Source organism: Spinacia oleracea, chromosome 3 (assembly GCF_020520425.1).
Source record: "Spinacia oleracea cultivar Varoflay chromosome 3, BTI_SOV_V1, whole genome shotgun sequence".
NCBI lineage: Eukaryota > Viridiplantae > Streptophyta > Magnoliopsida > Caryophyllales > Amaranthaceae > Spinacia > Spinacia oleracea.
Window position 1 is genome coordinate 38,529,315 of NC_079489.1, and position 72,089 is coordinate 38,601,403.

Sequence of the window (72,089 nt, forward strand, 5' to 3'; positions counted from 1 at the left end):
GCAAATTCGATAGGTTTACCTAATAAGTTCTTAGACGTACCTATCAACCAAGAATAGTTTCTAGACTATTAGCAAAAGGCTTTTGCTTACCTAAGATGTTCTAGAATTAAGTCGACAAACTGTGCTTAGTTCTTCAATGATTTTAGGATCTTGGAATCATTTTATTCACACCTGCCGGAACACATAACTTGAATAAAATGCTTAATAAACATTGAATTATGCATGTATGCTAGAATTTAAGTTTATTAAGAGAAACTGTGAATGGTTATTTATTTGTTTATTCTTTTCAATTGTAGTTTTTAATATGGCAAACAACAATTCATTCAACATTCGATCAATTCTCGAAAAGGAGAAGTTGAACGGGAAAAACTTCCTTGACTGGCAAAGGAACTTGCAAATAGTTCTTATGCAGGAAGAAAAGGAGTATGTCCTAGATGAGGCGATGCCCGAAGCTGCAGGCGACGGGGTCACTCAGGCAGCCCTCAATCGTTGGATTGATGCCAACAAAGATGTGAAATGTCTAATGCTCGCCACCATGAGTGCGGATCTGCAGAAAACGTTCATCAACTCAGATGCTTTCACAATCATCAGTGAGTTGAAGAACATGTTCCAAGATCTGGCTCGAGTCGAAAGATTCGAGACTCATAGGCAAATTCTTGAGACCAAGCTTAAGAAAGGCGAGCCCGTAAGTCCACATGTTCTCAAAATGATTGGACTCATTGAGAATATGAGTCGGCTGGATCAGCAATTTTCTCAGGAAATGGCTATAGACACCATCCTCCATTCTCTTCATAGCGGGTATGATCAGTTCAAACTGAACTACAGTATGAATAGTCTGGACAAAACGCTCACTGAGCTTCACGGTATGCTGAAGACCGCTGAAAAGACGCTCAAAAGTGATAAGCAGGATGTGCTTATGGTGCGTGGGGGCAAGTTCAAGAAATCTGGAAAGAAGAGGAATGCTAAGAAAGGTGGCAACAAGGCCAGCCCAACTAAGCAAACTGGCGCCAAATCTGCAAAGAGGAAGGTCAGTCAACCCACTTCTGAATCCGAATGCTTCTACTGCAAGAAGAAGGGGCATTGGAAGAGAGATTGCTTGAAGCTAAAGGAAGATCAGAAGAACGGAACAGTCGTTCCATCTTCAGGTATTTTCGTTATAGACTGTATACTTGCTAATTCAACTTCTTGGGTATTAGATACAGGTTGTGGCTCACACTTATGTTCCAATCCACAGGGACTAAGAAGAAGTAGAAAGTTAAGCAAGGGTGAAGTCGACCTACGAGTGGGAAATGGAGCACGGATTGCTGCATTAGCTGTAGGAACTTACTATTTGTCGTTGCCCTCCGGGCTAGTTTTGGAACTGGAAGAATGTTTCCATGTTCCAAGTCTTACTAAAAACATCATTTCAGTTTCTTGCTTAGATGCTAAGGGATTTTCCTTTATAATAAAAGACAATAGTTGTTCGTTTTATTTTAAAGAGATGTTTTATGGATCTGCTAGATTAGTCAATGGACTTTATTTATTAGATCACGACAAACAAGTATATAACATAAATACCAAAAAGGCCAAAAAGGATGATTCAGATCTCACCTATCTGTGGCATTGTCGATTAGGCCATATAAACTTGAAACGCTTAGAAAGACTTCAAAGGGAAGGAATTCTAGAACCATTTAACTTAGAGGATTATGGTAAATGCGAATCATGTTTACTTGGCAAAATGACAAAGCAACCTTTCTCTAAAGTTGGAGAAAGAGCAAATGAACTATTGGGTTTAATCCATACAGATGTATGTGGACCAATGAGTACAAATGCTAGAGGTGGTTTCAGCTACTTTATCACTTTCACTGATGACTTCAGTAGGTATGGTTATGTCTACCTAATGAAGCATAAGTCTGAATCCTTTGACAAATTCAAGGAATTTCAGAGTGAAGTAGAGAATCAATTAGGCAAGAAGATCAAGGCACTGCGGTCTGATAGAGGCGATGAATATCTGAGCTATGAATTTGATGACCATCTGAAAGAATGTGGAATTCTATCAGAATTGACCCCTCCTGGAACACCACAATGGAACGGTGTGTCAGAACGGAGGAACAGAACCTTGCTAGACATGGTCAGGTCAATGATGGGTCAGGCCGAACTTCCATTAGAATTTTGGGGACATGCACTAAATACAGCTGCACTCACTATAAATAGAGCTCCGTCTAAAGCTGTCGAAAAGACTCCATACGAATTATGGTTTGGAAAGCCTCCAAATGTGTCTTTTCTTAAGATTTGGGGATGTGAAGTATACGTCAAACGATTAATTTCAGACAAACTTCATCCAAAATCTGACAAATGTATCCTTGTGGGCTATCCAAAGGAAACAAAGGGGTATTACTTCTACAATACATCTGAGAACAAAGTGTTTGTTGCTCGAGATGGTGTCTTTTTGGAGAAGGATCACATTTCCAAAATGACAAGTGGGAGAAAAGTAGACCTCGAAGAAATTCGAGTCGAACAACAAACTCTAGAGAATGCTCAAGATGACATTCAGGATGAAACTCAGAGATCTTTAGAAGAATCTGGTGAGAATCATGGTCAATCTAGAAATGTTACCCCGCGTAGATCGCAAAGATATAGATCTCAACCGGAAAGGTACTTAGGTATTTTGACGAACGAGAGCTATGACGTTCTATTACTTGAAAGTGATGAACCTGCGACTTACAAGCAAGCTATGACGAGCCCTAGCTCCAAGCAATGGCAAGAAGCCATGCAATCTGAATTAGACTCCATGTCTGAAAACCAAGTATGGGATTTGGTCGATTTGCCAGATGGCTACCAAGCCATTGGAAGCAAATGGGTTTTCAAACTGAAAAAAAGGACAAGGATGGGAAACTTGAAGTTTTCAAAGCTAGATTGGTTGCAAAAGGTTACAGGCAAGTCCACGGTGTGGATTACGATGAAACCTTTTCACCAGTTGCAATGCTAAAGTCTATTCGAATAATGTTAGCAATCGCTGCATATTACGATTACGAAATATGGCAGATGGATGTCAAAACTGTTTTCTTAAACGGCGTTTTAACAGAAACTGTGTTTATGACACAGCCTGAAGGTTTTGAGGATCCAAAGAATGCTAAAAAGGTATGCAAGCTAAAGAAGTCAATCTACGGATTGAAGCAGGCATCCAGGAGCTGGAATATACGTTTTGATGAAGCATTCAGTGACTTTGGTTTCATCAAGAACGCGGACGAATCTTGTGTATACAAGAAGGTCAGTGGGAGCAAGATTGCTTTCCTAGTATTATATGTCAACGACATATTGCTTATCGGAAATGACATTCCTATGTTGAACTCTGTCAAGATTTGGCTTGGGAAATGTTTTTCGATGAAGGATCTAGGAGAAGCACAGTACATATTGGGCATCAAGATTTACAGAGATAGATCTAAAAAGATGATTGGACTTAGTCAAAGCACTTATATCAATAAGGTGCTTGATAGGTTCAAGATGGCGGACTCCAAGCGAGGCTACCTACCCATGTCTCATGGAATGACTCTAAGCAAGACTCAGTGCCCAAAAACACTTGATGAGCGTAGACGAATGAATGGGATTCCATATGCATCATTGATTGGTTCAATAATGTATGCTATGATATGTACACGCCCGGATGTTGCGTACGCACTCAGTGCTACGAGCAGATACCAGTCAGACCCAGGAGAGGCGCATTGGACTGCTGCCAAGAACATTCTGAAGTACCTGAAAAGGCACAAAGATGACTTCCTGGTCTATGGTGGAGATGATGAATTAATTGTTAAAGGCTATACGGACGCAAGTTTCCAAACCGACAAAGATGATTTCAGATCACAGTCTGGGTTTGTCTTCTGCCTCAACGGAGGAGCAGTAAGCTGGAAAAGTGCTAAGCAAAGCACCATTGCGGATTCTACAACTGAAGCGGAGTACATTGCTGCACATGAAGCAGCAAAGGAAGCTATATGGCTAAGGAAGTTCATAGGAGAACTAGGTGTAGTCCCCTCCATTAAAGGACCAATAGCCCTGTATTGTGATAATAACGGAGCTATTGCACAGGCAAAAGAGCCTAGACACCACCAGAGAGTCAAGCATGTACTTCGTAGATTTCACCTTCTACGAGAGTTCGTTGAAAGAAAAGAAGTCGAGATAAGCAAAATTGGAACTGATGACAACATATCAGATCCATTAGCTAAACCTCTGCCGCAAGCGAAGCACAACTCGCACACTGCAGCTATGGGAATCAAGCATATTGGAGAATGGCTTTGATGTCTCTGTTTAATGTTTTAAAGTTTTAGAGTTTAAATCTTTGTAAAACATTATTGGTTAATCATTCACAATAAATGAAAGGAATTCATTTTTCCATTTAATTTGTGGTTTATTAAATGATGAGTCCCTTCAACTTGACGATATATTCAAGATAGACTGTCAGGACCAGTCCTGTGACTAAGAAATGTCTATCAAGTGAACTTGAATGTCAAAGGTTGAAAATGGTCCCTAATCGGAGTTTTCTATAAAATTGGACGCATAGAAAACGTTAGACGATTAGAATGCAAGATGACTAGTAGTTCTGTTTCTTGAACTATGTGGACATGGCAATGTCATAATCATTTGCATAGATACTTACTTTGGGAAGACTAGTATCGGACAAGACCTATGAAACTTTACTGTAAGAGATGAAAGTCTGTCATAAGTAAATTTCATTAAATTATTAGACACTAAATCCTCAATACCTGAGTGATTTGAGATTACTTGTTTGAGAACTGGTTGCTTTGACGTTGACCAACCGTCGCACCGTAAAAGGAGGCTATAAAGGCAACGCTCAGGTAATCACCTATCAAACGAAGTCTAATCTCAAGATCGCAAGATTGGGATTGTCCTCCCATAAATCGGGATGAGATGCTTAAAAGTTGTACAAGGCCACTCGGAGAGCTAGAAACTGTGAAATGCATGGCCGTGCTCGGATGAATCATAGGCTATGATTATCTGTTTATTTGATCAGTTGAACTCTGAAACCGAGGAACGCCTCTGGACATAATATGGATGACAACTCTTACCTTATGTTCAAGAGCAAGCATCGAGCGACAAAGGAATTAGGAAATGCACACTTGTCCCTAAGGACAAGTGGGAGACTGAAGGAAATAATGCCCTTGGTCCAAGTATGCATTCTATGTTAAGTCTAATAAATGCGGTTCAGTATTAATTAACAAGTTAATAATTCAGTGAGATCAAGTGAGCTGAATGCCTAGCTAGAGGCCGCTTCAGTTCAAGTGGAATTAATGATATTAATCCACAGCTTACTCTTGACTGAACCCGTAGGGTCACACAAATAGTACGTAAACGGATCAAGTATTTAATGGCATTAAATACTCCATCTATGAATATTCGGAACCGACGGATCTTGGTTTCAGTGGGAGCTAAGATCGTCACAGGCAAGAAATGAATACTCCGGAAACGATGATATTGCCGGAAACGGAAATATGGATCGTATCGGAAATATGAATATTATCCAAGTCGTAGATGTTGCCGGAAACGGAAACATGGTACGTATCGGAAAATATTATTGGAAATGGAAATATTACCAGAATCGGAAATATTGCCGGAAACGGAAATATTGTCAGAATCGGAAATATTACCGGAATCGGAAAATAATTCCGGAAACGGAAATATTAAATATTTGTTCGAAACGGAAATTAATTCCGGAATCGGAAATATTAAATATTGTTCGTATCGGAAATAAATTCCGGAACTGGAAATTTAATCGGAAGCGTATCGTACGAATTAGCATCGGACGAGGCCTGCCGGACGAAGGCCCAGCACGAAGCCGGGCCATCGCCCAGCAAGCACGCGCGCCACAAGCCCAGCCAAGGCAGCGCCCAGGCCTACCGCAAGGCAGGCCCAGCGCGCGCCAAGGCCACGGATGCGTGGGCCGCGCTGCGTGGGCCGCTGCTCGCACGCGCATGGGCAGCCCTTGTGGCTGCCGTGTGTGTGTGAGTTTGTGCTCATGCGTGATTCCTAAATCTACAAGAGTTAGTGTATGATTAAATTCCTATTCCTAATTGGATAAATTAATTAAATAGAATTCATGTAGGATTCTAATTTCAATTAATTCGTATCCTACTAGGATTACGATTCCTTTTCCATAACTCTATAAATAAAGGCCTAGGGGTCATTATTTATACACAAGTTTTAAGTATTCAAAACTAAGATTTTTAAGCAGAAAAATCAGCCAATATTCTTGCCTACCTAACCGAAAATATTAGAACCTTAAGGGCGATTCTAGTTGGTCAATCTTAAGGCGGATCCGGACGTGCTGTGGACTATCTACGGAGGGACGACACTTGGAGTCCTAAAGACTTGTTTTTGTTCGGTTCGGGCGCAGCTAGGGAAGGCACGCAACAAAGAGTATGCATCTAAACTATGCTAAATGATTATGTGTAAATAATATGTTTCCTGGCTTTATGGTTTTTCCGCATGATTTATGAACTGTCATATGAATCATAACCTAACAGAGATCAAACAGCCCAAGGAATTCAAAGGACTCAAAGGAATCCAATGAACTTAATCATGACAATTAACCTATGATGATGAAGAGTTAAAACTCCCTTAATCAATAGGGAGTTAAACCCACTTAACTCACCATAATCAGAAAGGTTAACAACCCCTAAAACATACTTAATAAGGCTGCCACAAAACGAATCCCAAGGAAGCAAAACCAACGTCCAACAAACGTCTTTTGGTATCCGCCCGGTGATCCGCTCGATCGTCCGCCCGATCGGGCGCCCACTGCCCCATCGGGAAAATTACCCCCCATTTTCACATTATACCCGCGCCAGGTCGAGCACCATCCACCCGATGCCCACCGGGTGGACTTCTTTTTCAAGCTTTACTTCCAACAACTTCCCACTAAAGATACAAAAAAGAAATGATGGAAAGAATATAAATTTCTAGGCATAAGAGGAGATCAATACATAACATCTGGTGTTACATTTAAGTAGAAACCAAATGCTTAGTGAAGTGGAACCATGACTTAGAAGTCCAAGGGTGGACAAACCTTGAAACCCTTAAACTTTTGATCAAAGAGTCGACTAACCTTGAAACTCTAAGATTTAAGCAAATCCCCCCACAACACATACCTCACTCCAAAGATCTAGTAAACTCCGCAAAGTGAACGCTTTTTAAGCCATGCGTTTACCTTAGTTCTCATGGAAGCTCTAGGAAATCGCCCAAGTTTCCATAGAAGATGGCGAGTCTTCACAACCACGTAGGTGAATCCCTTGTGCTTCTCAATAACACAAACATCTCTTAGGATTCATTAAGAGTGTAAGCAAACTCAACCTCCACAAAAAAATTACAACGATGGATTTCTCAAATGCTTAGCTAGAGCACCTACCACGTAAGTATAAATCCATTAAGAATTCTGACGAATTCAACCTACAACAAGCATTACAACCACAAAATGTCATAGGGATGGAATATTAGTAATGATAATCATATTAACTTCATGGGCTTAAGCCCCATCCCCCTCGACGAGTCAAGAACTTGGTTCCTTGCCAACCCCTTAGTCAAAGGATCCGCCAAATTTCTTTCGGACCTTACATCGTTCAATGCAATCACACCATTTTTGAGTAGTTGCCTCACCGAACTATGTCTAAGGCGTATGTGCCTCTTCTTACCATTATAGTTTCTATTATTAGCCACACCAATCGCTGCTTGGGAATCACAATGCAAGGATATCAGGGAAGTTCGCTCCCCCCACAATGGGATATCGGCTAGGAGGCTCCTTAACCAATCCGTTTCTTGACCTGCCAACTCAAGAGCAATGAATTCAGATTCCATGGTGGAGCGAGCTAGACATGGTTATTTTGCGGAATTCCATGAAATAGCACCTCCACCCAACATAAACACATAGCCATGGTAAAAGCAACTTCATCATTATCGGACACCCAATTAGCATCACAATAACCTTCCAAAACATTAGGAAAGCGATTAAAATGCAAACATACCTCCATGGTACCCCTTAGGTACCTAAGAAAACGATGAAGTGCATTCCAATGTTCACTGCTAGGATTATGAGTATATCGACTTAATCTACTTACCGCATAGGCAATATCGGAACGTGTGCAATTCATCAAAAACATCACACTTCCTATTACCTTGGCATATTGCTCTTGAGACACGCTTGGACCCTTATTCTTTGTAAGCTTTACACTTGTATCATAAGGAGTCTTACATGGCTCTATATCATAGCAATCTAACTTCTTCAAGATTTTCTCCACATAATGAGATTTACTCATTGAGAACCCAGCCTTGGATTTGGTCAACCGGATACCAAGGATCACACCGGCTTCGCCTAAGTCCTTCATTTCAAACTTAGTAGACAGAAAATCTTAACACTTTAGAATACACACAATAGTCCGAAGAATTAGTCACAAAACCATCACCCCTAAGAGTACTATCAAAATTTTCATATCTTTGCTTAAGAACTTGTTTCAAACCATACAAAGACCTCTGAAGCCTACACACCTTATGCTCTTGACCCTTAACCACAAACCCTTCCAGTTGAGTCATGTAAATTTCCTCATCAAGATTACCATTAAGAAAGGTTGTTTTAACATCCATTTGATGGACCACTAAGTCATGAATTGCCGCTAAAGCAACCAAAGTCCTAATGGTGGCAATCTTAGTCACGGGTGAGTAGGTATCGAAAAAGTCTATTCCCTTTTTTAATAACAAGTCTAGCCTTAAACTTATAAGTAGAGCCATCGGATTTCTTTTTTTGGTTCTACTATGAGGAGTTCCCACCGCCTTCGACGGGTGGAATAATCTCGCTGGAGTTTGCATGGGTACCTCGATGGGCAGCATCCCTCCCAGTTGAGGTTTTTTCCATTCACAAGGCTTGAACCCGAGATCTTGGTTAAGGAGAAAGAGACCCTTAACCACTCATGCCAACCTCAATTGGTAGCCATCGGATTTCTTCTTCTTAGTAAAGATCCATTTACAACTTATGGGTTTAGACCCCTTAGGCAAATCACATAAGTCCCAAGTGTGATTAGACATGATTGAGTCTAACTCACTTTTAATGGCCTCTTTCCAAAAACTAACATCTATGGATTTCATAGCTTCACTATAAGTCTTTGGGTCTTCTTCTAAGAGAAACAAAGAAACAACAATTTCACTCAACAATCCACATCAAAGTCTTCAACAAGAAAAAGGGTAAAGAAATCCGGTCCATAGGTAGTCTCTACTCTAAGCCTCTTAGGGTGCATTCTGTTCACCTTAAAAAAAAAAGTTTCAGTTCCAATAAGTTCAGATAAGTTTAGATAAGTTCCAATAAATTTCAATAAGTTCCAATAAGTTCCAATAAGATTCAACAACAACAATAATAATAGTAATAATAATAGTAATAATAATAATAATAATAATAATAATAATAATAATAAATAAATAAATAAATAAATAATATATAATAATATATAATAATAATAATAATAACAATAAATAATAATAATAATATTAATAAATAATAATAAATAATAATAAATAATAATATATTATAATAATAATAATAACAATAAATAATAATAATATTAATAAATAATAATAATAATAATAATAATAAATAATAATAATAATAAATGATAAAAATAATAATTAATAATTAAATAATTATTCTTATATTATTATTCTTCTTCTTCTTAATAATATTATTATTATTCTTATTATTATCCTTATTATTATTATTATTGAAATATTACTATTATGATTATAAATAGCCCGATACGATATTAAGCCGAACCGATAATAACCCAAATTCGGCGAAAATTGTCCCATTACATTCAGACCCGATTTACCCGATCTGATATGAAGATGACCGATATGATTCCAAATCCGTTTAAACCCAACCCCTTTTCAACTCGTTCCCGTTTAAACCTGTACCCGTTAATACCCGAAACCGTTTCAAACAGTTCCCGTTTAATCCAGGATCTGTTAAAATCCGATCGGGAAAATTACTCGCCCATTTTGACATTGTACGCGCGCCCGGTCGGGCGCCATCCGCCCGATGACCACCGGACGAACTTCTTTTTCAAGCTTTACTTCCAACTGTACTCCGTAATATTCATTTTATAGGTATTGTAAATTTGCAATGGGTATGTATTTTTCACAACAAATCTATGACATAAATCACATTGCAATAAAAATAAAAAGGAAAACCAATAATTTTGGTCCCGACACATGTCAATCTCTCCATACAAAATTTTGGTTTCCATTTGGTGTTCATGAACACCAATTTTTTTGTGTTTCATTCTCTCTTTCTTTCTCACTCATCTTTCTACCTCTTTTATTAATTTTTATTTACTTATCTTTCCTAAACACCAAACCAAGGTGTTTGATAAACACTGCCTCGTACTTATCTTTACCCAACGCTCAGATTGTGCAGGGGTGTGCATGGTGCTCTTGGTGCACCTGTCCCAAAACGCACATAAATAACAATAAAACGCAATAAAAATAAAAACCGCAAAAAAAAAGAACATTAACAAAAGAACATTAACAAAAAGAACACTAACAAAAAGAACACTAATATTGACAAATCAGACAAAAGGTACAAATATAAAAAGCAGTTATATTTTTTCTTGTTCTTTTAAGTTCTGGAAATGTTATTTTCCAACCAATTTACAGTATGTTCTAATTAAAAAAATAAAACGACGAACCTTTGATGAACTTTAAAACCAGATTTATAGTTTTTCTTGTTCTTTTAAGTTCTGGAAATGTTCTTTTCCAACCAATTTATGTTCTAATTAAAAAATAAAACAACGAACCTTTGATGAACTTTAAAACCAGATCTATATTTTTTCTTGTTCTTTTAAGTTCTGGAAATGTTCTTTTTCAACCAATTTATGTTCTAATTCCGTTATTTTATTTATCAAAAGATATCTGAAAACAACACTATAAATATGTAAAAAGAACAATTGCTGATTCTAAAAAAGAACACACTGTTTTGATGCCACAGAAATAGAAAGTTATAAGAAAAGAACATTAAAATTTAAAAAGAACATAGAATTAAGAACGAGAAAATTTACCTTAATCACCCGATGCACCTTCATCAACAACATAAACCTCTTTGAATGAATAAAAAATTCAAAAAATAGCGAAATTGAAATAGTATTTCGCTTAATAAACTAGTTTTTTGTAAACGTAATTCAATTAAAATCACATTTCAGAGAAAGAAGGAGGAGAAATTTTGTTTTGAACTTTCTCTCTCATAAAATCTCTCTTTTGTTGGGAGAAACTAAAAGCTCTCCTCTTTCTCTCTCAAGAATGTGTTTCTAAAATGAGAAGTTATGAATCCAATAGGAGAAATATTATATATATAGAAAATGAAAAATAAAAAAAATAAAAAAAAAGAGGGGGGAGGAGAAGAAATACAAGCCATGTTCATGATAAGAACGGTGCACTTGTTTTTTTTTTTTTTTAGGTTTTGTTGTTCTGTTCTTTTATGTTTATTAGATATAAATCTTAATGTTCTTTTATGTTTGTTCTTTTTTCAAAAAGTACAGTATTGAAGAGCAAAGGAAGCTTTTACTTGACCAACAACAAATGATGTTAAATCTTCAAAAACAGCTGAAAGAACAAGAAGAGAGGCTGAATAAACAGAGCAATTCCTCAAAGGAACAAAAAGAGGATGAACCTAAAAGAACATTATAAATAAAGAAAAAGAACATTATAAATACAGAAAAGAACATATCATGTAGAACACTTATTTTAACCATGTAAAACAACATTACCAATAAAAAAACGAACAACAATAGAGCATAAAAGAACATAATAAAGTAAAGAAAAAGAACATTAAAAATAGCAGAAAAGAACATATCATGTAGAACACTTATTTTAACCATGTGAAAAAAAAACAACAAAAAAGATAAAAGAACAACAAAAATGGTAAAAGAACAATTTGATCTGAAGTGTGTAATATCAAAAGAACAACAAGCTAAAGCAAAAAAGAACAAAGAACAACAAGCTAAAGCAAAAAAGAACAACATGTTCAATAATTATTTTCTGTATTATTACAATCGCTTAATACATATATGAGAACCAATACATAAAAGAACAAAAGATAAGACTAAAAGAACATATAAAATCGAAAAAAGAACAGAAATCAAAATCATCAGAAATATATAATCAAGATACATTAATCATCAAAATTATCAAAATATAGAAACAAAATACATTAATCAAGGTTTTTGAGAAATGCAGAAATCGAAATGATCAAAAAAATCAAAATAAATTGAAATGATGAAAATAATGAACATGGAAATCAAAATCATCATAAATAAGTAATTCGTTTTAAAAAATTGAAAAATTACCTTCACAAATCGGATTATCAGCAGAGAAATTCAAATTTGAAGAAAAAGAATCAATAGAATTTGATATTAAAGTAGAAAAATCAACCAATATCTGAGAATTTTCCATTACTTTCTCTCTCCTCTTCACAGTTTCTCTCTCCTTTCCATAGTTTTTCTCTCTCCTCTTCACAAATTCTGATTCGAAAATTATAAAAAAGAAGGTATATATACCAGAAAAATGGAGTGAAAAATAAAAGAACGAAAAAAAAGGGACAGAGCAGTCATTGTTCTTTTTTTAACAAAAGAACAACGTTTGTTCTTTTCTTCTCCGGATTCAACAAGATATCCGCGTTTTATATTTATTGCATGTCGTTTGGACACCAGTGCACCAAGAGCACTGTGCACACCCCTGCACCATCATATTTGCGATCTTTACCTCTTGCTCCTTTCCCTGTTTTGTCTTATTGTTGGTTGTTATGTTTTCACACCACGTAAAGATATGCACCTAGCCAAGCTCACGAACACAATCTTAACTAACCAATGATTCATCATTTGAAGTATTTTGAACATGACCCAAACCCGAATAGACTCGAACAACTACAATCCAAACCGCTAGTTTGCCCAATTTGACTAGTGAAGTTGTTCATGAAAGTTTAGTAAAATCAAGAGTCGCAGAAACTGTGGAAACTGAAATCAATCCCTAAAAACACACCAAAACCCCAAATGCAGTCTCAAGAAGACATTCAAAATCTTCCGATCGATATCTCTTTCTCCCGACTTGGAGGTTAGTTTATTAATCATAATCAATTTTCTCAAATTTCATTCAACATTTCATTGAATTTTATCTGATTATAGTGTTTGATTATAAATTTTAATCTTGTTGAAATTGAAGAATGGCTGGTGGATCGGAAGAGAATCCCCGCGGACTGGAGAAAACGATTGAGTGGAATTAGAGCTAAGATTATATCTGCCTTTGCATCGCTTCCCAAAGATGTTGATCCCTATTTCCATACTCTTGATTCTGAAGGTTTGTTGATGTTTTGTTAAAATTAATTTCGGTTTTTCCCCAACAATTTAAAATTAAAATCGATTGTTTATTTATTGACTGCCCTTTTGTCTTTTGATGTTGCTGGAATTTGGTTTAATTGTCTGTTAAGAGTTTTTTTTTTTTGAAGATTTTTTTTCTTCTGATTTTGTGGTTTTATTTGGAAAATATAAGGTTTAAGGAACATTGTCTCATGATAATTTACAAATTTCGTAATTCTTTTTGGAGGAACTATGCAAGTAATGCATTGTTTGAGCAGCTTTTTATCTATTAAGTTTTGCTGATGACTGAAAGAAAGCACATCATCGAAATCATTATGCTTTAAATAAAAGATTTTTTGAACTTGTAATATTTCCTCAGATGCAAAAAATGCCACATTGGTTGTTCTTTTGGTTGTTTGTTCATTTAGTAGCCGGAAATAAATGGTGGGAATGGGAATAAATTTAAGTGTTATTTGGCAAGAAAAATAACTTCTTAATGTCCATGGTAATGAAACCTATCTCAAACATGGCTTTTCCTTCATAAATTTGCATTCTCACTCAATACCACTCCTCAAATGGTAATGGATGGTAATGAAAATTTATGAAGAAAAATAGATATTTTTTGAGTAAGTAGCATTACCATGGGAATGAATGTTGATTTTCCTTACAAATTTACATACAAGTTCATTCCCCTCGACACCATTTATGACGGCTACAAAACGAGCTGTCAATGTTTTCATGCAGAGTTATAGAAGTTGGGATTATTCGTGTATATTTGATAGGTCAGATGGGATTTTGTGAGATGGTGAAATGGTTGGAGTATTTGCATGCTGTTTTGTGATCAAAGTTGGTTGAACTTCTGGGTCCAGTACTTGGTCTGATGTAACATGGAGTTTGCGTTTACTGTGGCAATGTCTTCTACTTTATAGGCTGTACAAAATCTTTTCCCATGGGGGGGTGGGGTGGGGGGGGGGGGATTGTTCAGTAGAAGAAGTTGAATGTATCCTTTGGGGGTATGGTTGACTTTTTTCTAACTTCGAGAACTACTTGTTTGTTTTGTTGTGCAGCATGCCCAACAAGTAGGTTATGTATGGGGTAATTTAATTTTTTGTAAGATTATGGCATTAGGTCATCTGGTAATTAAGTTACGATGTTTATATTTATCCAAGTAATTACCCTGCAAAATTAAAAGGAGGCCATTTTCTGGAGCCTCCTTTTTCTGCCTTGTTTCTTTCATCCATTCAAGGCTTTTCGTGCTTGGAGAAGTTTTATGGGGAGAAAAATTACTGGAGGAGTGGAGGAATAAATAATGGGGTAATTTCTCTTAAATGTGGATTTGGTGTATCAGGGAATATTACACAGTTATTATTGGGCACGACCACCATTGCTTCTGTGGGCAACGCTGAAATTGGAAAAGTGCTTGATGATTTCAGTTGAATTTTTTCTTCATAATTCCTGAAAAGTTGATTACTTGCAAATTAGTAATTTCCAAATTCAAGCTTCAATAATTAGAGGAGAAGAATTCTCAAAATATTATTCTTGGCCATCCATATATGTAATCGAAAGTCAAATTAATAAAACAAACATAAAGTAAATAACTGTCAAACTAAGAACATAATTCTTAGCTTAAAACATAGGTGGAGAAAGAGGGGAGTGATGAGAGAAGAAATAGTTGACAATAATTGTATGCCCAAACAATTATCCTCTATTGAGATTTGTTTTTGTTTTGTAATACCCTCATAACTTTTAAACCCCCCAACCCCCACCATCTAAACAAGCCCCCAGTGTACATATATAATTTATTTTACCTTGAGGAGAAGGAATGCTTGACCTCTAAGTAGTTTGTGTCTCATGTTTTCTAAATTTGTATTGCCATTTGCTAATTTCTTTTTGTGTTCGAGTCTTTGAGATAATAACTGGTACAAATTTCTTCTGGTGTAATTCATACCATGCGCTCAAAACATCAGACCTTTTCTTCGTCTTCTTTTTAATTTCATCAAAATAGCTCTATTGAGATTTCTAAGATAGTATTGAAAGCTTGGAATGCAAAGAAGCTGGTAAAGAAGTATTTATGCGTCCCTATAGTAGCAAGTGCATTCTATTGGGTTGAAGGTTTTGTCAATTTCTTAGGTTTTGCTCTTTATGTTCAAGATTTGAGCAATTTTTTCAGTATTTTTATACTTCTATCTCTATAAAGCAGCTGTTAGTAAAGGTGGAAAGTTATGTATTTAGTTGAATGCCCTTTAATCATATAGCTTAGAGATATTAGACTTGTCCCTATAGTTGATGTGCATGACGTTGTTTTTTCCTCCTTTTTACTCCAGGGATTGATTACTTGGAAGCCAAAAAAATATATGAAATTCTTTTGCGTTCCACTCCGGAGAGCAGGAACATATTTGGTCGGCTTTCAGGCACTGCTGTAAGTTCTTATTTTCTCTCCTAACTGCTCAGCAGTATTTAGTTCACCTGAAATCATATTGCTAAATTATTTTGTGTCTTTGATGACAGGGTGTATGGGAAGCAATTGTCCAGGCATTTGAGAAGGATCATATATTCCTTGGTGAGGCTGCTCAAACCATGGCCCAAAATGTTAATTATGAGATGTAAGCTCAAATTCTCATACTCCATCATTATGAGCCAAAAAAATTTCCCTGCCGATCTTGTTTAGTGTGGATGGTGATTGATTTTTGTCTCAACTTGAAGCCCTTACCTAAAAAAGCAGGTCCAGAAGACTCAGCAACAGCTTGCAGAGCTTGATCGCAAGGAAGCTGATATCAAAAAAAGTGCAGCTTTATCAGCAGCAAAGTATGCAGAAGCTTGTCAAGAACTAGGATTGGAGGTGTGTGTTTTATATGTTGGGCTGTATTACTAAACCTCAGTTCTTGACTCCTTTGAGATGATTTTTCATCATGATACTGACAGCATTTTTTTAAATTTTTGCTTTTAGGGGAATAACGTGAGATTAGAACTCTTAGAAAGTGCTACAAAATCTCTCCCAAACACCTTCAGTGATATTATGGAAATCATAAGTGGTGATTCTGTTGCACAAGCTATTGAGTACTACTCCAGTTTTGTTATGGAACTTCATTCCGATAATAATGTAAGCTGACTGTTTTTCTTTTTTCTTCCAAATTTTGTTGCTTGTCATTGATTAGTGAATAAAGCTACCATGGTGTGTTTATTAAGAAGGATAGGTTTATGATGATAATAATGTCTGTTCCTAATATAGTCTCATATGCGTTTTGCAGTGTACATCGGGTACTGTGGTCCCAAACCTTAAGAATATCATTGAAAACCCTCCAACACTTAATGTCACTATGGGATCTGATTTTGTTGAGTCCGCAACTGCTGTGTCCAACCTTAATGAAAATTTTGATACTTGCGGAACCATGAGCACTGGGGCAGATGGCATTGATTGGGATATTTCCTTAGATAGTGCTCAGATTGACTGGGATATTGGTGCCATTGAAGAGACTGATGCTGCTGCTAATGGGTTGGGTCCTTATGAAATTATAAATGCTAATGATATTCTGCAAGATTCTTCGGAAAATGAGAATGAAAAGTTTGGCCAGGCTGCATCGACTGGTGGAGGGTCTGTTGATGTCGAGGTTTCGGGAATATCTTGGGATGTTAGTGTTGATAATCCTCAATTGGAATGGAAAGAAGATTCTGGTATATGTAATACAGAGGAAACTCAAACATCTGCCCTAAATAATTCAGGTGATGCTCAAGTCTCCGGTGACAGAAGTCCGCTTTTGGATACGGAATTCAGGAATAAAATTCTTGATGATCTCTTTGAGGTAATTATTTGTTTCTGTTACAAATTTCCATAAGCTTGTCTCACTCTTAAATTATGATTTTTTCTTTCAATCTGGCAAATACAAAGGGATGGATATAGAACTAATCTAGGTGTTTCTTCTTGTTCTAATTGTACCGTCTCATCAGATTAAGGCGTTTTTAAATCAGCGGCGGATTGAGCTTACCAATGAAGATACTTTGTCTTTGCAACATCAAGTTCAGGCAGTTGCTCCATTTGTGCTGCAGCAGTATTCTTCCGATAACATTCAGAAAATGATATATGACGTTTCATCAGCCATATCCTTGCTAACAAACAAAAAATCAAGAGACTTGATCATGATTCTGAATTCAAAAAGGTGCTTCGATACTTCTTTAGACGGTTCTGTATTTTTTTCCTTTTGTATCTAGCCTCACCCCCTAACAGGTTTCAGAAAGAAAGTATGTATTGATATTTCCATCATGATTGTCAGTCAGCTTTGTTTGCACATTTAATTGAGCCTTCTGCCTTTTTCTATATTAAATCTTCAGATCGGTCATATTTTTATGCTTTACCTATCATCAAAGATTTTTGTGAGATATTTGGACCTAGAGTTGTAATCTATTTCATTTCCTACAGATTCTTAGACAGGCTAGTGCGTAACTTGGAGGAAAAAAAGCATCATGAAGTAAAGCTGAAAGACGGATTGAGAGACTTGTCTGCAAAACGAATGGAGCTGCAGAATTCGATGTCTTCATCTTGGCCAAAGCAAGTGAGTATTGTGTTCTCCGTTTCTGGTTCCGTACATCAATTGTTAGATTCGAGACTCGAGACTCGAGAGTGGTTAGTGTTCTAGAAAGGATGTTATGGAAGGATAATCTACTAAATTTATATGATGAATTTTGGTTAAGAAACTAAGGAATCATGATTTGATAGCATTTTGAGAATTTGAAGGCAACTTGGTGAGATGGTGTACTGAATTTATTAATGAGTGATGTTTTGTAGGTGCTACCATCTCCTCTTAATTCTTCTTGGCTTTTGAGGTGAGCGGAGAAATGAGTATTTTCCTTTGTAGTGTACTTGGTAATTTAGGTTGTCCACAATTAAATGACATTTTATCTGAACTTTCAACTTTTAGTTATCGAATTCCCCATAACATCCTTCCTCGCCTGTCCACAATAATTTTGGTCAGTGAGTTATTCTTGTAAGAAGGATGCAACATTGATGATAGATGGAGAGATAAAATATATGGTTATATTATATGTATGTTAGTGCATCGTGGACAAGATTTTTAGTGAAAGTTGAGTGCTATATAATTAGAGGAAGAAGACATTAAAACAGAGCTGCATTTCAGTATAGGAGGATTTTTCCTCAATATTATGTCATGGTGGAAGACACTTTTAAAAACAGCCTCAGATAGTGAGATAGCAGCCCAAATACAGAGTGCACTTAAAAAGAGACGGGAAAGAGAGGAATAGTGCTTCCTTCTGTTGTAACTAGCTTTAACCATCTAATTGGGAGGAAGTTGGTGAGATTCTAACATATTTCCATCAAAGATAGTGATCAATTATCCCAATTGATGGGATTTTTCTGTTGCTTGCAATTTTCCCACCGTTTCTTCCGCGGTCCTGCCTCCCCTCCTTCCCTGCTCCCTAAATATAATCTCAGGAAGCTTCTAAACCGTTGATTCTGTAGTGCGGATCATCATGTGGAAGAATTGGGGATGGATTACAAAGATAGATATTTTGATGGTGTTGTGCTCCAGAAATAAACCTCTTCATTTAATTTTGTTTGTGCTGGCTGAATGGCAGAAGTCAGATTTAACACCATCTTGTTGAGTGCATTCAGCTTGCTATTTTGTGCATGCATTGATATTTGACATTTCTAATTTAATTGACCTGAACCCGATGAGCAGAGAATTAAGACGCTCTTGTATTTGCAGGAAGTAGCAATAAGCAAAACAAGGGAGCTGAAGAAACTATGTGAAATTACTCTTTCAACCATGTTCAATGGAAGACCTGTCAAGATTATTGGAGAAATTAATACCTTGTTAACTAGTGGTATATCTGCGTGATCTTTTTAGCTTTCCTACCAGTGTTAGCGTGTAATAGGAACTAGGCTGACTTGGCATTCTTACACTATGGTGTGCTACCAAATGAGGAGGTTGAATATAGTTCAGAAAGCTCCTAATATTGTATCACTCAGTTTTGAAAATACTCTTGACAATAAAAAATAAAGCCTCAAATGTGGATCAATTTATCAATTTCCCGTCTGGATTTATTGCACATGCTTATAACTGATTGCTTTGAATGTAAGGCGTCCTACAACATTCCTTTAAGTAAGATGGTATGCAAGTATGTTCAAATATATCCTGAGAAGAGAATATCAGTCATGAAAAAAGGCAACTTGACGAAATTGCATAACCATAATATGAAGCAGAATATCTGAAGAATGTAGTTCAATTCAGTTACTCTGTGAATCTTTTAGCTGATTATATTCAGCAAAATCTGAATGTCAAATCAATCACTGTTGAGAACAAGCCTTGTACAACAAAAATTAATCTGAAACAGTTAAAAACCATGAGCTATGGTTTCCTTGAGTTGTGTGGCCTATTTTTCTGCTATTGCCAGAAGGCACAAAATCACCAATGCTGCTTAGCATTGAATTTTACAGAATCACAGTATAACAGCGCCTTATTAGGCATTGGTTCATACAGAAAGACTTTAAATGTCAAAGCTAGTAGCTTTGCAAATCCTATCTAAGTAGAGTGGTAGTTCAGACAGGCATGAAGGTTGTCTCAGGAGAGTTCAGAAAAACGAGTTTTGGTTGACCGGAATGATTTCTCAAAGGCATCTCCTTCCACAACATCTGTCCCAGGCTTTTGCAACATCTTTGACAGAGCTTCAGCAACTTCTGACATTCGAGGCCGGAATTCTTTTTCAGGCTGTTAGAGGTGCAAGGGAACCACTTTAGACTTGCAGACATTTTGAGCTCCATGTATTATTTCAGAACTTCAAGAATAACTACACTAGTCTGAAATTATCTCAAGTTTTGGTTTACTAAAGTTGGAGGATTTGCTAGTTGATTTCCTATCATGTGGGAAAATGTGAAAACTAGTACTAAAGAGGGGTTTTTCCCAGTTGAAAATGTTAAATAAAATGTTAATTTTGGTAAAGAAGTCAAACTACAAACAGGTTACCGCATGTCTTAGTTTTGTTCGGGACAAGTCAATACCTGGACACATAGAGATATGACATCAGCACATCGAGAGAGAGCCTTTGCAGAGATTGATCTTCTTAGGATTGGATCAACCATGTCCTCAAGAGAACCATAATCGTGAAGCCTAAGTGAAGCCCATTTCACCAAACATTGCTCTTCTGTTGCTCTAGAGCTGAAGCACAAAATTACAAGAAAGAAAATTATATTAGTGCAGATGCAACGAAAATTCAGCACCATGATAAAAAATTAAAAAAAAAAACTTGTCAAGCAGTAACAGCACCTATCAAATGGTCTTCTTCCAGTCAAAAGTTCCAGAAGCAAGACACCAAAGGCGTATACATCAGTCTTTATGCTCTCTATTCCTGTTTGCCCATATTCTTGTGCAATGTAGCCACTGTCGCTAATAGCCATCTCAGAAGCCTGATTATAGAAGTTATTAAAGAAAGTTACAATTGATGAAGAATTATGTTCTGAATCATATGTTGAGAGCTAGAAAATTGCAGGCCTTGAAATATTTTGATGTAAAGAAACTTCGACATCAATGCAAGGTATACTCTTGTAATGAATGGACCAATTTCTTTAGCATGACTAGCAGTACTGTTAGCACAAATCCATGCAAGGAGATAATATGTACCTTAACTTTGACACTGTTGCTGGTGAGAGGCCTCAATATAGAAAGTCCACTGTCAGATACTCGGGGCTTAAGCTCATCTTCAAGCAATATATTGGCGGCTTTCAGATTGCAGTGTGCAGTTGGGGGTGACAAAGAATGCATATAGCTGACATTAAACAGAAAAAAGTCCAGTGAGATAAGAGAGAAGATCACATAACAATACAGGTGAGAATACTCAAGTAAGTGCCAGCCAGCTCATAATGAATACTTACTCCAGGGCTTGTGCCACACCAACAGCTATCTGAATACGGAGGTCCCAGGTGAGGGGCAGAAAGAATTTACAATGCAGAGCTTTATCAAGTGTCAAATCTCTCACGTACTCATACACAAGGAGGTGCTGTCCATTCTCCACACAGTACCCAACAAGACGTACAATATTTGGATGCTGCAAACGAGATGTGCAGTGAACAAGATCCAAAAACTGTTGTTCTTCGTGAAAAGACAGTGATACCAAGTTTATGTTTTTCACTACAAATATCTGAAAATCAAGAGCACATACATATTGACTCAGCTTACCAAGTTTAAAGACGTACATATGACTCCACATAATTTAAAGAGATTAAATTTGCATTCAAGCATGTAAGTACCTTGCCATCAGGGAACTTTGCTTTGTAAACTGAACCAAGTGATCCCTCTCCAAGAAAGTTTTCTTCACTGAAGTTATTTGTAGCTAACTGGAGTTCAGATACCGTATAAAGTTTTGCATTAGTGGGCACTTTGCCCTTTGTTGACCCACGAACAGCAGGTGTGTGTCTGGAAAAGACCACAGGTGGAGTGTTGGCTGACAAAACTTGTGGGACTTCTTCATATCTCCCAGAAGAATGATCTGCTAAGGAGAAAACAAAGTTGCAATTTTGAAGTTAGAAATAGTACACCAAAATCTGTACATTCTAAGCTATAAGCTGGAGGGAAATGCAGCATCGATCAGTAGGAAATTAGTTGTATAAGGGTTAGAAGAAGTTCAAATGGTAAATGATATGATCACACCTCCATTTGAACTAACTGGAAAGGAACACATTGACCTACGGCTGCTGTTCAAGTTTTCAGGCTCGGCAGTGCGAGTTCGTTTAACGTGTACTGCAATAGCAAGTGCCAGAAGAGTTACGATGAAGGCTGTTCCACCAACTCCTAATGCAATTATTCCTAAAGCCTTCCCCTTTTTCTTGTGCTGGTGTTTTCCACTGGAAGGATCCTTCTCTATGGCACTTGATTCAGCTATAGGCGGACTAGTAATATTCTGCTCATTAGGAACTTTATCGAAAGGAAAACTCCATGGTGAGTAAGCCCCCACTCTACTGAAAGTATTGCCTCCAATCCTGATAAAACAAAACAAAAAAAGCAGCCAAATGATAAGTGATAATAAGAAGTTGCAAATGAATACAGTACATTAAAATAGTAACTAAGGACTTCTCTTACCATAAATTTGGAATAGTCTGAAAATGCTGTGGGATAATGCCACTGAAATGGTTGTCTTGGATGTTCCTAGTAAAAGAAATCATGGCCAACATTATGGGTATCTTGTGGGATTAAATCTCAAATGAAGAACTATGCATCTTTAAGGTTTAACTTACAGATCAATCAGTTCAAGGTCTGCCAGATATACTACTGACCCAGTTAGCTCGTTGTTTTGCAAAAACCTGCGTGAAATTCAAATTGGCGCCTTCAATAAATAAAGCAAATTCCAATACTGAATAAGAGGGGACAAATCTCAAACATGTTCGGGTCTAGACATATTGGTAGTCTGGAGAATTTGAACTTACAATCTGGTAAGATTTGTCAGAGATGCAAATGAACTTGGCAGATCTCCGCTGAACTTGTTGTATGATAGATCCCTGAAGCAGTAAATTTAAAATGAGACGACAAGGATAAAATATGCAGTGTTGGTATCAGCAGATGAGGAAGAAAGTAACGTAAGTTTATGATGATAAAATCAGAAACACTATGCACACAAAAAGTGGCATTTATTTCCTGTGCTGCAGTAGGATTTTGGTAAGAGAAAGCGCATGCAGGATATCAACTATTGGCGCGGTCACATTTTGTCTGTAATCATACATTATCATCAGTAGCCTATCTGAAATAAAGATAGCGTTGAAGAAACATACATCTCCTTCAAGTTGTCAAGACCTTTGAATACGCTCCCAATGGGTCCGGATAAATTGTTGAGACTTAAATTCCTACCAAAGAGAAGAATGCAGGTTAACTTATTAATAAAAATCAGCACACTAGAAACTAAAGAAACAAGCAAGCTACTCACAAATGTCTTAAGTTTCTCAAGAAAGACAGGGTTTGTGGAATGCTAAGTAAAAATTTGTTTCCAGACAAATTCCTGCATAAGATTATAAAAGGGGCTTGAAGACTCATGGACATAAAACAACAATAACCATAATAATCAGCTGAAGTGAGAGCATAATAGACCATACAAATGGGTCACATTAGGGGGCAAGCCATCTGGGATTACACCTTCGATTCTGTTTGAGCTAATATCCCTAATGTTGCAGAGGAAGAGTCAGAAAAATAGACTGATAATACAATTGATTGTCAGCTTATAAACAAGAAGAGGTAATTTACAAGATTTTCAAGCTATGGAGATTGAATAGCTGGCCACCAAGGTACCCCTCGAGCTCAAGTCCATGAAGTTTGCTTCATCACAAAGAAAACACAGGACAAGTTAGGGTTAGTACACAATAATGAAATTTTGCAGTTAAGAGAAAAGTAGAAGAACCCGAGTAGAGAGTAGATTTACATATGTATGACGGATGAACCAGAGCATTCAACTCCAGTCCAAGACTGCTCACAAGGATCTCCACCTCCTACTGTCCATCCCTTAAGCTGCTTCGGCCTTTTAAGGGCATTGTACAGGTCTTGTAATGCTAGAACTGTATTTGAACAAAGTTGGGATATTCAACTTACGCCTAATTAAGTAGAACTTTTTTTTAATTGCAGAAAGTTACCTAGTAAGCTAAAAGTTGCAACAAAAATATAGTATGCTTGAATTACAATTATCCATTTATATTATCTGGTAATGATCTACTTGCTGAATTCTAGTTCTTTTTCAAGCAACGTAGCATTAAGGATCATAGTCGAAAAGCTAAGATTTCGCCTTAGAAATAGGATAAGTACAGGTCTGTTAACATCACTAGTACAATGCCAATAATAATTGCCCTATACAGAAAACAAACCCTATTTCTAAAGAGCTAAATAAACTCAAAGAGCCAAATATTAATTTACTGTCATCTTAAGATCAAAAGGCAAAATTAATTCCACAATTCAAGACAACACTACACCAAATGTATGTTAGACCAACTTTCAGACAATTATGTCATACCAACTAAGATTGAAAATTATACTCAACAATAATCCATTCAAGACCGGATGCACACTGCCGTCCAAAACTCACGATATCTTCGATAACTAACTATTACGGACAATTGTACCAATTCGTTTACATGTTTAGAGTTTACATTTGCATTTCGTCATGGTTATATTGTTATAATGCTTGTATTTTCACATATGTTGAAGTTTTTGTACTCCAATCATACTTGTAATTTTGCTAAACATGTTTAGCAAGAAAAGTTATACGATGATCACCAAAATATCGAACAGACTGAGCGAAGAGAGAAAGAATACCATCAAGTGAATCAGTCTTAGCTTCGCAATAGAGAACCGCCGAGACAACCACCAGTAAAAAAACACTCAAACATCGCAGCAACATCGCCATTGTCGATCACCACTAAAAATCAAAGAAGCGAAGAAGAATTGAAGTTACGGAGAAGGGAAAAAAAACAGCGAGTCTTGCGCGAAACGGAATAGAGTACGCATTCAGCAAAACAGAGAAAGAAATAAAAATCGCACTCAATATTACGCATGATCACTAGAATTCGAAGAAATTTAGTAATCAAAGCAAAAAAAATATACACGAAATAAAACATAGATCCAATTGTATTTCTACCAAACTAAATATAGAGTTCATAAAAAGAATTAACAATCAATCGAAGCACAAATAAAACCTAAATAATCAAAACATCATAACAACTCCGTCTTACATTATTACTCTAAATCGAATAATAAAGACAAAATACAGCATTTAAAAACTAAAATGAACGGCGATAAGTTGAATTTCCGTGGAACTAGAACCATTCCGTAAACAGAGTTCTAGAAAAATTAAGAATCAAAATCATAATCAAGCACGAAATAAAAGCATACACAACTATAGAAACCAAGAAGAAATATTATAAAAGCTACTTTCATTTGATTGTTACTAAAAAATCAAAAAACGAACATCAAACGACCGAATTCAAAATCAAAACGCAAGCAGAGAATCACAACAGAGTATAAACCTGAAGGAGACGACGCAAGCGGTAGCTTCAATTGAGTCCTAACGAACGCTAAATCCAACGTTTTAATCGAATAAGTAGGAGATGTAAGTAGTAATTGAAATAGAAGAAAACGAATTGAATGATAGTTTTGATATGATTGACGAACAAAGACCGCATTACAATGGCGGATGGTTAGGGTTTTTTAATTTTGAATGCAGATTCTTAATGTTCTTGAGTTTGAGAAGCGAGAAAGAATGGAGGAGGAGAGAGATAAAGAGTGAAGGAGCAGGAGAGAGAGAAAGTTGAGTGTAGTTCAGTGGGTGTATGGAATGGAAGGAGGAGTTTGTTATTACAGAGAGAGAATCTAGCAGCTATAACCGTTTTTATACCGGGCCCATTGTTAAGAGGTTGTTATTAATTTCTAAAAAAATCTTCTTTATTAATCCGTATTCCTTAATATGATGATGTTAACGATTTGATTTGATTTGATTTGATTTACTATGCAAAAGCACGATTATGAGTTTGTGACTTTCCAGCGACTTATCATGCTCCAGGAATTATAATATTGGTGAAAAATAATTACATACAAGGATTAAGAAATACGGATTAATAAGAAGATTTTTTCCACCTAAAAAAACTTGTATTTTACCACCTAAAATAATAATAAAAGTAATTTTTACCACTTTAAAAACGAAAAAAATGAAGAAATAGGTAAGTGTGGCAACTAGAGTATATAATGCATGGATATTTATCAGTGAAGTCAGATGTTTTTAGTGTTGGGGTACTAGCGTTGGAGATTGTAATTGGAGGAAAGAACTTTGTTGACAAACTTGGTTTAGAGAAGGCAAACCTGATATCCGAAAAAATAACCTCTACCTCTTGAGCTATGTGAGTTCTTATTTCAATTATGATATATCTTGAAAGAGTTGCATTGTATGACATTAATAGTGTTTGGAGTGTGATTCAATTCCCGCAGTCCTAAACCAGAATTAAATTTCTTAATCATGTTTAGGGAAATAGGTCATTGTATCCTTGATAATTAGTGAGTACTTGGTATGGGGTCAAAATCAATTTTAAGGATATGAACTTTCAATCTATCGTGTACATATACGTGGAACATAATTTTAGGAAAGACACTAAAACTTAAACTTCTATTAATCTATTATCGATTTCATGATGCAAAGTTCTGAAAATGTTTGAGATGACTTCATCTTAATTGGTACTCTTAATAATTTAATATACAGGAGAAATTAAACTCCACTATTCTAGTCTATGGACATGAGTGAGATGTTGTTAGCTGCTTCCATTTTCCGAATAGGTGTCCCACAAAACGATTTCTTCAACTTTTCCGTTTTCAGGTGGTAAAAAACAATTTTTACTATTTTTTTAGGTGGTAAAATACAAGTTTTTTTTTAAAGGTGATAAAAAATAATTTTTCGATTTTTTGAGGTGGTAAAATATATTTTGTCCTATTTATAATGCTATCATATTCTTCCAAGGTCCACACATACACAAGAAAAAATTATGGTAAATCCATACACCAATAAACTCACCATTTACGATATGATAAACATATTATATATATATATATATATATATATATATATATATATATATATATATATATATATATATATATATATATATGGAACTCATCTTTCTGCCAAATCCATATGCCACCAATTAAAGTTTGTTAGGGAAAAGTTATACTATTAAGGGCGTGTTCGGTGGTTAGCGTTTAAGATAATCAGTAGCGTTTGAGGTAACGGGTAACGTTTTGACCTAATAAGACACTGCTTGTAAAATTTATAAATGTTTGATAAGAGGTAGCTTTTGGATAGCTTTTGTCAAACATTAAAATTAGTAGCGTTCAAAGGTAGCGGATTACGTTTAATAAATTTATATTAAAGTTTTAAACAATACATATAGCGTTTATTGTATTTCGCAATATCAACTGCTACTTTTACCGAACACTCATACTAGTTATTTGCCATTGACATTTAACCTTTATCCGATATTACTCACCGTTATCTGTTACTCACCCGCTAATCGTTATCCGCTAATGGCCTAATTCAACTTGTTATAACTTAATCCGAGCAATATTAATTAGTTTTACCTTCGGTAACACAGGTTTGGATAAATTTCCACAAAACAAGTCTCGCACTCTCGCCTAACTTCACCCACAAAACAAGTCTCGTAATATGTATGGCTTGATAATTTCCCTCAAAGTCTTTTGACTTTGACGGAACTTGATTTGACTTAATAATATGCCTGCCTAACGTTCCCTTCAAAAAAAAAAAAATTCAAGTCGGAACTCGGAAGTATTCAATTTGACTCGCCTAAATTCAAAACGGACTGAACCTTCTTTTTTTTTTTAAATGTTTTAATACGGAGTAACAAATAATTCATTGAAAACGGACTGAACCTTGCGAAGTTGGCAACAATGGCGGATACCGAAACAAACCAAGGGAAACAAAAAGAAGCAGCGGTAGAAGATGAAGATTACATGGGTGATCTCTCGAAGTTCATTACCACCGAACCCTCACAACCTTCCAAACCCAAAAAACTCGCCCCCCAAACCCTAACCAATTCATCGCAACAACCCTCAAAGAAGAAACCCAAATTTCAGACCTGGCAACAACAGAAAGAGAGAAAACAGCAAGAGGAAGATGCTAGAACCCTAGAAAACATACAATCAGCAATCCCTCAGTCGAATATTGGGTTTAAATTGCTGAAGCAAATGGGGTACACCCCAGGAAAGGGACTGGGAAAAGAAGGCTCGATGGGGCGGGAGGAGCCAATTGGGTTGGAGATTCGGAGGTCAAGGGCGGGGATTGGGCGGGAGGATCCCGCGAAGGAGAGGGTGAAGAGAGAGAAATACAGGGAAGAGTGGAAGAAGAAGACGGAGGAGGTTATGTTGGAGGATTTTGGGGTTCGGCAGAAATTGCAGTGGAAGAGTAAGAGGGTGGTGATTAACTATCATAAGGCGAAAGCTGCCCTCGATCAGTTGGAGAATCGAGAGCCGGTCATTGAGCCGGAGAAGGACGAGGATGATGAAGGGGGAGACGAGGAGGAGGTAGAGGAAATCATTACTGAGGAGGTATATGTTTTTGGAACTATTATTGTCGAATTAGTTACTGAGTTTTTGAGCTTTTTTTTACAGTCTTTGTGATTTGTTTGTGTTAAATGATAACTTTCCTGTGATGAAAAATGGTTGAATTATATTGATTTTAGGTTATATGGACTATGGAGTAGTATACATTCATGCTTAAGCTGGAGAAATAGCAGTGTCAAACCGGCTTAGATGACACTTTGATCTAGTAATTTGAGCTTGTAGCATTTTAACCATTATTTATTGAGCGTTAGCGGTCAGTGGCGCATTTTCTCTCTCTAATAAGCTCCGAACGACTTGTTAACGGAATGAGGAAACACGTATATGTGAAAAAGTGGACATGGAAAGAATTATGTGGTGATAAAAGGTTATACTAGGGGAATTAGCACCAGAAATACTAAAACATAAACATGTTGTCTATGTGAGGAACATAGGGTCTCACTATGCCCTTAGAATAAAAGGTAAACTTACTTAAGAGAGTTAGAACCCTAGACAACAAACACTGGATGATTCTTTAGATTCTTACATGTATTGCAGTTTGCAAACCTAGTACTCTTGCCTGTTGTTCATACTGATCGGGGTGTATTAAGATCTAACATATGCTAGATTTCAAGATCTCATGCTATTAACAGGACAACTGAATTGGCCTTTCATATGGCTAACACTTCATGAACTTAGCTACATGTATGGGTGCTTCTTCAAATTTCCTAGTATTCAATGTATCATGTTTTTTTTCTTCTCAAGTTTAACATTACTCTCTCTAAAAGGTAAATTATCTTTCATCTATAAAAACCAAGTAAAAGGGTCCAACTAAGCTGCATTTGTGTTTTTCTTACGCAATAATTGAAAGTTTGACAAATTTCACCACTTAGCAAAGTGGTGCTGGAGCTTGTTGTAAGTATAACAAAATTCGGTTCCCGTGTAAGGATAGATATAACCTTGATCACAACTTTTCACTAAACATAATTGGGTTCTTTGATAACGAAAGATAGTACTGTGTGCTGTAAGTAGATTCCTCATTCTTCATTAACTCCTAGAAAAGCTCTGGCCTGATCTTCTGCTTCAACCTGTAGATGATCCCTTGATCCCCAAGTTATTAAGAACATGTTATCATTGATAATCCTTGATGTAGCAATATCTGAAAATCGTTGGAAATTCAAGGTGTTTGTTACCATCTCTTTGTCTTGTACGAATAGTTCAAAATTTCAAATTGCGGAGGGGAAAATTGTTTGTTGCCAGTACTTGTCAGTTGTCTCTATGACATTTGCTTTGATGAAAGATGAAAGATGAAAACTTTAAATTAGTTCCTCTAGTAATATTCATTGAAAGATAAAACATTTTTCTTCTCTTTTGTTCATACTAGGATATTTTCATCTAGTATCTACTCTAGGATCGGAGGTAAATTACTGCATAGTGCATTTTGTACATGGGCAAGTTGTCAAGCTATGAAGACTGTCTGTATTTGTTGATTTTCAGGCTCAGAATGACATGTTTGATAGTAGGTAGGAGAATGTCTATAGAGCTGTTGTAGATCAGCGTGGAATCCCTCTTATTGAAACTTTAGGAAAACCTGCAATACCTGGTGGTCCAGATCCTGGCAAGTAGTTGCAACTGGAAGTTATTTTGGACATGAAATTGAAAGAAATGGTCAAATAATTTAAAGAACAAAGCTGGTGTTTCTAGTTAAGTCATACACTTCCTGGTAGATATTATAAAGCATGGAATCTCATTTTGGTGAACTTCCCTAGTTGTCTTTACTGGAGGATTGACTAGTGTGTTACTGTTCAGTTGAGGGGCTGCAGCAAATCACACCTTTTGCCCACAATGTTTTGAATATTAACTTCGAAAAATATGGAAATAGTGTTTCTAACTGTTAGCATGACAAACATAGCTTCTAATGTGTATAGTGGGTCACAAACATCTGAATGATGACCTGATTATTCTTTTCCTTGTCCTTCCACAAATTTTGACCTATACCCTGTTCCTTTATCGCATTCCAGTCGACCATCTTTTGAGTAACAATGCTTTCACTACTCTGATGTGCCAACTATGTATCATTTTTCCCTTGGCAGTTTGTGATTTTGGACTCATTTTCTAGACTGTCACATTGTGTGGTTGTTTGATAATGGAGGATTCTGACCTATTTGGTACTATGCAGTTGAAAGCCATGTTAGGAAAACACGCAAGTCTTCCCTCCATTTTCCCATCAATTTGTGGGTGCAAAATTGTGAGAATGACATGAAGGAAAAGGACTCTATATTTCACATAGGTCATTTGCTCATGTCTTCAAACATCATAATGGTTACGGTAAGATCACAAGCCTGGATGTTTTGGTCTACAAGTGTTAGCTGGATAAGGCCCATTATTCATGAACTCATAAGTAGCAACTTGGACAACTGTAGACCAAAACATACAAGTGTTGGCTGGATATGGCTTCAATGATGTTGACTCCTAGAAAGTAAAGTAGCAACTTTGATGTGGTAGTTTAAGAAATAATTTCTTTCGTCAATAGTATTTCCTCTATAGGTTTTTTTTTTTATACAAGGGATGTTTTTTCCCCTTAAAAGTTACTACTACTTAATTTCATAATATTACTACTATGATAATTATTGTTAAGAATCTAGTATCCTTAGTTCCATTAGACTATAAGATTGTATTCCTCTTTGGCAAAATAGCTTTTGGTTAGAAACTTACTTATACACTCATTTGTGCTGGTATTATCAGTTGCAGTTCAGAATTTAGAAACAAAAAGATGAATTTTTCGAAGGTCTCGCTTTGCTTGTAATTCTTTTATGTTAAGATGGAAAATTTGTTGATTACCGCAATATTTAGGCGAGTAATAAATTAATACCCTCCAGTAGTGTAAGAAACCCCATTGCCCTGAACTTTGACAGATCCCGGGTCTTGGGAAGGTGTAATTTTTATACTACTTCGCTGGGCATGGTCCTTGATTATCGTAAATAATTAAAAGTCAGCTTTAAGTTTTCTTGGAGCCTGTAGCAGTGTTTTCAAGCAGTATATGAAGCACTATTACTAGACTTGCACTAGTCTTGTGGGTCTCCCTAAATTTTTGCTGCAGGGGGCAGTCCATGACCTAACTTAAGCAAGTGTGAACTTTTTAAAAGGCTTCTATCTTAACAAGTTTTTGAACCTAACTTGCTTTCACCTTGCTACTGGTTGCTAATTTTCAACATATTCATTATTTTATAAAGATTAAATCCCTCGTCGTAGGTTATTGATCTTTTGGCAATTGGGTGAATTTAAGAAAAAGTTTTCCCACATGAGTGTTGAGCGGTTTAGGTAAAAAGCCTTGAATTGAGGGTGGAGTCGGGGTGAGGTGACATTTATTTGGCGACAACCTTTAAAAAGAAACAATGACTTGTACGAGATGGATGGAGCTTACATTATTTTAATGGGCATGTTGGAATAGTAGCTCGTGGTGCTAGGTAAAATCATAGTTAAAGAAGTTTTAAGTGATAAAAAGAGTCAAATCAAAAACAAAGGGGAAAAACAATTGAAGTACTAGTTGAAATGAATTTTACATACCCTTTCCTTTGTTGTATGATTTCAGATGGATCTTGTATCTTCCCATTTCACTTACTCTTTGTCCTTCCTCCCATTTCTTGACAGCAATTGACCATGGTGTGGCTAGTCCTGAAAATAAAAGGCACAATATCATTCCTGAAAATGGAGTTGTTGAGTAAATATGTATTTTGTGATGTGTTGAACCAAGTTTCAATGAGTGTCTGATCGTTTATTGTCATTGATATAGTTTATCATTGTTGATGTCTGTTATGTCTGCAAGTGATAAAATTTGATTTCACGTCTGGTTGAGCCTTAGGTTGGACTGTTACATATCAGGGGCAATTTGTTAAACAGCACCGATTGATTTGAGTGTTGTCCTTTGTTTAATTATTTTTTTAACTGGGCACTACAAGTTTCAATTGATTTTTATTGGATGGAGCGGTACAGTTAATTACTTAAGTCTTGGTTTGATTTTGACATGACTAAAATGACAATGGTGGTGCATTTGATACAGGATCTGCAAGAGCTATTGGTAAATCTTAGAGAAGAACATCGGTATTGTCTCTTTTGTGGATGTCAGGTTAGTCTAAATAACCTGGGATATTTGAATATTATTTTATTGTCATTGTTGAGAAGAAGGTGGATTATTTGTGAAATAATAACCTTGATTTCAGTATGAGTCCACGGAAGGCCTCCTTTCCAACTGCCCTGGAGTAAATGAAGATGACCATTGAAGTGGTATCTTGATCTTGACCATACAAAGGGACTAAATGCTGATAATGGGATCATCATTCATCATTCATCATTCATCATTCATCATTCATCATTCATCATTCATGTCTAGTATAAGACAACGGTTGTGGTTGATGATAAATCCTTGATCCTTCTCTCTTTGAAGACCCACTTCATTACATTGTGTTTGGTCTTGCAACTCAGTGAAGCAGGGTACACCCCTTGCTTTTGGTATAGGTGGTGGAAAAGCAAGCATGACGTTGCATTTGGCATTTGCCACGAGACTGGAATAGTGGGCTGTCAGGGTCAGGGTCAGGAGTTGATTCATGTTGCAATTGTTGATAACTTAGGCAACCACTTAGATATTGCTGCATTGTATTTTTATTGTAAAATAGGAATGTTTATGTTACCCTATTGTTCTCACTAGCAGCCACTCATCACTCGTATTTTTATTCATATAATTACTGCTGTAAACACCCACTTCCCTTTGCATCCAAATTATCTACTGTAAACCCTTTTTAACTTTGGATCCAGAGGTACTAAATCAATTAAAGAGTTGTGTTGATACATTCACAAGAATACAAGATGAAAGGTTTACCGGTAAGTTTTTAGTTTTTAGTTTTTATTTTTTATTTTTTATTTTTTGGGTACGAATGACTATGAGGGTAACATAAATTACACATGTGGAGGGGGGATTTGAACATGAGACCTATCGTAAATAGGCCCTCAATCTTAACCACTAAGGCCAAGACATTATTGGTACAAAAAAGTTGATAGAGCAGTTTCTACCAAGTGAGCACCAGGATCGGTATGACATAATTCTGTGTTCCAAAATTTCTCTTAAAATCCCAAATTCCGCAGGAACAAGTGAATCAGGATTAAATGGTAAAGAGAAACTATGGTGGAGGTGGTTAATAAAATTGGATGATACTACTAATGAATGGCAATCAGGTACTCCGGGAACGATCCCATACGAAATTGAAATTAGGTAGCCAAACAAACTAAAAGCATAATGTAGAATCAGGTGGGGAATTGCCATTAGAATCAGGTCATAGCCTAATATAGTAATATCTTCATCTGATTTCACATAGACCATAGCAACACACATATTTCAGAAGGGGAATTGCATTGCAAACAGAAATTATTCAAATCAAACAGCATCACACGAAAGTTGTTGAGGAAAACAGAAAATACATGCTGGGGGAGAAATAATCAACTTAAGTCACAAGGTGCAGGGAGCAGTTGAAAATAAATTATCAACTTAAGAATTTAGGAAGATATCATAGGGAGCCCTATAGAAATCACTGCAACACGACTTAAGCTTTGTAAAAAGCAATGAAAACAAGAGTCAGAGTGACCAGTCGACATGGTTTGAGTTTGAATGGTCAACATCCATGTATTGTCGTCCACCATCTTGTACATGTTCCATCAGAAGATCACCATGATATGGACCACTAAAATTCTGCTGAGAGATTTGTCCAACTCCCAGATGACCCGAAGGCACACAATCAGCATCATTGTTGCCCTTAAAACCCCACGATGACCTGCTGCTGCTGCTGTTGCTGGGTAACTGTGCCACTGTAACACTATGAGCTGCACTACACTGGTCATTGTTGATCGAGTTACCTAGTCCAGCACCCGATGATCGGTTTCTGGAACTCCAAGTTTCATTTGACAGAAGAGAGAGAGCACAGCTTGAGTCACTTGAGACGCCTGTCATACATTCTCCCCACGGAAAACAATAGCTGGACTCATTAGCTGAACCTTGCATAAATATCTTCGGAGGAGGATCCTCAGAATCACCTGTGGATATTAACATGCCACAAACATTAGACATAACTCCCAACATTTCTGGAATTTCACAAAAGATAATTACGTCTCAGCTATCTTTATGAATCCCACCACCTAAATATTGGTCCCTCAACTCCTAACCTAGTAGCCTATTTCTGAATAACGACTATTATACTGAAATTTTCGTTTTCTAAATTGCAGGAAATAGAGTACACTAGACCCCACATTTTGCATTGTTTGGCAAATGCAAAGTAGTAGATTGTGGGGTAAGATTGAGTTCAATCCATTTCTATCCAGTACAAACACGGGAAAAGCATATTGAAGAGTGTATTTTCTGTAAAACTTACTGTCCTTTATATCATTTGACAAATTCAAACCAATTGTTGATCATAAAATACTTAAAAAATCAACTATGTTATGTTGCTTCACATCCAGTACCCCTGCCCTGATCAGACGAGATGCTTCATTAGGCATTTAGGGGCATTGGTGTTATCACTGTTTATGTAATGTTGTTATTGTTAAAAAACCAGCCGTGTTGGTCAAATCTGGTAATCTAATCTGCTATTTGTGATATGCTAAATAATACTATGAGCAAGTTTTTCCAAACAAGAACAACGGGAAATATCCATTAAATTTTCAAATAAACAGTAGCAGAAGAACAGAAGCTGTGAAAGAAGTTTGCTAACTATTTATCCCCTAAAAGTAGCTTAGCAAAATTTAACTAGAAAATGCAACTATAGCACATTTTGTAAATGGTTATTATTCAAAGTAATAGTAGAAAGTTTGTACATAATTTTGCAAGGACTGTTCTGTATGGATGTCCATGATATTAGACCTACACCGTCCAAAGTCCAAACACATATATTTCTTCTTCAATTCTTATTATAACCTAAACACATGCTTAGATAGGAGATGTATCACCATGGACTTCGCATGTAACATTCCATGCAAAAAATTACAAACTCGTTACTATTTCCTCAAAGTATAACCTTAGGGGCCGTTTGGTTCGCACAGGGTAAACGGAATGAACTCAACAAAGAGAAAGGGGAGGAAAGGAATGTAAAACCCTTTGTTGTAAATAGTTGTTTGTTTTGTTCCAATACCTTCTTCCTTCTCACACCAATACACCATTGCTTCCACCACATTCTCCCTCCCTCTAATGGTGTTGCCGCCTGCCCCTCTCCCCACATCTACCGCCGTTGCTCTTATCCTCCGGCCGCCCCTCTTCCCTCATCTTCTGCCGGCCGCTCTCCCTCATCCACTGCCGTTGCTCTTATCCTCCGGCCGCTCTCCCTCATCCACTGCCGTCGCTCAAATCTCTCTCTTTCTTCTCTTTTTGTTTCACCATGTTCATAAAGGGTATAATTTGATATTTTAAAGGTTAAATTCAACCATGAAAACTCCAGATCTGGAGCTTTCATGGTTGAATTTAACCTTTCAAATACATAATTTCTTGATGGGGAAATATTTGGGGGTGGGTTACGGTGGTTTTTGATTGCTTGGGCCAGGTTTTCGGGTGATTTTTGGTGGTTCCGGAGTGTTTTGGTGGTTGTCGACGTGGGAAAGGGTGGGTGAAAGTCGATGGGAAAGGGGGGAAGGCGTTGGTGGGTGGGGTTGTCGACGGGAAAGGGTAGAAGTGGCGGCGGGAAAGGGTCGAAGGTGGGTGGGTGGGTGGGTGCCGGTGGGATAAGGTGTGTCGACGGTGAAGGTGGTTCAGGTGTTGGGTCACTTGGGTTAGGGGTGAGCAAAAAGTTAGGGTACCCTGAATCGAAACCTGATAGGAACCTGCTCCGGTTCCGAGTAACAAATTTGGAAACCTGTTGCAACAGGTTTCGGTTCTCAATTTTTTGAAACGGGTACCCTGTACACACTAATTCTAACATGGAGTACCCAAAATAAAGAACCGGGCCATATAAAAATGTCTCATAAGCCCAAAATATAAAACAATCCAAGCTAATTTTTGGAAAATATAAATACAGAATGACAACTTAAGCCCAAACTATAAAAAAAAAAAAAAAAAAAAATCAAAGCCAAACCATAAAGTAGATAGTTTTTCAATAAAATCTCAATAACATATTTAAATTTTTAAAACAACTGTACCCTGAATCGGAACCTGTTGCAACAGGTTCTGGTTCTCATTTTTAGGAACCTCAGGTTCCGGTTCCCATTTTAAGGAACCTGTTGCAACAGGTTCCGGGAAGGGTACCTGCTCACCCCTAACTTGGGTGGTGTTATATTGTTGGTCAATGGTGGTCAACAATTTTGGGGGTGTTGGGGGAAAGGGAATGGGAAAGTTTGGGGGGGTAGGGTATCAAGTTAGAGGCTTTTGGGGGTAAGTGAAAAACAAAAAGAGGTAAAGGGAATGACAAAAAAGGGCAAACAAACAACAACAAACGGAATCATACTAGTTCATTCCCTTTCCTGAAAACCCCCAACCAAACGCCCCCTTCCAGTCTTGCACCAAACAGCCAATGGACATGAACTTCTAGTATAGTGGTAGTGACAGTAGTATTAAATCAAAATATTAAGTAGATAATAGCAAATAAAGCGGCATACTTAGATTGAACTAATAGAGTGTTAAAAGATTTAAAAGAAACAATGACAAAGTCATGTGCAACTACTAGTAGGTTCATATGACTTTTCCTCTCTAGATGCAGTGTTATGGTTCAATGTACAGAGTGCAGGATTACATCACCTGACCACATAATGGACCTGGACTGACTTCCAGACACCTGTTCAGAGGTTTCTGAACTCGGCCACAGATCCCTTTCAGACTGCCTTGAGTATGAAGAGAAGTCCAATAAAAAGCCACCACTTCCGCTGGTGTTATCTGCAATAGCATAAATGAAATTTCTAAGCAGAAAGCATCTTCTTGAGTTTTTTTTATACTAATAAACCCCCTAAAGTTACGATCTCTCACCACCAAAAAGGGATGCAGAGAGACGCCCCAAACGAGATGATAACAAAGATCCAGGTGGTGGTTTTCTTCGACGCTCATTATGACCGGCAAGGCGTCTGCGGCAGCTTCGTTTTCCTTGGTCAAATTCAGGAAGCCGATGAAATCTATGATACAATAACCAAAGCAACATAACATTTGGTGAGAGACTGAAGCACCCCCAAAGTAACATAACATTTGTTGACAGATAAAGCACTCTTAAATATAAAAATTCAATTTTCATATATTCTAAAACATCAAGTAATGCATCATACATCAACATTAAGCTTTAAAAGTTGCACGTTGCATTTTCTTATTTCATGCTCCCACTAGACGAAAAGAAAGTTCAATACCAATGAAAAATACATTCAACCATGCTCCCACTAGATGAAAAGAAAGTTCAACACCAATTGAAAATATATTCAATTTTAATTTATTTTTTTTAAAAAATCAACTCACGAAGTATTAGTTTTTACTACAAGACTAAACAGATTCCCAGGGAATGACCAAATATAAAAAAACCAAGGCGCTAGCCCCTTTCTATTCCTGAATGACAAATGCCATGTATCACTTAGAGTGTAAGATGAATTGGACATCTTTCTCAAACAAAGGACAACTCCAAGAGGACTCTATGCCTAAATCGTTCTTGTAGTGGACATGTTAGAACATGTCTATATCAGAAACCCTGAATCTTTTAAGATAGATAGAAAAAAATTACATCACTTATGAGTTATGACAGCCTAACTCCAATGGAAATATTTTCCATCAAACTCATTAAAAGAAACAAAGCTAAAGCAACACAAACTAAAGGAAACATGAAATTCCCTTCATCTACTCCACCTTAGTGTCAGAACGAACACTTCCCTTTTGGAGTAAAACACTCCAAAACACGATGGAATGCCACACAATGCACATCATTATCACCTGTTATACACTATGCATATATATTTCACAATGACAAGAGACCCTCACAAAAATACCAGATGTTGATTGACACGTCAGACCAATTTTTCATGCGTCAAAATTTAGTACCTTACCTTACAAACATTGGCTTCACAAAGGCAATGATCCATTGTAATATTTATTCAACTAACTACTGCAGCTTTGAAAATATTCAAAATCTTAACACAGTCCAGAAATTCTTCAATCATTGGGATAACAATATAACATGTCCGCCATGGAGTAATAAAGGAAACATCATTAAAACATGTGAGACTCAGGGTACGATAATGTGCCTCGGATCAAGTCTACAATGGGGTGCAGTTTTCTAAAAGACCCACTTTTCCATAGTGAACAACTAAAAGTCACAATATTGCATGTATCAGATCATTCTCCAAAGCATTGACAAAAATGTATGACAAAAGATACAGCGACCAGGTTTGCTTGCATTTAGCAGTCTAATGTCAGTCTCGATCAAGATATTACAGAGGTAAGGGTAAACAAATTGTACATCATCAAGTCTTACTGCAAGTAAATGAAAAAAATACTCTTCATCAAAAACTTTAAAACAGTCTCCAGCCACTTCCAGTTTCAGAAGCAAACAGAGTTGGAGAAAGACTTATTTTACATGTCATATCGTTGTACTCTGTACTTTTTTTTCCAAACACGAATTATCAAAGGGGATTGGTAGAGCACCTATACGTTATACTCTGTAAATCCGTAATACATTTGAGAAAAAGTAGGTTCTTCACTGATTAGCTATTTTTATGTTCCTACAAGTAAAATCTTCTGTAGTATGACATGGCTACAAACATACCCAATATGTCAGTAATATTATGATGGTTGTAACATCTAGATCCATACCTACTTAACACGGAAAAATTTGAGGACTCGCCAAAATAACATCATTCCTCCAAAAATAAATGAACTTCACCACAGACGATACACCGGCTATAACTACGAAAAATAGTCCATACGATTATACTTATGTTTTACCAAGCAGCAACACCAACATAAACCCCAATCTCCCTTGAGTCCCTTCTCCAATGAAAAAGGGAAAGAAAGAAAAATGAGGGAAGGAAGTTGGTAACGAATAAAATGCAAGCTATCACCTTTAACTGAATTCTACCATCCCAAAAGCACAAGCAACTTGATTCACTATTGCGGATGATGCTCAACTGCATATGACATTGCTTTTGAAAACAAAGTAATGACAGAAATTAATGTCCTTTGCCAAAAGGCAGACACAGCTCAAGTTGCTTATGATCCCTTCAATCCGTAATTATCCTTTTCCCCTCTTCTTTAAGTTTAGGACATCAGGGGTAGGAGCAAAGAATCTGAAACAGTAATAGGACACATAAAGATGATGGGTACTCAAAGATGGTAGCATGAACCCTTGCCATCAAATGCTTTCATCATGTTATTCTTTCTGTCCCTTTAAAAGCCAAAAGCGACATGCAGAAGATGACACTTGGTCATTAGCCTACCCTAACAATCATTTGTTATACTAAGCAAAACTTAAAGTTCTAATCTTCATTTGTGAAAACCTTCATCCTTCTCTTGTACCTATCAAAAGCAACCGCCAATGCACAGTTTCTCTCATTCCTACATGCTACTGCAAACTTTTCACCATTGTCCTTCAATCAACTTACCAAGCTTACACTCAAGACGTCAATGAACCACAATATATTCTTTAAACTTCACTCCAAATCTCCCAAATGCACCTATCAACATCCTAATAATATGCCCTAGATGACATAAGTATACTTTAAGCACAAACAATCATCACCTAACTCCACATTAAGTATGAAAAAACAATTATAAACAAATAAATAAATAACTTTCAACCACAAATCACAATAACCAAATCTTGCTCTCTCATTAATTACTCCCCACTGAATCAATCAAGTTTACTAAAAAAATCATTAAAAATTAAAGATTTTAGAGACTTGACCAAAATAAATGCTTGATAATTATGATAACAGAAAAGGACAGGTCAATTAATTAAACCAAGCAAATCCAAATTTAAACTCTAGACATATAAAAAAAAACATGATTAGGAAAAAGGAACAACATAAACATAAAACAATAATTTAAATGAGAAAAATTATAACATAAAATCAAAGAAATGGTCAAAAAAATAACTGAAATTTCAACACCGAGGAGAGAGAAAACAAAAATAAAGAGACCTGCTACACTGCTGGCAAAAGCGCTGCTCAATACCGGCAACAATGACAACAGGAGATTTGGAGTGCATGCCACAAACTTTATGCCTTGAATAATAAGCTTTAGCATCACTAAGATCTACATTACACCCTTCCACCTGACACCGCGGCGGCTGTCCGCCTTGCACCACCCCTTTCCCTCCCTTTTTCACCAACCCACCACCACCAGAAGACTTCCCGGAACCACCTCCGCCGCCGCCACCACCGCCCACATCCTCAAAGTAGATTTTCTGGCCAAATTTAAGGCCGTTTAAAGAATCAGACAACCCAGGAGAAGAGGTTGACGACCCTTCAACAGTCATGTAATTGGAACCCATTTCCATTAATTGTATTTCTTCATCATTCTGGAGAGAGAAAGTGGGGGGTGTTTTAGAGAGAAAAAAGAGGGGTTGAAATAAATAAATGAAAGAGTGGTGTTTAATTTGTTTCTTTTTAGTGGGAAATTGTAAAGATAGCAGACAAGAGAGACTGATAATGGGCCATGACAACTCGAGTTAACAGTACAAAATTGGCAAAAAAGAAGAAAGAAATGTTTGAACTCCCACAAACTGCTACAGTCCTGTTCTTCGTTTATCTGAATTTGTGGTGTGTCAGAGAGACACAGGGAGCAACTTTGGTGTGGGGGTCTATGAAGATTATTTTGGAGAGAGAATTTCATTTTTTGTAAAGTAAGATGAAAATAAAACGGTACGAATCCTCGGGTACCACGCTTGAGTGACCCGTGTTTGACACGAGGGATAAGGATTAGAGGGCGAGATAAGGATAGAAAATTGGCGATATGAAATAATCCGTATGTTTTTCCATATTTGATATTTGATACGGAGTATTACGTAGGAGCCAAATATCAAAATTGGGATAAATGACAAAGTTACTACTCCGTAAAACTCTGCTCCGTCCTATGTAGGGAAAAATGGATCGTGTGCGGGTCGGATGGAGCATCACCCGCGCGCATCCAACTCGATTTTGGCAATGTCTGATCCGACTCAATAACCCGACTTCAACTCGACCTGAACCGACCCCAAATGACCTAATTTGACTCATTTATCACAATATGTATTAATATCAAGTTTTACATTTTTTGTGATATCATTTGAAACAACTAGAAGACCTGAAATCAAACCTAAACCAGACCCATTGACCCGAATTTCCACCGAGATGCTCGACCATCCGCTCCACTGATCCATCTGTTAACTTGTTTATCCATTACCCACATTTCGTCCATCCATTGTCCCGGGTGAATTGGGTGAAAAATAATAACCATAAAAAAATTACCACCTAATAATATGCATAATAACTACCAAAAAAAGTATTTTTCTTCATATATTTTCAACTCATACAGATACTTCTCATCACCGTAACTTACAACAACAAAATTAACAAACACTAACTTAGATAAATAATCGACTTACCAACATTTATTATGTTTAAAGTAGAAAAAGAAAAGAGGAAGACTCATGTGAGAACACCCCCTTTATGTGAGAATACATTCTTATGTGAGAATAAATCTTGGCCTTTGGATCTTTTCTAATCTAACAGCTCAAAATCAAGGGACTAGTAATGGCATTTTTGTAAATACGTTGAACAATAACCCAACCATCTCCTTCCCTTTTCACGCATAATTCTTTCTATCACTGACCTTTGTTTTCTCTCTCTTCACTTTACTTCCATTAGAGACCTCAATCAAGGTCGATTTTCGCTTCAATTTCAGTTTAATTCGCTGCGATTTCAATCAAATTCTCGAATATATTCATCAAATTTCCAGATTTTAATTTTTTAAAGGTATGATACCAATTTTTATTTTCATGATTGTGTGATTATTCTTGTGATTTTTGGACAAATTTTGTTGAATTAAATTTCATTTTGGAGCGATTATTTGTATTATGATTCAACTTCGTTCTTAATTTGTGTTTATATTCAGATTACATCATGTTTTGTGAAAGTCTATTGTTTGAAAAATTCATATTTGTGCCAATTCAATTGTCCGACGACGATCGATCATGTTGTTATTTGTGCGAATTCAATTCGAATTTGGATCGAATCGACTCCATATGTTGGAACATTGTTGTATTTTTCTTGTTTTTTAATTTCAGATTGATCATTATTCTATCTGTTTGAGTAATGGAATTAGAAGTTCATCATAATCCGGTATCATCATTCATCGAATCCAATCAGTTTTTTTTATTAATACGTCTGATGTTTAATGTTCTGAATAATTGGTCATTGTGTTCCGAATAATTATTTTAAATGTGCTGAATAATTGTTCTTTTTGTTCAGAATAGTTGCTTTTGTTGTTCTGAATAATTGTTTATGATGTTCTGAATAATTGATTTTCATGTTCTGGACTTGTATTCATATGTTCTATATGTTAATATTATATATGCTCTGAACTTTTTTCCATTATTTTGTAGATTCTGTTGTAAATAGTGAACAACTTGCAAGTTGTTCTAATTCAAATGTGTCTAGTTGTTAAGTTTGGTTACCATGATCCGAAATTTACCAAACAAAAGTGAAGTGAACTTGTAAGTTATAACTTTTTATAAAGTTATTTGAAAATTTAGATTTCTGTTTTATTTCTTTTCATGTTCAGAATAAATTTTCACTGCGTTCTAAAGAATACACAACATGTTCTAAGAAACTCTATATTGTGTTCTATACAATATAATATACATAATGTTCTAAATAATATGCATCATGTTCTAAAAAAATGTACAGAATGTTCTAATTTGTATTTACTTTTATTATTTGTGTTTAGTTGTCTTGACACTAAATCTCTTTTGATATTTTCAGGACTCTGTCACCGAATCCGTTTCTTCAGACAATACTCGATTTCAGTGTCGTGCAACAAGAGTTGTTGATTTATTTGTTACATTTTTTTTGTTTTGAAGAATTATCTAACGTTGCACTCTTTGTTACATAATTTTTTTATGTCTTTTTTTTAGTGTTACATTTTAGTTATCATTATGGATGGACAATGTTACAGTTCGAATTGTTATATAAATGTTATATGTTTTGTTCTAATCGTATATTGGTTTTGTTGACCATGTTCTAAAATTAAACACATTTTTTCTACATATTGTTGATCATGTTCTAAATTTTTACATATTTTGTTCTACATAGAAAATAGAATATTTTTCTTTGCCAATCATTTGAACAAGGTTTAGCTAGTAGAATTGTGAACTATTTGACCTTTTTTTAATAGATTCATTAGCATATCACATAACAAATATTCGTCAAATTAAACTTCAAACAAGGATAAAACTTTAAGAAAATGAATCTATTACAAGTTGATCAAAACCAACCAATATCGAATTTGTCAGTTTACTAATTGTACGAATTCAACCTAAAGTATTTACAAGACATTCAACATTGATGTTACAAAGGAATTATGATCTCGTTAAATTTGATTCTTTGTTTCCCATTTACTTGACTTTGAAATCATAACATGAAGTTCAATATTTTCCTTGTGCGCCAATATCTTGCCACAATATCTCTTCATTTGCCTAAACTGCAATAAATTAAATTTTGAATATTAGAAACAATAAAATAGCATATGTTCTGAATATATAAAGTATATGTTATGAATTCACAAAGTAGATGTCATGAATTCACAAAGTAGATGTTCTGAATTCCCAAACTAAATTATATGAATTCTTAAACTAGATGTTCTGAGTTCCCAAACTAAATGTTCTGCATTCTTAAGCAAAATGTTTTGAATTCTCCAACTTAATGTTCTGAATTTACACATGTACTCATGAAAGAGCGCACACACACATGCAAGTAACAGGCGCAATACTCAAGAGTCTAGCTTTCTCCACCGATCTTGATTCTTTATACATTTCTACACAGTCTTGTGGCCCTGAACGCACCTCAACTACAGACTTGTGCTTCTTGACATCTCTAACAATAATTTTTGTCCTTTCTTTCCTCTTTGCAACATGTTTCTGGTTTCCGATGTTTCTGGTTCACCTCCTCAATATCGTGCTCAGCAATTGGTTCCACATTATGTTGCACATCAGCAGGTCATGTCCCTCCTTTACTCAGACCAGTTTCCTTATCGAGGTGAGCTTCGGTTTCCCTGCAACATATGAAACCAATTGAGTTATGTTTTAAATATATACATATTATATTAAAAACAACATATGTTATATGTTCTAACCAATGTACTATATGTTCTAACTAGTGAAGCAACAGGTTCTAACAAGAGAAGCTATATGTTCTAACAAGTGAATCTATATGTTCTTTACATTATTCCTATATGTTCTAATCAGTTAAGCTACATGTTCTAATTAGTCTAGATAATGTTATAATCAGTTAAGATACGTGTTCTAATTAGAAGGAGACATATCAATCAACACAGAAGGATTCAAAGCAAGAAAAAAGGTCACTCGTGTAATTGTCTATAAAATTATGGAAGGGCATACCACTGGTTGATTTGGTATTCTAAGACCAACAACAATGCTTCCAAGAACCAGCACAAATATGTTTGCATATGTGCTCATATTATTATTTCCTAGAACCATTTCAAGGTATTCAGGGAAAACTCATGTTCTTGAGACAAATTATATCTTTCAAAGGAACTTCATTCCAAATTTGTCTCTATTTTCATCGAGGAACACCCTTGTGTTTCCATGCCCAATTCATGTGACCTAAAGAATGTCAATCACTTTCCCATAAAGACCACATTTACCAATTGAAATTCAATAGTATTAAGCACATGATTCCTGATTAAATTACAATGTTTTCATTATAAATACATACATACACCAAGACGATGAAACTTCAACTTACATAAAAGCGCAAACATCAAATAACAAAATTCAAATTCAAGCCAACATTGGTTGATTTGATGTTACACAGTCACACATAAGGTTCAAATATGGTAATTGAGTCAAATAAGATCTAATGTCATCCAATATCTTCCATTTCTTAATACTTGAACCATCACTATCCCTAAATTTTGGTGTTCTAATAAGTAACTTCCATGTTCCAAACATTAAAGAATTTTGTTCTAAACAACAAACCTTAATGTTCTAAATGTTGAACCTTCATGTTCTAAAGAATTGAGATTATAAAATATTACTCAACATTTACAAGGACGCCTTTCAGAAGTGCTTGTTCGACAATAGGACGACTACCTGTGCGTTGTGGCTCTGATGTTGGCGTGTTAATTCTCATTTCCGACATTTGAATTTTCTCTGTTTAAACATTCAGAACATAAAACTATAAGTTTTAGAACATCATTAGAACATCATGAATTAATTCATACAATCAGTAAATTATAAAATAAAGAAAATTTTCAGAAATTAATTCAAAAAATCAGAAATTAATTATTAACCTAATAATTCAGAAATTTAAGAACTAATCGCAAAAATTCAGAACAAACTAATTCTAGATTCAGAAAATAAGCACAAAAATTTTTAGAAAAAAACAAATCACAAAACAGAACATTCAATCAATTGATTACTTAAATTAAGGTCTAAAAACAAGAAAAATGGTGCGAAATTTGTGTATTGTTGTTTACCTTCTTTGTTCGTAGGTTTTTCGGCTTAATTTTCGAATTTTTCTACTTCCTTCATCTTCAATCTTATAGGAATTCAAAAAATTAGGTCAAAATTGACGAAAATGTAGAAGAAAAAAAGAAATATAGAAGAATTCGACAAGAAACTACCTTAAATCAGCTAATAATCGAGTAAATTGAAGCTTCATCGACGTTTTTTAAGCTTCAATGGCAGTTTTTTGAGGAGAGAGAAAATGGTGAGAGAGAGGAAGAAGGTTGAATTTTAGAGAGAGAGTGTGAACATCTAATATTATCTTTAGAGAGAGAAACATATGCCTTTTTATTATTTGGTAGGTGGGAGGTTATTTACAATATTTCCATTAATTTCTTTTAATCCTAGCCCATGAAATTCATCTAATCAAACGGATTAGATTCATTCTCATATATACTAGTATACTCACATAGGGACCTATTTTCACCGGATCCCTCCCCTATATATATATATAGAGAGAGAGAGAGAGAGGAAGGATCACGTGAGAAATACATATTAGGTGAGAAGCGTGAGAAACATTATCAGCCGTTGATCATCTAAATCCAACGGACAATATTAATCCCCTGCGATTAATAGTACGGAGTAAGGTAACTCACAACAATCACTTTCAACATTCAAATGTAAGATGGAAAGTGGACCCACGTGATATCTTCAACCAATTTCTTTTACTTTCTCTCCCATTATCTCATCCCTGTCAACCCATTTCTTCCAATGGCTCCCAATTTTTTTGATGTTGAAAACAAGCTAACTTCTAACAATATGAACACAGTTTACTTGGTTCACAAGCAGCCATTAAAGGAACTGCTGAGAAGCTTTTATTTAGAGAGAGAAGAATGCTGATACAGCTTAGGGAATATCCTCTCTTAAACTAAGCAATAAGGGAAGAGCAACAATATATACTACTCTGCTGCAATGCTGGCACAACCAATAAGCATGCAGTATAAAAACTATCAACCAATCATAAACATCCTAGCTGGCACTAGCTAACAAACTAGCTGATAATGTAACTGTATTCTGTTACATGGGGTATGATCCAGTGTGGCTGAGTGTAGCTCTGCAGTGGTGTGCTTGCTTTGCTGGTATAGTGTCAGCAGGTGTGGTAGTATAACCAACACCCCCCCTCAAGCTAGGAGGTGCAGAAGAGACACCTAGCTTGGAAAGCAATTGATAAAACTGGGGTGATGGCAAAGCTTTAGTGAAGATATCAGCCAGTTGAGACTGAGTAGGCAAGTAAGTCAGCTGAATGAGACCCTCCAAAACTTTGTCCCTTGTGAAGTGGCAATCAATCTCAATATGTTTGGTTCTTTCATGAAAAACCGGATTTTTGGCAATATAAATTGCAGATTGATTGTCACAATGCAATGTGACTGGTTTGAGGGAGTTGACACCAATTTCTTCCAACAACCTAACCAGCCAAGTGACTTCAGATGCAGCTGCAACCATTGCCCTGTATTCAGCCTCTGAAGAGCTCTTGGAAACAGTACCTTGCTTCTTGGATTTCCAAGATACAGGAGAGTTGCCCAAAAGTAAGATATATCCTGTAATGGACCTTCTAGTGTTAGGACAGGAAGCCCAATCACTGTCAGAGAAGGCCTGTAGTGTCAAAGAATCTGTAGCTTTTAAGATGATGCCTTGACCTTCTGAACCAGCTACATATCTTAGCACATGATGGAGAGCATGAACATGAGATACTCTAGGTGAATGCATAAACTGACTCAACAGTTGGACAGCAAAACACAAGTCAGGCCTGGTGTGTGTCAAAAAATTCAGTTTACCAACAAGACATCTGTATAATTCAGGGTTGGCATAAAGATCTCCATCATCTGAAAGAAGCTTAGTGTTGATAGGTAGAGGGGCTGCAGCAAACTTATGAAGATCAAAACCACTGTCAGCAAGGAGAGATTTTGTGAATTTCTTCTGAGTTAGAACAACACCATCAGATAAATAACCAACTTCAATGCCTAGAAAATAGTTCATGACACCAAGGTCCTTGATGCTAAAAACAGCATGAAGATGAGCTTTCAATGCATCAATGGTAGGTAAATGATTCCCTGTTAAGAGAATATCATCCACATAAACAGCAGCCAAGGTAATGTGATGCTCAGTTTTCTTGATGAACAAAGAGTAGTCATTTTTAGATTGAGCAAAACCTTGTTTCAGCAACTCAGTGTGAAGCTTTGCAAACCATTGTCTAGAGGCCTGCTTCAAACCATAGAGGGATTTTCTGAGTTTGCAGACTTTGTTCTCAGGGTTGGAAATGCCTTCTGGTACTTTCATATAAACTTCTTCATGTAAATCTCCATGAAGGAAGGCATTATTGACATCCAGTTGAAAAATAACCCATTTTCTGCTAGCTGCCAATGAAATGATGCATCTGACTGTTGCCATTTTGACCACAGGAGAAAATGTCTCTTCAAAGTCAATACCAAACTTCTGTGTATACCCTTGTGCAACCAACCTAGCTTTACATCTCTCAAGGGTGCCATCTGCTTTGAGTTTAACTTTAAACACCCACTTACAACCAATTGGTCTCTTTCCTGGTGGTAGATCAACCATTTCCCATGTCTGATTGTTGAGTAAAGCCTCAATTTATTTTCCATAGCTTGAATCCATTCTGGGCTAAGAACTGCTTCTTTGTAAGTTTTTGGTTCAACCAGACTGTCAATGTATGACATAAGAGCATGATAGGTTGCTGGCAGACTAGTATAAGAAACCAAGTTACACCAATGACTAGCTTGATGACAATGGTAATCTTCAAGATAAGAAGGTGGTTTGGGAATTCTGGTTGACTTTCTGAGAGGATTGTCAGTAAGATCTTGTGTTAAATCAGGATTAATGAGAGAAGGAGAAGAAGAAGGAGTAGAAGAATGTGGTGAAGAGAGAGGAGTGGTGTTTAGAGATGAGAAAGGAGAAGATGGTGGATCACTGTGTGTAGATTCTGTGTCAGTAGAAGAGAATATAGGTTCTAGTGGTGTAGACACAGATGGGAAAGGAAGTATAAGATTAGGATCAGGTAAGAGAGGAGTGTGTTTAGGAAGAAAGATGGAATGTGGGAAGGCTGTATCATCAGAGGTGGAAGAAGATGGTGTATGGTGAAAAGGGAAGTGTGTTTCATGAAAAGTGACATCCCTAGAAACAATGATTTTGTTTGTAGTAGGGTCTAGAACTTTGTATCCCTTCTGTGAAGGTGAATATCCAACAAATACACATGATTTAGCCCTCATATCAAACTTTGTTCTGTCAACTTTGGAAGTAGAAACATAGCAAAGACAGCCAAAAGCTTTGAGGTGATCAAACAAGGGTCTGTGGCCATGAAGTTTTTCATATGGAGTCAAGTTTCCTATACTCTTAAGTGGCATTCTGTTTATCAAGTAAGTGGCACAGAGTATACACTCACCCCAATATCTGATGGGAAGCTTTGATTGAAAATGTAGAGCTCTAGCAGTTTCAAGCAAGTGTCTATGTTTTCTTTCTACAACTCCATTCTGCTCTGGAGTACCACTGCAACTTGTCTGATGTAAAATACCCTTACTGAGCATTATTCTCTTCATATCACCCTCACACAATTCCAAGGCATTATCAGACCTTATACAGAGAACTTTACAAGCAAATTGTGTTTCAACCATTTTGAGAAAAGAATCAATCACAGGCACAGCATCAGTTTTAGATTTCAGAAGGTGTGTCCGTGTTGTTCTAGTAAAATCATCCACTATGGTGAGAAACATTGTACAACCATTATGTGTCTTGTGTTTGTAAGGACCCCAAGTGTCTAGATGAATCATTTCAAACATCTTGGTGGTCTTGATACAACTTATAGGAAAGGAACTTCTAGCTTGTTTTGCTGCTGGAAAAATCTGACAAATGCTTACATTATTGGTAAAAGAAGACAAACTATCAATAACATGCCTCATTTTCAAGAAAGGCATATGCCCTAGCCTCAAATGCCACAATTCTGCTTCTGATTGACTTGAAGTTGTAGCTGTTAGACATGTAGTGGTTGAAACTTTGATGCTTGCATCCTGTTCTGCATCAACACTGTATAGACCTGATCTCACACTACCAAGAACCTGTGGCTTTCTCATTAAATGGCCCTGAATATAACATTTGTCAGCAGTAAATGACACAGTGCATTGATGATCTGAACACAACTTGTTTACAGATAGCAAATTGTACTGGAAATCTGGTACATGTAGAACACCTTTTAACTGTATATGTTCATTTAATGTCACTGTCCCTTTATGATGCACTGCCACCTTTTTTCCATTAGGTATGGTAATGAACTCATCAGTACTTACTGGCTCATAAGTTTCAAACATGCTCAAGCTTGCACACATATGATCTGAGGCACCACTGTCTAACAACCAGCTAGAATGTGAACAAGTAAGAAAACAATAAGTTGTACCTGCCATAAATGCATGCCCTGAAGTATCTGCTTCTTCCAAATGAACATCTGCATTTGTTGGCTTTTCAATCTGTTGTTTGTTTAGGAGGCTCAACAGCTGTGTGCACTGTTCAGGAGTAAGAAAACCTGTTGGTTGTTGTGATTGCTCTCTATCATTATGCTGGTGTTGATATTCTGAAAACATGTCATCTGTGTATCCTTCTTCAGAATATGCAGCTGCTGCCACTCTTTTATCATTTTTAGATCCTGAAAATCCTGGTGGGAAGCCATGTAGTTTAAAACACCTCTCTATACTGTGACCATTCACTTTACAATGATCACAATAATAGTTAGGTCTCTTGTATGCAGTCTTGTTTCCTCCTGTTCCTGCAGAATTGTTATACGGATATCCAGATCTACCATATGACTGTTGTCCTCTGTAGTTTCCTCTATTCTGATAATCATTATACCTCCTCCTATCTGCTGCAAAAGCATGGCTCTCATGATGTTGGAGTGTAGGTATACTGAGTTCTCTTTGCCTTTCCTCTTGAGCTAGCATTCTATATGCATGAGAGATGGTTGGAAGAGGCTGCATCATAAGTAAATTTCCCCTTGCTGTGGCCAGATGTTCACTCAATTTCATGAGAAATTGCATAAGTCTATGATCTTGCTGCATCTTAAAGATCTTCTGTGTCAAATTGCAGGTGCACAGATTACAAGTACAAACTGGCAAGGGGTTTGCTGCACTCAGTTTGTCCCAAAGTGACTTAATCTCAGTGAAAAATTATGAAATACTTTGTGTTCCTTGAGTAATATCAGAAGCCTGTTGTTCTAAAGCAAACAATTGTGGTCCATTAACAAAACCAAATATGTCTTCTAGATCCAACCAAATCTCTCTAGCTGTATTGAAATACATCACACTCTTAGCTATGGTTGAGTCTAGATTAAAGAGCAACCAGGATATCATCATGTCATTGCATCTCATCCAGGCTAAGTATGTAGCATCATCAGTATCAGGTTTGGAAATCGTTCCATTCACAAACCCTAGTTTATTCTTAGAAGACATGGAAATCATCATGCTTCTTCTCCAGTCTCCATATGCTTCTCCTTCACCCTTAAACTTTACTGAAACCAATTGATTTGCAGGGTTGTCTGTAGGATGTAAGTAGAAAGGGCTAGATGGATCCTGGTTTGGTGGTAGTGGTGTTTGTGCCATTTTTGATTAAAGAAGAATCAAACAAAGGTTGATAATCGAATTTTTTTTTTTTGAGAATGTGGTTGAAATCACAGCAAAATTTATCCAAAAACACAGCAGAATTTCAGATGAAAAGAAAATTTAGCAAATCTATCAATCACAGGATCAGATTGCTATCAACAAACAGCTAATCACCAGCAGATTATCAGAAAACAAAGAATTAAGCAGTAAGAGGATTAACAGACCTCAAGAAAGAAATTAGATCAGATTTTGAAGAAGCACACAAACTTCCGGATTCAGCTAAAACTGTTGATTGTGGATCATAATCACTGCTCTGATACCATGTTGAAAACAAGCTAACTTCTAACAATATGAACACAGTTTACTTGGTGCACAAGCAGCCATTAAAGGAACTGCTGAGAAGCTTTTATTTAGAGAGAGAAGAATGCTGATACAGCTTAGGGAATATCCTCTCTTAAACTAAGCAATAAAGGAAGAGCAACAATATATACTACTCTGCTGCAATGCTGGCACAACCAATCAGCATGCAGTATAAAAACTATCAACCAATCATAAACATCCTAGCTGGCACTAGCTAACAAACTAGCTGATAATGTAACTGTATTCTGTTACATGGGGTATGATCCAGTGTGGCTGAGTGTAGCTCTGCAGTGGTGTGCTTGCTTTGCTGGTATAGTGTCAGCAGGTGTGGTAGTATAACCAACATTTGATGTATCTCTAATTCACCATTGATGTATCTCAGGTATAATATTGATGTATCTCTTATATATCGTCATTGTATCTCTAATTCACGCCCAATGTATTTAATTTTTTCTCAATTTATTTAATCCCAAAATCAATCTACCCAAATTAATTCAGTGCGTGGTTCTTTTCTATGGATTTCGACCGGCTTTGATGAACATATTGAACTGATCAACATTCATGGAAATGTTGTCCGATACAACATACTAATTGCAGGAGATAAATGGAAGCCATGGATGAAAGTTTCAAGAGAAGAGATAAAATGGAAATAGAGTAGGAGGAAATAGGGGGGACTTCGATTCGATTAATAACTGTGTGACTTGTGTTGTCGTCGCCATTAAAATCAACTTAATCAAGCACTAAAACTCAGTGGAAGTTGGGAGGAAGAAGAAGCAAAAACAAAATTAACAACGATTTATGGAGTGAAATCATTGTTCAAGAACAACAAAACCCCAATCGCATCAATAATCATCAAAAACAACCTCAAACCATTGACACTTACCAGTGTCACAAAATCAATGAAGTTGTTGCAATCAAGCCCTCGCAAAAAGTGCGTTTCTTTTACAGCAACAGGTGGTTGTTTATGAAGCTTAATTAATTTTATTGGGTTTGGGGATTCACAAATTCTTGTTTATAATGGGTGTACAATAAATATTGTACACCGGAGTAAAAGTTGACTCAAAATGCTTAAAAGTTACATTTATATATGTAAAAGTTATCTATTTTTTAATGATAAATTTTTTCATTTGAATAAATATTATTTCTTCAAAATCACTAATAATGTATAAATTAATCATTTAACCCTTTAAAATGTTTATCTATCAATTTTTTTATTTTATAATATAAAAGTTACAGGAAAATAGGTTAAAGTTATGAAAAACTGCATAAAAGTTATCTTGGTGTACAATAAATTTATTGTAAACCTTGTGCGCGCAAGACCTTTTGTTGGGGATTTTGGTTTTCTTTCGGTGATGGTTGCACGAAAGAATGGGTGCCGTGTTTGATGTTTCCCCAAAAGAAAAAAGTGATGTATTTGTAGTGTATTTTGAATGTATATGCAATGTACTTATAATGTATTTGTAGCTTATTTTCAATGTATATGTACTTCTCACGCTTCTCACGATAAGGGTACTTCTCACCGGATCCCAACCCTATATATATATATATATATATATATATATATATATATATATATATATATATATATATATATATATATATATATATATATATATATATATATATATATATATATATATATATATATATATATATATATATATATATATATATATATATATATATATATATATATATATATATATATATATATATATATAGATTTGCACTCAAATGAGAAGGGAGCTTAAAATGAGAATAATGAGAAGTGATCTCGTGCGTTCGCTAAGATTAGATCTAACGGCTCCTACAAATCTACCTAGCGTGTTTAATAATGGCATAATTGTAAATATTGCAAAAAAAAATCGAGTAAATTATGAAAAAAAAACTCTCTCTCTCCTCGCGAGTTACTCGCATGTCTTCTCTCTCCTCCATTTTTGCTCTCCTTCGTGATTCTCTATCCTCAGCGCCACCGTCTCCTCACCTGCTGCAACCACCGCGCCGCCACCATCTCCCACGCTGCCATCATCCATGCGTCGTCTCCTGTGCTGCAATTTGTAAGATTTCTTTTATTTATATTTTCTCTCTCCTGCGATTCAGCGAGCCACTTTCGTCCCCCAATTTTGGAGATCTATTGCTTGTTGCTTTGATTGATCTTCGAATTTCCATGTTAGTTATTTGATTTTTATTTCTTTTGTTTTTCGATTGAATTTTTGTCCTAGTTCATTTTTCTTATTTCTGATTTTTCGATTGAGGTTTATGAATTAGGGTTTCTTTTATTTGAATTAGCGTATTTTGATTATTTGTTATTTATTATGCTAATGAATTTCTCTTTCCCTCGTATTTTTTATGATTGTATGCTGTAATTTTTAAAATTTGAGAGTTAGGTCGATTTCACGGGAATAATCTTTTGCTGGTTTCAATGATTGTAATAGATGTAAGAACCCTTTTCATGTCGAATAGTGTGTTGTTGTTAGAGAAGACTTTTGGGGCTAGGGAGATTACACTTTTGAACCCTGTTTGGATTCATTGTAAGGTGCGTTTACGCAATTTTGCATAGGATTGATGTGGGGATTGTTATTGATCTGGAACCTGCTAGGACTGAGGATCCGGCGTTGTCGATTGCTGGGGTGGTTTTCTGCTCATCTGATCAAATGAGCAATAAATTTACTTATTTACACAAATGAGTAAATTTATTTTGCTCATTTGTGCAAATGAGCAAAAATGAGTAAGTCTGCAGTTCGTTTGCTACTGGTCTGTTGTTGCATTCCTATTATGCTCTGGTGTTATCATATTTTCGTTTGATTTGCAGCGTAATGGTGCAAAACTGTGGTGAGTTCATTTAAAACAGATTACTATATTTCTTACTAGAGTTATAGTGACAGTATTGTCCAAAAGAGCAATAAAATTTAACCATTTTATACAAACTGAAGCGAAGCTCTATCCTTTTGCAGGTACAGGAGTGACAAATATGTTGATCAATGTAAGGAAGGCTGTTGATAAATCCGCCTCATATGAAGTAGAAGATATTCCAATGCTGGAAACCAGCATCGCATATAGTGTATATTAATCAGTTTCTGCCAATCTTAGGTATATATATATGTTGATTGTGGACTGACAACGGAAAAGCTACTTCTCCACCTTACATTAACCGAGAAACTGATCATCATACTGTTCTGTTGTCTAGTTACTAGAGAAAACCTGGATTCCCATTGCCCACCAATACATTTTGTGGAATAATATCTAGCCATTAACATCATCTTGTTTTCTTATAGGAACCAAGTGATAGCAGGAGTCATTGAACAAAGAATTCTGGATCCATTGCTTCATGATCGCAAGCTCTTATTGAGTGCAGTCTGCTTTGCAGTTCGGACAGGGAACACGCTTTTGGGTTCATTGATGTAAGAGCATCTATCCTTGCATTCATTTTAAGTAATTAGTAGTACTTTTTGTGCTCTTATATTTCTCTAATGAATTACATCTTGGCACGGGTGAGAGGTGGAATTTGCTCGATTAATTGGAGTTCAAGGGACAAGAGACTAACATTTTAACCATGAATCATATATTTTGCTATTGATCCCAGCCAGGCTGCTTTTTGCTGATTGTTTGAATGGCCTTATTTTGTTAATTGCTGAATAGTTGTTATTTCTTCCTCTTTCTGGTGCTTATAATTTATATTTTGCCAACTACTTAATAAGTAGATCGATAACCTATAAATCAAAATTCGATAACCTATAGTTGTTATTTTGAGTTTGCTGTTAGATAATGGTTCTGGTTGTAGATTTTCTTTTATGAGCAAAACAATGAGCAAATATTTAAGTTTGAATTGGTTCACACGGAATGGTAAGTATATACGTATGGATCTTATGGTTTGTTTGTTAGTTGAACAATTATTTCTGGTTGAGATGTTGCCTGTTTATTTGGCTAAATTACTAGAATCTGACTATATTGGCTTCCACATAGCACAAGTATCTAGGATCTAGGGTCAAGCATGTGATTAATGTTCTGGTTATTGTCTTAGGTTTTTCAAGTGGTGTTCAAAAAAATTAGATGCCATGCATTAGTTATGAAGAGGAGATACATGCAGCTTTTAGAAGACTGAAACAGAATAAAGGGAATAAACAAACTTCTGTATTGAATTTGAATGTAATGTACAGAAAACGCTTTAAAGGCTTGGATTACAAGGAAGCTTTAAAGCTTAAACCCTAATTAAAAACTAATCCTAATGCCTCAAACAAGAAAAACCCTTCAAGTGGAAGGTAAAAACCTGTAGCCCAAATCTAGGGAACCAAATTAAAAATCAAAATCATAAAAATTGATGCTGATCTTTTGTAGGATGGTTCTTGGAGTACACCTATTGTTGTCGTTGAAGAGCCTTTGCTCATTTGATTCTATTTAAAAATACTAGCCTACTAGCTCAATAGGTAGAGCATTGTGCAAATGCACAAAAGATGTGGGTTCGAATCCCACGTAGGCCAATCTTTACGGTACAATGATTTGTCAATGAACAAGCTCACTGGAATTATCCCTGAGGGTTATGGCCAAATGAATCAGTTAGAAGACTTGGTTTTGTCAGGCAACATTTTTTCTGGTTTTTTACCAACTAGTATTTGTTCAAACACAACTATCCTCCAGAGCTTGTATCTTTCAAACTGTCAATTTTCTGGTGAAATCCCACCAGAAATTGGACAATTTCTGTCATTGGAAAGGCTTGATTTATCCAACAATACACTTAATGGATCGATACCGGTCGAGTTATATGGTCTGCTTAATCTGACTGATCTATATCTGTATAACAACATTTTATGATATCTCCTGCCATCGGAAACCTCAGCAATTTGCAGACTTTGGTAAATTAGAAAACTTGATTTCCAAAAGGTAGAAAATAGCAGAATCCAAGCAAAGAAACAACAAACAACAGAAAAGGGTGCACAGTCCGCAACCCTAACAAAACAACACAACTAGCAGATGCAAGAGAGCAGCCAGTGGCACAAACAAGAATCAACAGGACCAACTGCAGCGGAATTGAACACTGCACAACAAGTCACTCCACAATAGCAGCCATAACAACTAGCAGTTGCTAGACAAACAGAAGCAATAGCTGCACTTTAAATAACCTGCAATCAGCAGAACAATCCAACAACAGAAAGTAGCAGCTGCAACAAACAATCACACTCATATTGCACACTGTAGAATCACAGCAGAAGACAACAAATAATCACACTCATACTCCACACTATAGAATCACAACAGAAGACAAAACAACTGAAGCAGCAGCTACAACGAACAAACCAGAAACCACAGCAGCATACTGCAACAACTGAAGTAGCAGCTACAACGAACAAACCAGAAACCACAGCAGCATACTGCAACAACAGAAATCAGTACAAACATCCTGCAAACACCACTTATAAAATTTCTAAAATCCGAACTTTAATATTTGCTAATTTAGACTCAATGAGCAAAATTTTAAAATCGAAACTATAATATTTGCTCATTTAGACACAATGAGCAAAAGTTTAAAATTCAGATTTTAATATTTGCTCATTTAGACACAATGAGCAAAAGTTTAAAATTCGGATTTTAATATTTGCTCATTTAGACACAATGAGCAAAATTTTAAAATCCGAACTTTAATATTTGCTCATTTAGACTCAATGAGCAAATGTTAAAATCCGAACTTTAATATTTGGTCATTTAGAATCAATGAGCAAATAGAAAATTTAATGAAACTATAATATTTTCTCATTTAGACACAATGAGCAAAAGTTTAAAGTTCAAATTTTAATATTGCTCATCTAGACACAATGAGCAAATGTCTAAAATCCGAATTTTAATATTTACTCATTTAAAAACAATGAGCAAAAGTTTAAAATCGAAACTATAATATTTGCTCATTTAGACACAATGAGCAAAAGTTTAAAATCCGAACTTTAATATTTTTTCTCATTTCTTATACCTTACACAAATGAGCAAATATTTTTGCTCATTTTTTATCGTTTACACAAATGAGCAAATATTTTGGCTCATTTCTTATAGTTTACACAAATGAGCAAATTTTTTTGCTCATTTCTTATACTTTACACAGATGAGCAAATATTTTTGCTCATTTTTTATCGTTTACACAAATGAGCAAATATTTTTGCTCATTTCGTATAGTTTACACAAATGAGCAATTTTTTTTGCTCATTTCTTATACTTTAGACAAATGAGCAAATATTTTTGCTCATTTATAAAATTTTAAAGTTCGGGTTTGTTAATATTCAAAACTTTTGCTCATCATGCCTAAATGAGCAAATATTTTAAAATCTCAAATTACTTAACATTCAAAAAATTTGCTCATTTTTTTTAATTTACACAAATGAGCAAATATTAAAGTTCGGATTTTAAACTTTGCTCATTGTTTCTAAATGAGCAAATATTAAAGTTTCGAACTTAAACTTTTGCTCATTTTTTAAAAATGAGCAAATATTAAAGTTCGGATTTTAAACTTTGCTCATTATTCTAAATGAGCAAATAAAAGTTCAGATTTTATACATTTGCTCATTGTTTCTACTGAGCAAATATTAAAGTTCGGATTTTAAATTTTTGCTCATTGTTTCAAAATGAGCAAATATTAAAGTTCGGATTTTAAACATTTTCTCATTGTTTCTAAATGAGCAAATATTAAAGTTCGGATTTTAAATTTTTGCTCATTGTTTCAAAATGAGCAAATATTAAAGTTCGGATTTTAAACTTTGCTCATTGTTTCTAAATGAGCAAATATTAAAGTTCGGATTTAAAATTTTTGCTCATTGTTTCAAAATGAGCAAATATTAAAGTTCGGATTTTAAAATTTGCTCATTGTTTCTAAATGAGCAAATATTAAATTTCGAATTTTAAACATTTGCTCATTGTGTCTAAATGAGCAATATTATAGTCCGATTTTAAACTTTTGCTCATTGTTTCAAAAAGAGCAAATATTGTAGTTTCGATTTTAAATTTATGCTCATTGTATCTAAATGAGAAAATATTTTAAAATTTTAAATGTCTTAAAATTGGCTCATTAGCTTATCTATTCATTAACTCTTTGTCTTTCAGGACACATGTTGCAATGTTTGGGGGGCATTCATCCAACCATACCAATGTTTACACTGCAACATATGTCCTGCGTTCCTTCTCAAATGAAAAGATACCTTATAATGAGAAGGAACAGAGAGCTTCCACATGTACGGTCGACATCAGATTTGCTCATTAGATTTTTTTGCTCATTTAATTTATTTATTTTGCTCATTTAATTTATTATTTTTGCTCAATTAATTTATTTATTTTGCTCATTTAAACTTTTTTTTTACTCTTTAGTTTTTTTTTGCTCATCTAAACATTTTTTGCTCATTAAATTTATTTTTTTGCTCATTTAAACTTTTTTTTTCTCATTTGAGTTTTTTTACTCATTTACCCAAAATAAGCCAAATTTCCAAATATATACTTTCCAAAAATGCTGAAGGCTCTAACACTGGGTTGATAATTTTTTTTGAGGGAAACACTGGGTTGATAATTTGAGACAAAAATTCATTGTATTCCGAGTGTAGCCATGGCCATAGAATGTTTGATTAACCTTCAAAACTAGTTTGGCTTCTACTCCAATTTTTGCCCACTTGTTGACTAATTGATTACAAAAACAGCAATAATAACCCGCATATTTTGCTTGCTCCAATATGTTAAACCTCAATATAAAATCAATCCAATATTTCAAAGAAGCCCATAAAAACCCCAATTGAATTGAACATAAATACAAATTGACATGCTCTTCGCAACCTACACCTCGTTTTCCGCCATTGATGCTTCCATCACAACCTTCACAGTCTCACCATCTCCCTCCACCATCTCCACTCCTTCGCAGTTGCCGCCATTTCCGTTCTCCTCCACTAAAGCTCTGAATGAACTCTACTTCTCTTTCCTTTCTCCACCATGGAAGCCAAATCCTCGTCATCGACATTTTCTCTGTGTTGGACTGAATTTGTGTATTGCGTAGATTTAATCGAAACAAATTAAATCGCAGTTTAATTAAACAGGGGTTAGAGTTGGAAGAGGAGAGAGAAAGGAGTTGATGCTGGGATTTGGTTTACCCAGGCAACGATTTTGTTTCTTTTTAATTGCTGATTAATTTCATGCCGTGAGATCAATATGTTATGTACGGCTGAGATCTCTTCTCATCCTTCTCATTATAAGGACCTTCTCATTGGAGGGGGACCCTATATATATATATATATATATATATGTAAATAAGAGAAATATAAATAATAAATGGGTGATGGTCGGGTTATTAACGAAAAAATCTCACCCTTATCCATCACCCGCTTTTCGTCTATTTAATTTGAGATTTCATCCGCTTTATTACAGCAGATGATCGGGTTATTGGATCATTCACTAAATGTTTTCATCCCTAATCCTACATAGTATCTCTTTATATTTCTCTTCTTCCCTTTCATATATTTTTTTTGACAAAAGCTAAAAGGAAAACAATAAAACAGTTATCTAGTCTACCGGGCCCGTAAAAGATAAACAGAGGGAACGACACTTGTTGGCAATTTCGTGTGCCCTCTAGACTTGTTGTCGGTTAGCTTTAAGAACAACACTTCTTCCCTTTCATTAAGGATAAACTTGTGTCTTTTTATAAATAATCTTTATACTCTATGAGAATCATGACTCTCTCTATGGGGTATTTGGTACGGAGTATATGAGAATCGAGGACGAGTATGAGAATTTTAGGCCCCCTTATTTAAACTTGTTAAAATAAAAATGAGTTTATATAAAATACGATAAGTTCATAAAGTTCCGATAAATAAATTCAGATATGATAAATAAAAAAAAAAAAACAATAAGGTGAATAAAACACATCGATAATCACATTTGTAACAAACCCTCGTGTTTGTTATATGGGATGTGGGAATGGGATTAAAAGGGAGAATAATATTGGGGAAAAAAACTTTATGCTCCCCGTAGACACCTAAATCGTGTCTCCCCTATGGGATGATGATGATGATACTATTATCCTTGCTAGGTGGTTGGTACAACTCCGTGCGGAAGTCCCGATTGCTAAAACACATTCCAAAGTCCAAGATCCAAAATCCAATTCCCGAGACCATTCCCATTACGGAACTCGGTACAAAATTCAATTTCCAAAAATCAATTTTAAAATCCAAACACAATCTCACCCAATGGACCTCTCCATTGGCTTTACAAGGTCTTTTCCAATCAAAATGACACTAAGCAATCCAAATTCGGGCACCGAACCACAAAACCGAGCAAGCCGGGCCTCATCCCGTAAAACCGAATTCAAAAACCCAAAAACGGCTAGTTTTTAGCCGCAAAATCAAAGCCTTAATCATTAAGAAAATGCTACGTGCCAAAGTTCGTACATTTCGTACAATGGTACATCCACAAAAGACAAATGCAAGGACGGCGTCATCGTCTTGGCGTTTCCTGTGCCACGTCAGCGGCGCCAGACGTCAGCCCCTGCACTAGACGCAGCTGGCACTTGGCATTTAGCCATCCAATTTTCTATTTAAACCCTGATTTCCAAGCATTTTGGAGGCACCAAATCAAAATCAGAACGTCGTAATTCTGAAATTCAATCTCAAAATCAACATCCAAAAATCAACTTTCAATCCTCAAATTCCCATACAATTTCAAGTGTTCTAGAAATTGGGAGCTCTAAAAGGAATTCCAACCTAACCCTAACTAGGTAATTCCGAATCCCTACTCAAATCTACAATGCTTTCTATTCTTCTACCTTTCTAATACAAAAATCCAATGATGTTACCGTTTAGGGTTCATTCCTTTTGGTAACTAGGAAAATCATACAAAGGTGTCATCTTTGGGAAGGTTTCACTCTTGAAACCCTCTCCAAATGATTGTCCGAAAAAACCATTATCATTATGCCATACAAGATTCAATTTTTCTTCCAAAATGATTAGTAAAGTTGACACTTTTGCTCTCAAAAGTGTCACTTACAACAATCACATATTTTTACAAAAACCAACACTTTCTATGATTCAAGTACAAAGTTATGGATTCCATGATGTTTAAGGTTGTTTGTAATCACTTCCTTAAACTACAATCATTTTCAAGTTATGGAGCAAATCAAAGGTGAAGCGTTTTCAAAATTAAAAGGTTTAATCTTTGAGATTCAAGACTCCACACATTCAATGTTCAAGTACAAGTTTCATTTTCAAGATTCTATGATGTTTAAGGTTGATTGTAATCACTTCCTTAAACTAGAATCATTTTCAAGTTATGGAGCATATCAAAGGTGAAACCTTTTTAACATTAAAAGGTCTAACCTTTAAGATTCAAGACTCCTAAGTTCAATATTCAAGTTCAATATACAATATTCTATATTTAAAGTTCAACTTCTATAACTCAAAATCTAAGACACTTTTGGATGAGCAACTTGTCCTAAAGTTGAGATTTTTAGACTTGAATCTATGTCGTACACACTTATTATTAAGTAGTCGTTTGGCGTTCGGATCTCAAATGTTGGGGAATACAGTTAAACATACATAACATGTGCGGAACATCCTCAAAGCCAGGAAACATGTATAAAGCACAGTTTAAGCATACTTACATTTGAAGCGTGTTTTCCCGAATATAGTATCAACAAACACGAACAAAGAAATCCACTTGTCGTTCCTCTATTTGGTTCACCGACACGTTCAGACCCGTCTTGATTATTGTAGCTTAGACAACGCACAAGATAGTTTGCTTTTCGGGATGAATAGTTTTTGGGTAGAGAGAAAAACTAAACTACGTAATTTAGGAATTAGGTTTAGGTTTTCTGGAAAAATTGATTGGGTTGTGTGTGTGTGAAAAATATAACCTAATTGTTATATTAGGTTTAACCGGCCAAGACCAAAGGCCTTGACCGGCCACACATCACACACTCGTGCACAGCCCGCGCACAGCACACACACTGCAGGCTGAAGCCCACAGCGCAGCCGAGCAGCATGGGTCGTGGGCCTTTCTTTGCTCACTGCTGTGTTGTTGTGCCTTTGTGCGCGCTGCCACGCCCGCGCGGGCTGGCTTGCTTGCTGCGTAGCGAGCTCGCTGGCTCGTTGGGCCTTGCGCGCATGCACGCTTGGCTCGACGGGCCGGCAGCTCCGATGCGGCTCGTATTCGCGACGAACGCCTTACGGATATTATTTATCGTATCATACACGACGAATCAACGTCGTACGATACGATTATTCGTTTCGCCTAGCTTACGAATATTTGCGATACGATATACGATTCCGATGCAAGGTCGTATCATATAATACGTTTTTCCAAACTAATTCCCGAAAAGCTATTTAATGAATTTCTGATTCATTTAATCCGGTGATCTGTTACATGTTATTGGTGTGACCTTATAGGTTCAGTCAAGAGTAAGTTGTGAGCCTAATATAGATTAGAACTCACTGATCGGAAGCATTGCTCCAGCTAGCTGTTCCGATCACTGATCTTACTGAATTAATTGTTCGCAATTAATCTGAACCTTGGTATTAGACTTAATGCACCTAGGGTGAAGGGCACATTTCCTTCAGTCTCCCACTTGTCATTCAGACAATTGTGCATTCACATTCCTTTGTCGCTTAGTGTTACTTGTTGAACATAAGGTAAGATCCAAGCCATCCTTATTAGGTCCAGAAGTATTTCTCGGATTACAGAGCTCAACTGTTAAACTTTTACAGAAGGTTAAGCCTTAACCATTCCGAGCACGGCCATGTATTTTCACAGTATCTAACTCTCCAAGAGGCCTTGTTACACAACAACACCATATCCTATCAAATATAGGAGGACAATCCATTCTTGCAATCTATGAACACTCACTTTGATTCATAGTACGCCCAATAACTTCTTTTATAGCCTCCTTTTACGGTGCGACGTTTGAAGGAAATAGTGCCCTTGATCCAAGTATGCATATAATATTAAGTCTAATAAATGCGGTTCAGTATTAATTAACAAGTTAATAATTCAGTGAGATCAAGTGAGCTGAATGCCTGACTAGAGGCCGCTTCAGTTCAAGTGGAATTAATTATATTAATCCACAGCTTACTCTTGACTGAACCCGTAGGGTCACACAAATAGTACATAAACGGATCAAGTATTTAATGGCATTAAATACTCCATCTATGGATATTCGGAATCGACGGATCTTGGTTTCAGTGGGAGCTGAGATCGTCACAGGCAAGAAATGAATACTCCAAAAACAATGATATTGCCGGAAACGGAAATATGGATCGTATCGGAAATATAAATATTATCCAAGTCGTAGATGTTGCCGGAAACGGAAACATGGTATGTATCGGAAAATATTATCGGAAATGGAAATATTGCCGGAATCGGAAATATTGCCGGAAACGGAAATATTGTCAGAATCGGAAATATTATCGGAATCGGAAAATAATTCCGGAAACGGAAATATTAAATATTTGTTCGAAACGGAAATATTAAATGTTGCTCGTATCGGAAATGAATTCCGGAATCGGGAATTTAATCGGAAGCGTATCGTACGAATTAGCATCGGACGAGGCCCGCTAGACGAAGGCCCAGCACGAAGCCAGGCCATCGCCCAACGAGCCGCACGCAGCAACGCACGCCTCGACCAGGCCCAGCGCAAGGCCAGGCCCAGCCAAGGGCGCGCGCGCACGCAGCACCGCACATGGGCTGTGCGCTTGTCGTGGGCCGCAAGGCCTGCGCGGGTGCACGGCTTGTACGATGCGTGTGCGGGAAATCCTAATCCTATTAGGATTCGTGCGAAGATTAAAATCCTAATCCTATTAGATTTGCTTTGTTATTTAGAGTCCTAATAAAGTTCTAATTAACAAATCCACATCCTAGTAGGATTACAATTCCTTTTCCATACCTCTATAAATAAGGGCCTAGGGTCATTATTTGTATATACGATTCAAGTATTCAAAGTGATTTTTGAGAGCAAAAATTCAGTCATATAATTGCCTACAATAGCCGAAAATTCTAAGTACCTTAAGGGCGATTCTAGTTGGTCAAGCTTAAGGCGGATCCGGACGTGCTGTGGACTATCTACGGAGGGACGACATTTGGAGTCCTAAAGACTTGTTCTTGTTCGGTTCGGGCGCAGCTAGGGAAGGCACACAACAAAGTGTATGCATCTAAACTATGCTAAATGATTATGTGTAAATAATATGCTTTCCTGGCTTTATGGTTTTTTCCGCATGATTTATGAATTGTCATATGTATCATAACCTAACAGTGGTATCACGAGCCTCTTATTATTTTCATAATCTAAATTGCATGAACATGGTTAAATATTACAAATTTGCAAGAATTAAAAGGGGTGATTAATTTTCGTAATTGTTAATTAATTGCAAATTGCGTTTATTTAATTATACGTACGCAGTTTTTCGGCAGTTTCTTCGTTACTCATCCAAATCGAGTAATTTTTGTGTCAATTCCGCATGTAAAAGGCATTCTAAAATTTTGACAAAAATAATCTTTTTCGGCCGAACCCAGAATTCTCAAATTCGAAGCCTAACTATGACCTTTCGGAGGTTTTAGTTTTTCGAATGCAAAATTTCGTAAATTTAAGATGTTAAATTAAATATTTGCGATTCTTATTGATAAATCTTGAATTTTTGATTGACCTACTGTATATGTTTAACAAGTTTGAATGCCTAGCCTTGTTAATTATGCAATCTAATTTGTAATTATGATTAATTTGTTGAAAATTGGAATAATTTAGAATTAATTTGATTTTCATAATTACTTATAATTTAATTAGATACCTATGATTAAAAACCACCATAAAAATTGTAAATTTATGTTAAATTTTAATTTTTATGACCTAGACTTGAATCCATGTTAATCAGAAATCAATTAAATAATAAATTTTAGATTTTTCGCCCTAAAATTATGAAATTAATATAATTTATTAATTTGTCATTAATTTTGAATATAAATTTTTAATTTTTATGCGACTCGCTCATATAACTTGCACGCACAAAGCAATGGACGCTACGTGTAACCCTTAAGGGGTGTTGTATAGTGCGGGCATGCGACGACGAGCAAGATAGCTCGTCGCCCATGCGGTACAAATGCAGCGAGCAAGGGCATGGTGCACGAGCACAAGGCAGTAGCCCGGCCTTGTGTCGTGGGCTGTGAGCAATGGGCGTGTGGGCAGGGGCGAGAGCAAGGCACGAGCAGTCGCGTGTGGGCAGCAAGCGTGCTGCGCCACAGCGCGCACTGCCTCGCGCAAGCATGCGGAGCCTCGCGCGCAGTGAGCGCAAGCTCGCGTGCCACGAGCGCTACGCACAGCGTCGATGGCTCGCGCGCAGCGAGCGCCAGCTCGCATACTGCTGCCTCGTGCGATGAGCGCAAGCTCGCGTGCGGGAAAGGCAGGCGCGCAGCGAGCGATGACTCGCATGGATCGAGCGCTGGCAAGCGAGTGCAGCGAGCGATGGCTCGCGTGCATCGAGCGCTGGCGCGCGCAGCGAGCACCAGCTCGCGTGTTCGATTGATGCCTTGCGATGGTGAGCAGCAGCGATGCGACGCAGAGCATGGGCTGCGCGCACATGGCCAGCGATGGCTGTGTGCGTGTGGCCCATGGGCGTGCGTTGCGTGGGATTGTTGCGTTGCGATTAGATCGTTTTGAAATTTTAATTTGAAATTTTCAGTTTACTTAATTTTAATTAATTTTAAAATTAATAATTTAAATTATTTTCTTGGATTTTAATTTTGAATATTGTAATTATAATAAATTTTATTTATTCTAATTATTTTACTAAAATTAAAATCATGAATTAATTTAAATACGACTGAAATTAAATTAAATTTTGGATTCAATTATAAATTTATATGAGCTTTAAATTTTAACTAAATTTGTATGTTTCCGGTTAGACTAGAAATACATTTTTATGTTTAAAATTAGTAAAGCATATGAATTTATTGGTTTAAGTGGGAGCTCTTTTTAGTCATATATTCTTGATTAGGTCTACAAATCCTTAAGGTTAAAACAACTTGATTAGAATTAATAAGGACTGAATAATTTGTAGATTATTGGTGCCCTTGATTAATTGCTGCAAATGTTTTTGTGATGCATAATGTGTTTTACTAACCAGCTATGTGGGCCATTCATGTTAATGAATGGGTGAATGGTATATATTGTATATGTACTGTTTTGCAGGTGATGAAGTGACTAGTATGGCCCAAATAGGATAGAAAATATGGTCTGCGTACCATTAATTTGAATGTAATTAGTCTAAAGTACCAAAATTGTTTTTCAATTCAAATATGGTCTGCGTACCATCAAATAGTTGTAATTAGTTTAATTATAGCTTATCCTATTTGAAGAAAATGGAGCCTCCCACGGAGATTTTCAAGACGGACTTTGAAGTTGAAGCTTCAAGATGAAGTCGGGCCATACTAGATCACATTTATCTTATGCATGTTTTAAGTTATTTATTGCTTTTAAATATGTCTTAAATATGCATGAGATTGAAGCTTGATTATGTTGCATGATTAAGGATTTTAGTTCACTTAAAATCTAACCAACATAGTAAGAGCTTTAAGTTCCAAACTTAAAAATTGAGTTAAAAGGTGCCATGCCAAAATAACACTTACTTGGATATCGTTTTTTCATCGATCTTAGTAATAGTTTTCCGCCATAGCGAGGTGTTACTTATCGATACTAAAGGGGTAAGGTACACAAATAATTGTGAGTACATGTTAGTTTTGGTAAAACACAATGATATAAGTAAGGAGTCCTTTTATGTCGTGGCAAAATCGATAGGTTTACCTAATAAGTTCTTAGACGTACCTATCAACCAAGAGTAGTTTCTAGACTATTAGCAAAAGGCTTTTGCTTACCTAAAATGTTTTAGAATTGAGTCAAAATACATAATGTGCTTAATTCTTCAATGGTTTTAGGGTCTTGGAATCATTTTATTCACACCTGCCGGAACAATAAATTCGAATAAAATGCCAATGACTTGTTTAAATTGCATGATTGCTTTAATTTTCAAGTTATTACTCATGATAAATGTTTAGACTTTGCATGCTTCAATGTATGTTTTAATTATTTTTATAATTAAACATCTTGCACTGCATTAAATCCTTTTAGAAAGGTAACAGTAAATTTCCTCGATTGGTAATGAATCCAAGAACGATTCACGGAAATGAGAGAAAATGAGCAATTTAAAATGTACGTTTCTTTTAGCGACTTTTATGGTTGTTTTCGAGTATCAAAGTCGAATGGCAAACCTATTGGTGCTTGTGAATTCAAAATACAATGTAGTTTTGAGATCATAAAGCATTGAGTTTAAACGCTCAGCTTTACCAATGGTTAACAACCTAATATCTTTGTCCATTTAATTATCGAATGAGTCTAGTCCCTAGACATTCGAATAGATCGATGATTAGAGAACTTTATAAGCTTCTGGTAAGATCATCTAGTTGAAACAAAATATTCAACATAAATTAAATGGTATGAACCTTGTTGGAGTGACATTGGACATGTCTAACAAAGTATAAAAGTCAACACTAAAGAATTCAATTATTAAGACTATAAGAAAGGGTACAAGAAATAGGAAAACAAAGGAACAAATGAAAGGAATTTACGATTCCGTTTCTACCTATAAGTTTATGTTTAAAGAGAAGTGACCTAGCAATCAAACTTCCTTGGTATCATATACCGCTTGAGGTTCTTACTTCGGTAATAACTCAAACAATGGAAGCTAGGCTACACTAATGGCCTACAAGTGGGAAATGAAGCATGGCAATGCTACATTAGTTGTAGGGTCATCTAGTTTGTTTTAAGTCCTTTCAAAGGCTGGAACTTAATGGCTATTTTGTTCCATAATCAGCATACCTAAATTTCTGTTTTCAAACACAGAAAGACTCACATTCAAGAAAAACAAAAACAATGTTTGTTTGTTTATTTGAGTGAAATGGTCAATTATGGGTTGAGTCAATATGCTTGATTAAAACAAACAATTCTTTAACAATAAAAACTTTACTAGGTTCAAATCAACCCCTTGATTTGAGTTCCACTAATCTTTGGCACTGTTGCTTAGACCATATCAACAAGTTAACATTCATTAGCTCTATTTTGATGAACTTTTGAAAGTTGATTGATTTCTAGATCAATTCAAGACAAGCTAGTCTTACTTGTTGAAAGTAACAAAAGATATGAACTATTGTTAGAACGCCTAGACGATAGAGTTCAAAGCTAAAGAAAGGTTTTATGACTTTATTATTTCACATAGATTTGAGTGAATATAGGTTTATTTACTCAATGTGATATAAGTTTGAATCTGTTTGGCTAGTTCAAAGATTCAGAAGTATAAATCCCACTTGGCAAGAAATCATAAAGATCTAGGTTAGATCATTTTGATGATTACTTAAGTCAAGAATAATCATCAATGATTGTGTGTAGTAAAATTCACAATCTAGCTCCATGAGATATGACATATCTAAGTTGGATGATCGAAGTCGATTAGTACTTGATTCGATCAATGATGGATCATAAAGACTTTTCCTATAATTTCTAAAACAAAATGCTCAACTACCACCAAACTAAACCAAAATTCGTCAAAGCTATTGAAAAGTAATTTCAGAATATCTTTTCATCATATATCTAAAGAGTTCCTAAACTCAGTGGGAGCTTAGTGTTTGTTATTCAACAAACTAAGGCCCAAGTATAGATATACGTTTCATTGTGATTTATTCAAATGAGACACAAGGGTATTGTTTCTACCACGAATGTTTTGAGAACATAATGTTTGTTTGCTCGAAATAATGTCCTTTTGGAGATTCGTTTCCAAAATGACAAGTGGGAGAAAATAGACCTCGAAAGTCTTCGAGGCGAACAACAAACATAAACGGACATTCCGGAGGCTTTTCGAAGTTCTTCAGAAAATCCGTACACTTATTCTTAAGGACTTTAGAAGTGGCTTTAAAGAATAGACATCTCTTAGAAGACTTTACAAGTGCTTCAAGGAGAACAGAATATTCAAAGGACTTTCAAGTGGCTATTGATATTCTATTGTTTGATGTTCGATACCCAAGTAAACATGAAGATCAGGTCACTGAAGCTATGCGATTCTTCTATTAGATAGTGAAGAACCTACAACTTGCAGTCAAACTATTATCACATAGATAAATGAGTTTGTGACTTGTAAGAGGGCTATGACGAAACCCAGATTCCCTAAAATGGTTAGAGGCCATATATAGACTATATGTTTAATTGGTTAAAGGCCATAAAACATACTCAATGTTTTGATGACAAAATTGAAATTTTGTTGATTTGCAAGAAAAGTTTCACACCTATTGGTTGCAAGTTTGTTTTAAGGAATAAAAACCATCAAACATGGAATTGTGTTCACACACAAAGCTAGATTAGTTGCTAAAGGTTCCAAGAAAATTCACGGTGTGGATTGTGTTGAAACCTCATGCATAATCGTAATGCTCAAGTCTATAATTCAAGCAATGATTGCATATTGGTACATATAGCAATTGGATGACAAAACGTATTCCTCAATCAAATGTTGGAATAAACTATGTACATGGTATGTCATAGGATTTGTGGATCCAAATAAATGCTTGAAAAGGAAAGCTAGCTTATGAAATCTAAGTACAGATTTAAGCAAGCAATTGGGAATTGGAACTGCATTTTAGTGAAGCTATTAAGTATTTTAGTTTCATAAAATGTACATGATTCTTATAAATATATAAGAAGTTTAGTGGGAGTACATAAAACTTAATTGGTCCTATGTGTATCACACACATATCTCTCTATTGTGAAATAACATTCAAATGCTAAATACTTAGATTTGAAATTATTCATCAATGATGGACCATGGCGAAACTTAGTACATACTGGGTATTAAGATCTGGTTACAAAGATCTTATAATATTGTTTTAGATTAAGTAATGGAATTTACTAAATCAAACACAAAATACTCCATTGGAGATGTTCGACCCATATGACTAAATCTAAGTAAAAGATGTTTGAACTATGTATAAGCATTTACTAAGTTAAACATCAAAGGATCTAAGTGAGATTCTTAAACCTATATTATATGTCAAAGAATTTAGCTGGATTCAGTATCTACTGAAATTGAATGAGCTAAAGTTACATGAATAGAATTCAATTGAGAATAATTCTGCAAAATAATTTATCATGTATGATATAATATGAGGATCGCCAAAAATATATCGTATGGCTTTAGGCATAACGAACATATACCAATCTCTATTGATCTAAGTGAAGATCAACTAGATTGAGATCAAGAATACTTATGGTACTTGAAAAGGTACATAAGAATAGTTCTTGATTCAAGGAAATAAAGATATGCTAAATATTGATGCTACACGCATAAACACTGGCAAAGGATCAAGAAAGATTCCTTTGGAGTTATCCATTGACAAGGACGAGCTAAAGAGCATCGTGTTTTGAAATGGCAACATGGATTGGAGACCATGAGTTGTTGCGTGGGAAATTAAAATAATAATTTCTATGTTCTAAGATACAGCTGGAAAGTCTTCCACATATCCGTGAACTGCTTGGATAAGTAAATCTAAACCAAAGCATCACTAGCAACCTAAACAGTTGAAGTAAAAGTAATTATTGCCTAAGAAGCAATAAAACAGAGTTGTTTACATTAAAAAGTTCTTCACTGAACTTGGGTGGATCACATGTCTGCTGAGTTGATGGTTCTTCATTGCAAAATGCGTAGAACCACTATTGTAGTAAGAAAGACTAGATTACATAATAAACAAACTCAAAAGATCTTGTCATCTTATCTCGAAAAACATTCGATGAAAGGGATATTAAGATTGGCAAAGCATGATAACTAAACCTATGCAACAAGTGAGAAGCAACACTCACATTGTAGCACTGGAAATCAAGCATAGCTTTGAAATTCCATGAACTGTTTTAAAAAAATGGGTTTGAGGCCCATGGTTGTAAAA

At 35.9% G+C, this 72,089-nt stretch overlaps 4 protein-coding genes across 7 annotated transcripts; 2 read left to right on the forward strand and 2 right to left on the reverse strand.

Moving 5' to 3' along the window:
* The first annotated feature begins 12,877 nt into the window (after nt 1-12,877).
* On the forward strand, nt 12,878-19,411 carry LOC110804030 (CDK5RAP3-like protein). Its single transcript, XM_022009588.2, has 10 exons — nt 12,878-13,131; nt 13,240-13,374; nt 15,698-15,792; nt 15,882-15,976; nt 16,077-16,212; nt 16,321-16,473; nt 16,622-17,173; nt 17,319-17,527; nt 17,788-17,920; nt 19,091-19,411. Exons 1-10 carry the CDS (start codon nt 13,071-13,073, stop codon nt 19,220-19,222), a joined length of 1,701 nt encoding a protein of 566 aa, XP_021865280.1. The 5' UTR covers nt 12,878-13,070; the 3' UTR covers nt 19,223-19,411.
* A 180-nt stretch (nt 19,412-19,591) lies between these two features.
* On the reverse strand, nt 19,592-25,740 carry LOC110804016 (protein STRUBBELIG-RECEPTOR FAMILY 2). Of its 3 annotated transcripts, none has more exons than XM_056840177.1 (17): nt 25,378-25,740; nt 24,668-24,770; nt 23,784-23,916; nt 23,609-23,680; nt 23,461-23,526; nt 23,295-23,366; nt 23,143-23,214; nt 22,801-22,872; nt 22,612-22,677; nt 22,457-22,522; nt 22,067-22,356; nt 21,628-21,866; nt 21,253-21,518; nt 21,002-21,146; nt 20,648-20,787; nt 20,383-20,539; nt 19,592-20,092 (listed from the first exon to the last, which is right to left on the reverse strand). In XM_056840177.1, exons 2-17 carry the CDS (start codon nt 24,756-24,758, stop codon nt 19,946-19,948), a joined length of 2,094 nt encoding a protein of 697 aa, XP_056696155.1. In that variant the 5' UTR covers nt 24,759-24,770; nt 25,378-25,740; the 3' UTR covers nt 19,592-19,945. The 3 variants fall into 3 exon arrangements, with proteins under 3 accessions (XP_056696155.1, XP_056696154.1, XP_056696156.1); XM_056840176.1 differs by having other exon boundaries at nt 22,028-22,356; nt 25,378-25,738; XM_056840178.1 differs by lacking the exons at nt 23,295-23,366; nt 23,461-23,526 and having other exon boundaries at nt 22,028-22,356; nt 25,378-25,739.
* A 1,963-nt stretch (nt 25,741-27,703) lies between these two features.
* LOC110804031 (uncharacterized) lies at nt 27,704-33,294 on the forward strand. Of its 2 annotated transcripts, XM_022009589.2 has the most exons (3): nt 27,710-28,456; nt 32,508-32,573; nt 32,668-33,294. In XM_022009589.2, exons 1-3 carry the CDS (start codon nt 27,800-27,802, stop codon nt 32,725-32,727), a joined length of 783 nt encoding a protein of 260 aa, XP_021865281.1. In that variant the 5' UTR covers nt 27,710-27,799; the 3' UTR covers nt 32,728-33,294. The 2 variants fall into 2 exon arrangements, with proteins under 2 accessions (XP_021865282.1, XP_021865281.1); XM_022009590.2 differs by lacking the exons at nt 32,508-32,573; nt 32,668-33,294 and adding an exon at nt 30,627-32,491 and having other exon boundaries at nt 27,704-28,456.
* Nucleotides 33,295-33,834: 540 nt separating this feature from the next.
* LOC110804028 (squamosa promoter-binding-like protein 9) lies at nt 33,835-41,255 on the reverse strand. The gene is made up of 4 exons (XM_022009586.2): nt 40,580-41,255; nt 37,437-37,579; nt 37,212-37,346; nt 33,835-34,528 (listed from the first exon to the last, which is right to left on the reverse strand). Exons 1-4 carry the CDS (start codon nt 40,936-40,938, stop codon nt 34,074-34,076), a joined length of 1,092 nt encoding a protein of 363 aa, XP_021865278.1. The 5' UTR covers nt 40,939-41,255; the 3' UTR covers nt 33,835-34,073.
* Between the last annotated feature and the right edge of the window lie 30,834 nt (nt 41,256-72,089).

Coding starts and splice junctions, on each gene's coding strand:
- LOC110804030 (XM_022009588.2), top strand. CDS start 13,071: ATGCAGTCTCAAGAAGACATTCAAAATCTTCCGATCGATATCTCTTTC. Junction 16,213..16,320: donor GTCAAGAACTAGGATTGGAG/GTGTGTGTTTTA, acceptor TTTTGCTTTTAG/GGGAATAACGTGAGATTAGA. Junction 17,921..19,090: donor CTTCATCTTGGCCAAAGCAA/GTGAGTATTGTG, acceptor TTGTATTTGCAG/GAAGTAGCAATAAGCAAAAC.
- LOC110804016 (XM_056840176.1), bottom strand. CDS start 24,758: ATGGCGATGTTGCTGCGATGTTTGAGTGTTTTTTTACTGGTGGTTGTC. Junction 21,867..22,027: donor TCCAGTTAGTTCAAATGGAG/GTGTGATCATAT, acceptor TCTCCTTAGCAG/ATCATTCTTCTGGGAGATAT. Junction 20,093..20,382: donor TCATATCTCTATGTGTCCAG/GTATTGACTTGT, acceptor CACCTCTAACAG/CCTGAAAAAGAATTCCGGCC.
- LOC110804031 (XM_022009589.2), top strand. CDS start 27,800: ATGGCGGATACCGAAACAAACCAAGGGAAACAAAAAGAAGCAGCGGTA. Junction 28,457..32,507: donor AGGAAATCATTACTGAGGAG/GTATATGTTTTT, acceptor CATTTGATACAG/GATCTGCAAGAGCTATTGGT. Junction 32,574..32,667: donor GTCTCTTTTGTGGATGTCAG/GTTAGTCTAAAT, acceptor CCTTGATTTCAG/TATGAGTCCACGGAAGGCCT.
- LOC110804028 (XM_022009586.2), bottom strand. CDS start 40,938: ATGGAAATGGGTTCCAATTACATGACTGTTGAAGGGTCGTCAACCTCT. Junction 37,580..40,579: donor TTTTGCCAGCAGTGTAGCAG/GTCTCTTTATTT, acceptor ATTGTATCATAG/ATTTCATCGGCTTCCTGAAT. Junction 34,529..37,211: donor CAGGTCCATTATGTGGTCAG/GTGATGTAATCC, acceptor TAATATCCACAG/GTGATTCTGAGGATCCTCCT.